General features: G+C 46.7%; 3 protein-coding genes and 1 long non-coding RNA gene across 6 annotated transcripts in view; 2 read left to right on the forward strand and 2 right to left on the reverse strand.

The window, feature by feature from the left end:
- Positions 1 to 4,609: 4,609 nt before the first annotated feature.
- Positions 4,610 to 6,066, forward strand: LOC120042115. 2 transcript variants are annotated; one of them, XR_005476039.1, is made up of 2 exons: positions 4,610 to 4,754; positions 4,895 to 6,066. It is a non-coding gene; the product is annotated as an uncharacterized LOC120042115 (long non-coding RNA). The 2 variants fall into 2 exon arrangements; XR_005476038.1 differs by having other exon boundaries at positions 4,633 to 4,740.
- A 13,426-nt stretch (positions 6,067 to 19,492) lies between these two features.
- Positions 19,493 to 31,981, reverse strand: LOC120042114 (neuronal acetylcholine receptor subunit alpha-7-like). Its single transcript, XM_038986973.1, has 11 exons — positions 31,930 to 31,981; positions 24,108 to 24,247; positions 23,943 to 23,987; positions 23,571 to 23,680; positions 23,331 to 23,410; positions 22,888 to 23,055; positions 22,560 to 22,754; positions 21,335 to 21,421; positions 20,522 to 20,631; positions 20,069 to 20,272; positions 19,493 to 19,993 (listed from the first exon to the last, which is right to left on the reverse strand). The coding sequence occupies exons 1-11, from the start codon at positions 31,979 to 31,981 to the stop codon at positions 19,493 to 19,495; spliced, it is 1,692 nt and encodes a 563-aa protein (XP_038842901.1).
- An 18,692-nt stretch (positions 31,982 to 50,673) lies between these two features.
- On the reverse strand, positions 50,674 to 61,291 carry LOC120042116 (neuronal acetylcholine receptor subunit alpha-7-like). The gene is made up of 11 exons (XM_038986975.1): positions 61,240 to 61,291; positions 56,737 to 56,876; positions 56,486 to 56,530; positions 56,100 to 56,209; positions 55,860 to 55,939; positions 54,930 to 55,097; positions 54,595 to 54,789; positions 53,718 to 53,804; positions 53,532 to 53,641; positions 51,355 to 51,564; positions 50,674 to 51,201 (listed from the first exon to the last, which is right to left on the reverse strand). The coding sequence occupies exons 1-11, from the start codon at positions 61,289 to 61,291 to the stop codon at positions 50,674 to 50,676; spliced, it is 1,725 nt and encodes a 574-aa protein (XP_038842903.1).
- An 8,470-nt stretch (positions 61,292 to 69,761) lies between these two features.
- Positions 69,762 to 71,355, forward strand: part of LOC120042113 (double-stranded RNA-specific adenosine deaminase-like) — a 34,834-nt gene continuing 33,240 nt past the window's right edge. For both annotated transcript variants that reach the window (XM_038986970.1, XM_038986972.1), the window contains exon 1: positions 69,762 to 69,845. The gene's annotated coding sequence lies outside the window, so the exon portion shown is untranslated. The remainder of the gene's footprint in view (positions 69,846 to 71,355) is intronic.

The following is a 71,355-nucleotide window of genomic DNA, read 5'->3' on the forward strand; positions in this document are numbered from 1 at the left end:
ATGTACTGTCTACTGGCTAACCAGCAGTCTTATGCTGCCATGTACTGTCTACTGGCTAACCAGCAGTCTTATGCTGCCATGTACTGTCTACTGGCTAACCAGCAGTCTTATGCTGCCATGTACTGTCTACTGGCTAACCAGCAGTCTTATGCTGCCATGTAGTCTCTACTGGCTAACCAGCAGTCTTATGCTGCCATGTACTGGCTAACCAGCAGTCTTATGCTGCCATGTACTGTTTACTGGCTAACCAGCAGTCTTATGCTGCCATGTACTGTCTACTGGCTATCCAGCAGTCTTATGCTGCCATGTACTGTCTACTGGCTAACCAGCAGTCTTATGCTGCCATGTACTGTCTACTGGCTCTCCAGCAGTCTTATGCTGCCATGTACTGTCTACTGGCTATCCAGCAGTCTTATGCTGCCATGTTCTGTCTACTGGCTAACCAGCAGTCTTATGCTGCCATGTACTGTCTACTGGCTAACCAGCAGTCTTATGCTGCCATGTATTCTCTACTGGCTAACCAGCAGTCTTATGCTGCCATGTAGTCTCTACTGGCTAACCAGCAGTCTTATGCTGCCATGTAGTCTCTACTGGCTAACCAGCAGTCTTATGCTGCCATGTATTCTCTACTGGCTAACCAGCAGTCTTATGCTGCCATGTAGTCTCTACTGGCTAACCAGCAGTCTTATGCTGCCATGTAGTCTCTACTGGCTAACCAGCAGTCTTATGCTGCCATGTAGTCTCTACTGGCTAACCAGCAGTCTTATGCTGCCATGTACTGTCTACTGGCTAACCAGCAGTCTTATGCTGCCATGTACTGTCTACTGGCTAACCAGCAGTCTTATGCTGCCATGTACTGTCTACTGGCTAACCAGCAGCCTTATGCTGCCATGTACTGTCTACTGGCTAACCAGCAGTCTTATGCTGCCATGTACTGTCTACTGGCTATCCAGCAGTCTTATGCTGCCATGTACTGTCTACTGGCTATCCAGCAGTCTTATGCTGCCATGTACTGTCTACTGGCTATCCAGCAGTCTTATGCTGCCATGTACTGTCTACTGGCTAACCAGCAGTCTTATGCTGCCATGTAGTCTCTACTGGCTAACCAGCAGTCTTATGCTGCCATGTAGTCTCTACTGGCTAACCAGCAGTCTTATGCTGCCATGTAGTCTCTACTGGCTAACCAGCAGTCTTATGCTGCCATGTACTGTCTACTGGCTAACCAGCAGTCTTATGCTGCCATGTACTGTCTACTGGCTAACCAGCAGTCTTATGCTGCCATGTACTGTCTACTGGCTAACCAGCAGTCTTATGCTGCCATGTACTGTCTACTGGCTAACCAGCAGTCTTATGCTGCCATGTACTGTCTACTGGCTAACCAGCAGTCTTATGCTGCCATGTACTGTCTACTGGCTAACCAGCAGTCTTATGCTGCCATGTACTGTCTACTGGCTATCCAGCAGTCTTATGCTGCCATGTACTGTCTACTGGCTAACCAGCAGTCTTATGCTGCCATGTAGTCTCTACTGGCTAACCAGCAGTCTTATGCTGCCATGTAGTCTCTACTGGCTAACCAGCAGTCTTATGCTGCCATGTAGTCTCTACTGGCTAACCAGCAGTCTTATGCTGCCATGTACTGTCTACTGGCTAACCAGCAGTCTTATGCTGCCATGTACTGGCTAACCAGCAGCCTTATGGTGCCATGTACTGTTTACTGGCTAACCAGCAGTCTTATGCTGCCATGTACTGTCTACTGGCTAACCAGCAGTCTTATGGTGCCATGTACTGTCTACTGGCTAACCAGCAGTCTTATGCTGCCATGTACTGGCTAACCAGCAGTCTTATGGTGCCATGTACTGTCTACTGGCTAACCAGCAGTCTTATGCTGCCATGTAGTGTCTACTGGCTAACCAGCAGTCTTATGCTGCCATGTACTGTCTACTGGCTAACCAGCAGTCTTATGCTGCCATGTAGTCTCGACTGGCTAACCAGCAGTCTTATGCTGCCATGTAGTCTCGACTGGCTAACCAGCAGTCTTATGCTGCCCTGTACTGTCTACTGGCTAACCAGCAGTCTTATGCTGCCATGTACTGTCTACTGGCTAACCAGCAGTCTTATGCTGCCATGTACTGGCTAACCAGCAGCCTTATGGTGCCATGTACTGTCTACTGGCTAACCAGCAGTCTTATGCTGCCATGTACTGTCTACTGGCTAACCAGCAGCCTTATGCTGCCATGTACTGTCTACTGGCTAACCAACAGTCTTATGCTGCCATGTACTGTCTACTGGCTAACCAGCAGTCTTATGCTGCCATGTACTGTCTACTGGCTAACCAGCAGCCTTATGCTGCCATGTACTGTCTACTGGCTAACCAGCAGTCTTATGCTGCCATGTACTGTCTACTGGCTAACCAGCAGTCTTATGCTGCCATGTACTGGCTAACCAGCAGCCTTATGGTGCCATGTACTGTCTACTGGCTAACCAGCAGTCTTATGCTGCCATGTACTGTCTACTGGCTAACCAGCAGCCTTATGCTGCCATGTACTGTCTACTGGCTAACCAGCAGTCTTATGCTGCCATGTACTGTCTACTGGCTAACCAGCAGTCTTATGCTGCCATGTACTGTCTACTGGCTAACCAGCAGCCTTATGCTGCCATGTACTGTCTACTGGCTAACCAGCAGTCTTATGCTGCCATGTACTGTCTACTGGCTATCCAGCAGTCTTATGCTGCTATGTACTGTCTACTGGCTAACCAGCAGTCTTATGCTGCCATGTAGTCTCTACTGGCTAACCAGCAGTCTTATGCTGCCATGTAGTCTCTACTGGCTAACCAGCAGTCTTATGCTGCCATGTACTGTCTACTGGCTAACCAGCAGTCTTATGCTGCCATGTACTGTCTACTGGCTAACCAGCAGTCTTATGCTGCCATGTACTGTCTACTGGCTAACCAGCAGTCTTATGCTGCCATGTACTGGCTAACCAGCAGTCTTATGGTGCCATGTACTGTCTACTGGCTAACCAGCAGTCTTATGCTGCCATGTACTGGCTAACCAGCAGTCTTATGGTGCCATGTACTGTCTACTGGCTAACCAGCAGTCTTATGCTGCCATGTAGTGTCTACTGGCTAACCAGCAGTCTTATGCTGCCATGTACTGTCTACTGGCTATCCAGCAGTCTTATGCTGCCATGTACTGTCTACTGGCTAACCAGCAGTCTTATGCTGCCATGTACTGTCTACTGGCTAACCAAAAGTCTTATGCTGCCATGTACTGTCTACTGGCTAACCAGCAGTCTTATGCTGCCATGTACTGTCTACTGGCTAACCAGCAGTCTTATGCTGCCATGTACTGTCTACTGGCTAACCAGCAGTCTTATGCTGCCATGTACTGTCTACTGGCTAACCAGCAGTCTTATGCTGCCATGTACTGTCTACTGGCTAACCAGCAGTCTTATGCTGCCATGTACTGTCTACTGGCTAAACAGCAGTCTTATGCTGCCATGTACTGTCTACTGGCTAACCAGCAGTCTTATGCTGCCATGTACTGGCTAACCAGCAGCCTTATGCTGCCATGTACTGTCTACTGGCAAACCAGCAGTCTTATGCTGCCATGTACTGTCTACTGGCTAACCAGCAGTCTTATGCTGCCATGTACTGTCTACTGGCTAACCAGCAGTCTTATGCTGCCATGTACTGTCTACTGGCTAACCAGCAGTCTTATGCTGCCATGTACTGTCTACTGGCTAACCAGCAGTCTTATGCTGCCATGTAGTCTCTACTGGCTAACCAGCAGTCTTATGCTGCCATGTAGTCTCTACTGGCTAACCAGCAGTCTTATGCTGCCCTGTACTGTCTACTGGCTAACCAGCAGTCTTATGCTGCCGTGTACTGTCTACTGGCTAACCAGCAGTCTTATGCTGCCATGTACTGTCTACTGGCTAACCAGCAGTCTTATGCTGCCATGTACTGGCTAACCAGCAGTCTTATGCTGCCATGTACTGTCTACTGGCTAACCAGCAGTCTTATGCTGCCATGTACTGTCTACTGGCTAACCAGCAGTCTTATGCTGCCATGTACTGGCTAACCAGCAGTCTTATGCTGCCATGTACTGTCTACTGGCTAACCAGCAGTCTTATGCTGCCATGTACTGTCTACTGGCTAACCAGCAGTCTTATGGTGCCATGTACTGTCTACTGGCTAACCAGCAGTCTTATGCTGCCATGTACTGTCTACTGGCTAACCAGCAGTCTTATGCTGCCATGTACTGTCTACTGGCTATCCAGCAGTCTTATGCTGCCATGTACTGTCTACTGGCTATCCAGCAGTCTTATGCTGCCATGTACTGTCTACTGGCTAACCAGCAGTCTTATGCTGCCATGTACTGTCTACTGGCTATCCAGCAGTCTTATGCTGCCATGTACTGTCTACTGGCTATCCAGCAGTCTTATGCTGCCATGTACTGTCTACTGGCTAACCAGCAGTCTTATGCTGCCATGTACTGTCTACTGGCTAACCAGCAGCCTTATGCTGCCATGTACTGTCTACTGGCTAACCAGCAGTCTTATGCTGCCATGTACTGTCTACTGGCTAACCAGCAGTCTTATGGTGCACATTTCACTGGCTAACATTCTGGGAATGTTGTCCAATGGTATTGTTTGATGAGAATGTTGTGGAATATTGTGTGTCTACAGGTGGAAGAGGAAGCTGTGGATAAGGACAATAAGAACTGCAGTAAAGATGGTATGTGTAGCAAGGTAAGGCTTTGCCTGCCTCTGTCACTGGTACAGCAGCAGCAGCCTGGGCGTGTGTGTGTGTATATGCGAGTGTCCATGTGTGTGTGCATTTTTGCCAGCCTGCGCATGTTGTCGTTTCCTGAGCCGTGTTTCTGTTTCAGAATATCTTCCAGCTGTTGAGACACAGAAGGGATGGAGGCACCTAGGAGGAGAGATCATCACCTCCTAAACATGCTCTCCTCCATCCATCCCTCTGGTCTGGCTCGGCCCGGAACTACCACCACTACCTGTCCTCACACAACCACTACTACACCAACTACAAACCAACAAACTACAACTTCTACATAACAATAACAGCAACTACAGATCAACAACCACTACACACCATCAAACTAGAAATGAACAACTTCTGGACTGACTGAAGGAGAAACAACGACACACACTACAACTGAAGCTGTTATTCACCATGAACCCTTGGATACAACCCAACCACACGATATAAACACACTCGACAAGCCAACAGGAAGCTACAGTAGAAACATATAGCAGGTTTGTACAGGTGAATAAGTAACTCTAAAGACTTAGATACATGCCTTCATACATCGCATCACCTCTTTGGTCAAAACTCCATGGAGACCTGTGACTATTGGCTAAGGAGGCATACATCTTGTGGTGGGATTGGATGAAGGAGATGGTTCTCTGGGACGATATTGGACAAGGGATTTGACACATGCAAGGCCATTGGGTGTTTTGTGGCCACTTTGGAATGCTCTGGACTGGAACAGAGTGCAGTGGAAGAAGAGAACAAAAGAGGGATACAGATGCTGGAACAGAACCTGTTCTAAAAGAGGAAACAGCTGGTGGTGCTGGAACAGAACCTGTTCTAAAAGAGGAAACGGCTGGTGGTGATGGAACCGAACCTGTTCTAAAAGAGGAAAAGGCTGGTGGTGCTGGAACAGAACCTGTTCTAAAAGAGGAAACGGCTGGTGGTGCTAGAACAGAACCTGTTCTAAAAGAGGAAACGGTTGGTGGTGCTGGAACAGAACCTGTTCTAAAAGGGGAAACAGCTGGTGGTGATGGAACAGAACCTGTTCTAAAAGAGGAAACGGCTGGTGGTGATGGAACAGAACCTGTTCTAAAAGAGGAAACGGCTGGTGGTGCTGGAACAGAACCTGTTCTAAAAGAGGAAACGGCTGGTGGTGATGGAACAGAACCTGTTCTAAAAGAGGAAACGGCTGGTGGTGCTGGAACAGAACCTGTTCTAAAAGAGGAAACGGCTGGTGGTGATGGAACAGAACCTGTTCTAAAAGAGGAAACGGCTGGTGGTGATGGACTGAGACGCATCTGAAAAGTTCAAAAACAGGAACTGTGTGTGTGTGTCGACTGATTATGGACTGAGCTGTGAGAGTCTAGGTTGGAACCCTGGAGGTAGAAACACAACCCTTCTCTCTGAACTGAACTCCCAGAATGAGTCTAGACAGACGGAGGGAAACGGCCCCATGATATAAGAGACTGGACTCATATGAACCACACAGACAGATTGACATAGTGGCTACAAACAGGAGATAATATCTATCTCCATTTCAAAGAGATCTACTGAAGAGACTATTACAGAGAGAGAGAGAGAGAGAGAGACACCATACATTTCCTTTATTTGTGACTATTGGGCCGAGCAGAACCAAGGGTAGCATGTGTGTTTCAGCTGCTGGTTCTGTTTTGGTTTACAGATGCTGAAATTGCCCTGAAGCCATTTTTGAATACAAAAACCTTCTCATAAAAAAACACATACAGAATGCTCATCATGTAGGAATTGGATCCCAGGAAGTATTCTGCCATCTTGACACATACCTGAACAATGAACATGTTTACTTCACCTGTGTGTTTTGTGTACCTCCTAAAGATATATATATATATATACACTGCTCAAAAAAATAAAGGGAACACTTAAACAACACAATGTAACTCCAAGTCAATCACACTTCTGTGAAATCAAACTGTCCACTTAGGAAGCAACACTGATTGACAATAAATTTCACATGCTGTTGTGCAAATGGAATAGACAAAAAGTGGAAATTATAGGCAATTAGCAAGACACCCCCAATAAAGGAGTGATTCTGCAGGTGGTGACCACAGACCACATCTCAGTTCCTATGCTTCCTGGCTGATGTTTTGGTCACTTTTGAATGCTGGCGGTGCTTTCACTCTAGTGGTAGCATGAGACAGAGTCTACAACCCACACAAGTGGCTCAGGTAGTGCAGCTCATCCAGGATGGCACATCAATGCGAGCTGTGGCAAGAAGGTTTGCTGTGTCTGTCAGCGTAGTGTCCAGAGCATGGAGGCGCTACCAGGAGACAGGCCAGGACATCAGGAGACGTGGAGGAGGCCGTAGGAGGGCAACAACCCAGCAGCAGGACCGCTACCTCCGCCTTTGTGCAAGGGGGAGCACTGCCAGAGCCCTGCAAAATGACCTCCAGCAGGCCACAAATGTGCATGTGTCTGCTCAAACGGTCAGAAACAGACTCCATGAGGGTGGTATGAGGGCCCGACGTCCACAGGTGGAGGTTGTGCTTACAGCCCAACACCGTGCAGGATGTTTGGCATTTGCCAGAGAACACCAAGATTGGCAAATTCGCCACTGGCGCCCTGTGCTCTTCACAGATTAAAGCAGGTTCACACTGAGCACATGAGCACATGTGACAGAGTCTGGAGACGCCGTGGAGAACGTTCTGCTGCCTGCAACATCCTCCAGCATGACCGGTTTGGCGGTGGGTCAGTCATGGTGTGGGGTGGCATTTCTTTGTGGAGCCGCACAGCCCTCCATGTGCTCGCCAGAGGTAGCCTGACTGCCATTAGGTACCGAGATGAGATCCTCAGAGCCCTTGTGAGACCATATGCTGACACATGCACATTTGTGGCCTGCTGGAGGTCATTTTGCAGGGCTCTGGCAGTGCTCCCCCTTGCACAAAGGCGGAGGTAGCGGTCCTGCTGCTGGGTTGTTGCCCTCCTACGGCCTCCTCCACGTCTCCTGATGTCCTGGCCTGTCTCCTGGTAGCGCCTCCATGCTCTGGACACTACGCTGACAGACACAGCAAACCTTCTTGCCACAGCTCGCATTGATGTGCCATCCTGGATGAGCTGCACTACCTGAGCCACTTGTGTGGGTTGTAGACTCTGTCTCATGCTACCACTAGAGTGAAAGCACCGCCAGCATTCAAAAGTGACCAAAACATCAGCCAGGAAGCATAGGAACTGAGATGTGGTCTGTGGTCACCACCTGCAGAATCACTCCTTTATTGGGGGTGTCTTGCTAATTGCCTATAATTTCCACCTTTTGTCTATTCCATTTGCACAACAGCATGTGAAATTTATTGTCAATCAGTGTTGCTTCCTAAGTGGACAGTTTGATTTCACAGAAGTGTGATTGACTTGGAGTTACATTGTGTTGTTTAAGTGTTCCCTTAATTTTTTTGAGCAGTGTATAATTTCAGACATTGGACAGAATAGCACAAAAAGAACCCTGTAAGATGTTGACCACGTTAAGCTCAATATGTATTCATTCTATGCTAGCCTAAGCTTTCTGTTCTGCTGATGCCTAACCGTGGGTTGTCATGAAGACGGTATTTATACTGGGTTGTAAATAACACTGAACTCAGAAGTGCATCTCGTTTTACATGTTTTGTGTCTTTCTGTTCTTGGTGTGATGCTTGAGAAAACACACCGGGATTTTTCAGTCTGTAGGATATGTCTATGGTGTTGGTTTAGGTGAGTCTTTGGTTCAATTGATATATTGGTCCTTGTGTATCTGAAGAAGCTGCAGTGCTTAGAACGACCTGCAGGGGTCTCCCTCCAACTGAGAACCACTAGATCAGTTCCTATAGAACAGGACTGGCCAGTATTCTAACAGAGGGCCGGTGTGGGTGCAGGCTTTTGCTCCAGCCAAGCAGAAACACCTGATTCAATATCCTCTGGTGGATGTTTTCATTGGATGTTGATGCAACACCACACACATCTTTAAATGCAGTGTTAACCTACAGCAGGGTTTCCCAGTGGTGCAGTAGGAGCTACACATCCTTAACCCCACAGAGGTTTAAACAGTGGTGCAGTAGGAGCTACACATCCTTAACCCCACAGAGGTTTAAACAGTGGTGCAGTAGGAGCTACACATCCTGAACCCCACAGAGGTTTAAACAGTGGTGCAGTAGGAGCTACACATCCTTAACCCTACAGAGGTTTAAACAGTGGTGTAGTAGGAGCTACACATCCTTAACCCCACAGAGGTTTAAACAGTGGTGTAGTAGGAGCTACACATCCTGAACCCCACAGAGGTTTAAACAGTGGTGTAGTAGGAGCTACACATCCTTAACCCCACAGAGGTTTAAACAGTGGTGTAGTAGGAGCTACACATCCTTAACCCCACAGAGGTTTAAACAGTGGTGCAGTAGGAGCTACACATCCTTAACCCCACAGAGGTTTAAACAGTGGTGCAGTAGGAGCTACACATCCTGAACCCCACAGAGGTTTAAACAGTGGTGTAGTAGGAGCTACACATCCTGAACCCCACAGAGGTTTAAACAGTGGTGCAGTAGGAGCTACACATCCTTAACCCCACAGAGGTTTAAACAGTGGTGCAGTAGGAGCTACACATCCTGAACCCCACAGAGGTTTAAACAGTGGTGTAGTAGGAGCTACACATCCTTAACCCCACAGAGGTTTAAACAGTGGTGCAGTAGGAACTACACATCCTGAACCCCACAGAGGTTTAAACAGTGGTGTAGTAGGAGCTACACATCCTGAACCCCACAGAGGTTTAAACAGTGGTGCAGTAGGAGCTACACATCCTTAACCCCACAGAGGTTTAAACAGTGGTGCAGTAGGAGCTACACATCCTTAACCCCACAGAGGTTTAAACAGTGGTGTAGTAGGAGCTACACATCCTGAACCCCACAGAGGTTTAAACAGTGGTGCAGTAGGAGCTACACATCCTTAACCCCACAGAGGTTTAAACAGTGGTGCAGTAGGAGCTACACATCCTGAACCCCACAGAGGTTTAAACAGTGGTGTAGTAGGAGCTACACATCCTTAACCCCACAGAGGTTTAAACAGTGGTGTAGTAGGAGCTACACATCCTTAACCCCACAGAGGTTTAAACAGTGGTGTAGTAGGAGCTACACATCCTTAACCCCACAGAGGTTTAAACAGTGGTGCAGTAGGAGCTACACATCCTTAACCCCACAGAGGTTTAAACAGTGGTGCAGTAGGAGCTACACATCCTTAACCCTACAGAGGTTTAAACAGTGGTGCAGTAGGAGCTACACATCCTTAACACTACAGAGGTTTAAACAGTGGTGCAGTAGGAGCTACACATCCTTAACCCCACAGAGGTTTAAACAGTGGTGCAGTAGGAGCTACACATCCTTAACCCTACAGAGGTTTAAACAGTGGTGCAGTAGGAGCTACACATCCTTAACCCTACAGAGGTTTAAACAGTGGTGCAGTAGGAGCTACACATCCTTAACCCTACAGAGGTTTAAACAGTGGTGCAGTAGGAGCTACACATCCTTAACCCTACAGAGGTTTAAACAGTGGTGCAGTAGGAGCTACACATCCTTAACCCCACAGAGGTTTAAACAGTGGTGTAGTAGGAGCTACACATCCTTAACCCCACAGAGGTTTAAACAGTGGTGCAGTAGGAGCTACACATCCTTAACCCCACAGAGGTTTAAACAGTGGTGTAGTAGGAGCTACACATCCTTAACCCCACAGAGGTTTAAACAGTGGTGCAGTAGGAGCTACACATCCTTAACCCCACAGAGGTTTAAACAGTGGTGTAGTAGGAGCTACACATCCTTAACCCCACAGAGGTTTAAACAGTGGTGCAGTAGGAGCTACACATCCTTAACCCCACAGAGGTTTAAACAGTGGTGTAGTAGGAGCTACACATCCTTAACCCCACAGAGGTTTAAACAGTGGTGCAGTAGGAGCTACACATCCTTAACCCCACAGAGGTTTAAACAGTGGTGCAGTAGGAGCTACACATCCTTAACCCCACAGAGGTTTAAACAGTGGTGCAGTAGGAGCTACACATCCTGAACCCCACAGAGGTTTAAACAGTGGTGTAGTAGGAGCTACACATCCTGAACCCCACAGAGGTTTAAACAGTGGTGCAGTAGGAGCTACACATCCTTAACCCCACAGAGGTTTAAACAGTGGTGCAGTAGGAGCTACACATCCTGAACCCCACAGAGGTTTAAACAGTGGTGTAGTAGGAGCTACACATCCTTAACCCCACAGAGGTTTAAACAGTGGTGCAGTAGGAACTACACATCCTGAACCCCACAGAGGTTTAAACAGTGGTGTAGTAGGAGCTACACATCCTGAACCCCACAGAGGTTTAAACAGTGGTGCAGTAGGAGCTACACATCCTTAACCCCACAGAGGTTTAAACAGTGGTGCAGTAGGAGCTACACATCCTTAACCCCACAGAGGTTTAAACAGTGGTGCAGTAGGAGCTACACATCCTTAACCCCACAGAGGTTTAAACAGTGGTGTAGTAGGAGCTACACGGAGGTATACATCCTAAACCCTACAGAGGTTTAAACAGTGGTGTAGTAGGAGCTACACATCCTTAACCCCACAGAGGTTTAAACAGTGGTGTAGTAGGAGCTACACATCCTTAACCCCACAGAGGTTTAAACAGTGGTGTAGTAGGAGCTACACATCCTTAACCCCACAGAGGTTTAAACAGTGGTGTAGTAGGAGCTACACATCCTTAACCCCACAGAGGTTTAAACAGTGGTGTAGTAGGAGCTACACATCCTTAACCCCACAGAGGTTTAAACAGTGGTGTAGTAGGAGCTACACATCCTTAACCCCACAGAGGTTTAAACAGTGGTGTAGTAGGAGCTACACATCCTTAACCCCACAGAGGTTTAAACAGTGGTGTAGTAGGAGCTACACATCCTTAACCCCACAGAGGTTTAAACAGTGGTGTAGTAGGAGCTACACGGAGGTATACATCCTTAACCCCACAGAGGTTTAAACAGTGGTGCAGTAGGAGCTACACATCCTTAACCCTACAGAGGTTTAAACAGTGGTGTAGTAGGAGCTACACGGAGGTATACATCCTAAACCCTACAGAGGTTTAAACAGTGGTGTAGTAGGAGCTACACATCCTTAACCCCACAGAGGTTTAAACAGTGGTGTAGTAGGAGCTACACATCCTTAACCCCACAGAGGTTTAAACAGTGGTGCAGTAGGAGCTACACATCCTTAACCCTACAGAGGTTTAAACAGTGGTGCAGTAGGAGCTACACGGAGGTATACATCCTAAACCCTACAGAGGTTTAAACAGTGGTGCAGTAGGAGCTACACATCCTTAACCCCACAGAGGTTTAAACAGTGGTGCAGTAGGAGCTACACATCCTTAACCCTACAGAGGTTTAAACAGTGGTGTAGTAGGAGCTACACGGAGGTACACATCCTAAACCCCACAGAGGTTTAAACAGTGGTGTAGTAGGAGCTACACGGAGGTATACATCCTAAACCCTACAGAGGTTTAAACAGTGGTGCAGTAGGAGCTACACATCCTTAACCCCACAGAGGTTTAAACAGTGGTGTAGTAGGAGCTACACGGAGGTATACATCCTAAACCCTACAGAGGTTTAAACAGTGGTGTAGTAGGAGCTACACGGAGGTATACATCCTAAACCCTACAGAGGTTTAAACAGTGGTGCAGTAGGAGCTACACATCCTTAACCCCACAGAGGTTTAAACAGTGGTGTAGTAGGAGCTACACGGAGGTACACATCCTAAACCCTACAGAGGTTTAAACAGTGGTGTAGTAGGAGCTACACGGAGGTATACATCCTAAACCCTACAGAGGTTTAAACAGTGGTGTAGTAGGAGCTACACATCCTTAACCCTACAGAGGTTTAAACAGTGGTGTAGTAGGAGCTACACGGAGGTATACATCCTTAACCCTACAGAGGTTTAAACAGTGGTGCAGTAGGAGCTACACGGAGGTATACATCCTTAACCCTACAGAGGTTTAAACAGTGGTGTAGTAGGAGCTACACGGAGGTATACATCCTGAACCCCACAGAGGTTTAAACAGTGGTGTAGTAGGAGCTACACGGAGGTATACATCCTAAACCCTACAGAGGTTTAAACAGTGGTGTAGTAGGAGCTACACGGAGGTTTAAATAAAGGTTAAATAAAATACATTTGCACGAAACCCACTTTTTGTTCAGTGGACATTGGGTATAGTCACTTCTTAATCCCCACTGATGCGTATCAAAGTAGTGTAGTGGTGGTATAAACTGTATCAATGATGTGGTACAATAGAGAAAGTAGCCTACACAATCGCAAAGCACGTGTAATATATTCACATGTGCGCTGCACACAGCCAAGTTTCAGCGGAATATCATGGCAGTAAGAGCCGCAGCTGGTTGTCCCATGGAGCAGCTCACAGCTGGTAGGGTTGGTAGGACTTGCCTAGTTAAATAAAGGTTTAATGAATCAAATCAAATAACAATGGGTAAGCAAACCAGGTATTGAAAGAGTTTGGTCCAAAGTCTTGGTTGAATCTTTGCAGTGCTCAATTCAGTCATGTGCTGTTTTGAATGAACATTTCCACATGCTTTCCCAAGGAAAACTTCCTAATTAAAGCTGCAATATGTAACTTTGGGCGACCCAACAAGTTCACATAGAAATGTGACTTAAAGATCTGTCATCATTGAAAGCAAGTCTAATAAGTGGTAGATCTATTCTATGTGCACTATTTCTATGCTTCCCATTCTTAAGTTTAGTTTTTGCATCTTTTATTTTGTTTTGTACACCAGTTTCAGACGGCTGAAAATACAATCTTTTTGGTTATGGAAAATATATTGCAGAGGTTTAGATGGTACAAAGACTCTCTATACAATTACTTATTGTTTTGTCACAAACTGAAGTTAGGCGAACTTAGAATTTTAGCAACCAGGAAATGGCGGAGCTATTTCTGTATAGTGCATCTTTAAATGTTGACTGCAAATTAGGCCCACGTGATATAATGATGATTTGTATCAATCTGGAGGGCATTTCTTTTGAAAACTCTGCAATCACATCTACTCTACTGTAGGCCTACATTGTAGAGTACAGACACTGCGAGCCACATGGTATTTTGCTTGGTGCTTAATTATTTTAAAGGGCAACTAGACCCTCCCAAAAATATTATTTTAGATTTTTCCCAGACCTCAAAAATGGTCTCCTTATGCGGTATAAGCATTGATGTGGGCTTAACATGCATTTGTTGTTTTTCTATGAAAGATTTTCTGGCAAAATGATGGTATACTCACTTCTCCAGGCCCCACTACACCAATGAGGTTTCCTTTATCTGTGAGTGATTTGATTTGGGACCTGAATCTCCAACAGGCTTAGGCTGTTTACGCGATGGATCATCATGCCTCACTCCCATAGGCTGCTTCACTTGTCAATCATGTCTCTGCTATCTCGCCCTCTAATCTGCGATATCTCTCTCAAACACTCTGTCTCTCGTCGTCAACTCTTTTATTTAAGTAAGATATTAAGCAAGCTCTACTTCTCTTATCCTACAGTATCTTCACCTGTCTGACAAATCAAGCAAATGAGAAAATAAAACAATCTGAAGGGAACCACACAGGGTTGAACTGATGAAAGCTGAAGTCATTTAGTAATTTAACTTATTGACTTATTGTAATGAATTGTAACATTATTTTAAATGAAATTATTTATTAATGCAAAACATTGATGTCTTCTCTCCTTTGGTGTCTCCAACTCTAATCTTAATTACCTAGTTTCTAGTGCACAAGAATGAAAAGTGTGTGGGGGGGGCACTTGACACCAGTCTGTGATTGTGTTTGTCCATCGATTTATTTCATTGATAAACACCCTGGTAGATATCGGGTGATGGAGAGATAATAATGTATTGTTCCACTGAAGCCAAATGCTGTCTAAGAGAAGTAGGTTTTCTGCTGCACCCAGAATGGACCATTTACACTATTACACCATTTTCTACGCATCTTAAACCAGAATGGACATATTACCACCCCCAGCTGCGCTCTCTCTCGCTCTCTCTCGCTCTCTTCCTCTGCTCTTCCTCTTTTCTGCCCTTCCTCTGCCTTTTCTCTTCCTCTGCCTTTCTTCTTCCTCTGCCTTTTTCTCTTCCTCTGCCTTTCTTCTTCCTCTGCCTTTCTTCTTCCTCTGCCTTTTCTCTTCCTCTGCCTTTCCTCTTCCTCTGCCTTTCCTCTTCCTCTGCCTTTCTTCTTCCTCTGCCTTTCCTCTGCCTTTCCTCTGCCTTTCTTCTTCCTCTGCCTTTCTTCTTCCTCTGCCTTTCCTCTTCCTCTGCCTTTCCTCTGCCTTTCTTCTTCCTCTGCCTTTCCTCTGCCTTTCCTCTGCCTTTCCTCTTCCTCTGCCTTTCCTCTTCCTCTGCCTTTCTTCTTCCTCTGCCTTTCTTCTTCCTCTGCCTTTCTTCTTCCTCTGCCTTTCCTCTTCCTCTGCCTTTCCTCTTCCTCTGCCTTTCCTCTTCCTCTGCCTTTCCTCTTCCTCTGCCTTTCCTCTTCCTCTGCCTTTCCTCTTCCTCTTCTCTGCCTTTTATCTTCCTCTTCTCTGCCTATCCTCCTCTTCTCTGCCTTTCCTCTTTCTCTTTTCCTCTAATGAGAGTGGTAAGACAATTATCCGCTGGACAGAAAGTGTCTCCTTATCGACCCACAGAGAGCCATCTACAACGACTAATCAAGCAGTATTGATTAGAGGGGGTGTTATCACATACCACTATCTGACTGATACAGAGAGACACTAAATATACACTCTGTTTTGAAACAGAGACTTGAAAAGTTGTCTCTCAACTCTAAACAGAAAAGATTCAGTTGATATGTCTTTGGGTCCTTTAGCCCAGGAGAAATCCAACCTGAACGTCCCTATAACATGGCTAGAACATATTTTCAATGCGACTATAAATCATAATTATTTATCTTCATTCATTCTTTTCCCTCTTTTCTCATTTTCCATCTGAGCAGACACACAATCTGACAGCCTTGCACAAAGAGGTGTGTGTGTGGATGCATCCCTGTGCAAATGTGTGAACTGCGACAGGACAGAGGACTTGCTGCAGTCACATCCTGGCACTGTGTTACTAGTGCTCCTGTGTGCATGTTCACATTTAAGAGCACATCTGCATGTACAGTGCCTTCAGAAAGTTTTCACATTCCTTGACTTTTTCCACATTTTGTTACATTACAGCCTTATTCTAAAATGTATTAAATAGAGATTGTTTTGTGACTGGCCTACACATAATGCCAAAGAGGCCTATTAATGTCAACGAGGAATTATGTTTTTCCAAATTTTTCCTAATTACTTAAAAATGAAAAGCTAAAATGTCTAGAGTCAATAAGTATCAACCCCCTTTGTTATGACAAGCCTAAATAAGTTCAGAAGTAAACATGTTCTTAACAATTCATGTAAGTTGCGTGGACTCACTCTGTGTCGGATAATAGTGTTTTAACACGGTTTTTGAATAACTACCTCATCTCTGTACCCCACATATACAATTATATTTAAGGTCCTTCGTTCGACCAATGAATTTCAAACACACATTCAACCACAAAGACCAAGGAGGTTTTCCAATGCCTCATAGAGAAGGGCACCTATTGGTAGATGGGTAAAAAAATAAAAATGTAGACATTTGTATTTATTAATCCCCATTAGCTGCCAAAGCAGCAGCTTCTCTTCCTGCGTTCCAGAACATTAAGGTAGTTGTATACAATAAAAAATATGACCTTAAATGACATATTTCATTACACTGTTCACAACATATTAAGTGTGTTCCCTCAGGCCACTACTCTACTATCACATATCTACAATACAAAATCCATGTGTACGAGTGTGTGTGCTTTCATGTGTCTGTGCCTGTGTGTGTATCTTCACAGCCCCCGCTGTTCCATTAGGTGTATTTTTATCTGTTTTTTAAATCTAATCCTACTGCTTGCATCAGTTACCTGATGTGGAATAGAGTTGTAGCCATGGCTCCATGTACTGTAGTACTGTGTGCCTCCCATTGTCTGTTCTGGACTTTGAATATCCCTTTGAGCGGGGTGAAGTTATTAATTACACTTTGGATGGTGTATCAATACACCCAGTCACTACAAAGATACAGGCGTCCTTCATAACTCAGTTGGTGGAGAGGAAGGAAACCATTCAGGGATTTCACCATGAGGACAATGGCGACTTTAAAACAGTTACAGAGTTTAATGGCTGTGATAGGAAAAAACTGAGGATGGATCAACAACATTGTAGTTACTCCACAATACTTATCTAATTGACAGAGGGACAAGAAGGAAGCCTGTACAGAATAACATTTTCCAAAACAAGCGTCCTGTTTGCAACAAGCTGCTAAAGTAATACTGCAAAAATGGATTGTGGCAAAACAATTAATTTTTTGTCCTGAATGTTTGGGGCAAATCCAATACAACACATTACTGGGGGCGGGTGGTTCAGGAGAAAAACAGAAATGGAATGGAGCTAAGCACAGGAAAAATCCTAGAGGAAAACCTGGTTCAGTCTGCTTTCCACCAGACACAGAGATGAATTCACCTTTCAGCAGGACAATAACCTAAAACATATGGCCAAATATACACTGGAGTTGCTTACCAATAAGAAGTGAATGTTTCTGAGTAGCCGAGATACAGTGTTGATTTAAATCGACTTGAAAATCTATGGCAAGACCTCAAACTGGTTGTCTAGCATTGATCAACAACCAATTTGACAGAACTTGAAGACTTTGGAAAAGAATAACCCAGTTGTGGAAAGCTCTTAGAGACTTACCCAGAGAGACTCCCAGCTGTAATCAAACATGTTTTCACTTTGTCATAATGTGTGTAGATGGGTGAGAAAATATATGTAGAATTCAGGCTGTAACACAACAGTGTGGAAGTCGTCAAGGTGTTTGAACACTTTCTGAAGGCTCTGTATGTGTTTAACCTGTTGTTCTCTGTCCACTCAATAAGCCCTGTCTCGCTCATAACGCTACATTGAAGCTGTTTAGTACTGCTGTCAGATATAGAATCACCCTCTCCCCCGCCCCCTCCTCCATTAACGACCAATCAGTTAAAACACTGTTTCTCTACCACTTGCGTTGTCAGCACTTTCCTCTACCCCCATTTCTCCCCTCTACATATCTCTCTCTCTGCATCTCTCTCTCGTCCTCTCCCTATCTCACAATGCATCACTCAATCTCTCTCTGCCTCTCTCTCTGTCTCTCTCCTTCTCTCTGCATCTCTCCCTCTCTGCATCTCTCCCTCTGCATCTCTCTCTCGTCCTCTCCCTATCTCACAATGCATCACTCAATCTCTCTGCCTATCTCTATCCCATATCTCCCTCTGCCTCTGCCTCTCTCTCTGTCTCTGCATCTCTCCCTTCCTCCACCTCTCCCTCTCTGCATCTCTCCCTTCCTCCACCTCTCCCTCTGCGTCCCTGTTACCTACTCTTCGATCGGAGGGAGACCGTCCAGAAAAGACATAGAAAATAAGATTATTTATTTTGAGATGCAAAACGTAGACTGACACCTATTGTAGTTCCTCCAGACAGTTAACAACCAGTTATGTTTTCTTTATTAAAAGTATTATTAGAAAGTGACAGTGAGCGAGAGAGAGGGAACAGAGAAAGTTTCTCTTGCCAGAATCTGGTGCCAAAATGAACATGTTTTTTGTGAATAATTCACGTCTGTGTGTGGTCAGCCCAGTTTGAGCTTGGACCACTCTGTCCAATTCCCACCATCATATCACATTCATTAACACATGGCCAAAGGACAATAACATCATCATCAGTGAAGGATTGGACATAACTCCCTCCATTAGCCAAACTGGGCATGAAGACCCAGAAGACAGAAGAAATGCACAGTAAGCACTTTGAATTTGGGCAGGCCACATATCTATATGTGATTTATACTGACGTTTTAATCGTTAAGGTGACACTCTTATCCATAGCCACAAAGTTCAGATGAACAGCAGTATTTAAAACAGTTCCACCATGTAGAATCACAAGTTCACTTTTTGTAACATGATGTGACAAGCAACTCAAGTGACTGTCCAGTTCCACATGGTAAGTCTGTACAGCCATGGTCCATTAAGATAGCAATGGTCCTCTCCCCCCTCCTCTGCCCCCTCTCCCCTCTTCTCCCTCCTCTTCCCCCTCTCTCCTCTCTTCTCCTCCCTCCTCTTCCCCCTCCCTCCTCTTCCCCCTCTCTCCTCTTCCCCCTCCCTCCTCATCCCCCTCTCTCCTCTTCCCCCTCTCTCCTCTTCCCCCTTCCCCCTCTCTCCACTTCCCCCTCTCTCCCCTCTCTCCTCTTCTCCTCTCTCCTCTTCCCCCTCTCTCCTCTTCCCCCTCTCTCCTCTCTCCCCTCTCTCCTCTTCCCCCTCTCTCCTCTCTCCTCTTCCCCCTCTCCCCTCTTCCCCCTCTCTCCTCTTCCCCCTCTCTTCTCCTCCCTCCTCTTCCCCCTCCCTCCTCTTCCCCCTCTCTCCTCTTCCCCCTCTCTCCTATTCCCCCTCTCTCCACTTCCCCCTCTCTCCTCTTCCCCCTCTCTCCTCTTCCCCCTCTCTCCTCTTCCCCCTCTCTCCTCTCTTCTCCTCCCTCCTATTCCCCCTCTCTCCTATTCCCCCTCTCTCCACTTCCCCCTCTCTCCACTTCCCCCTCTCTCCTCTTCCCCCTCTCTCCTCTTCTCCTCTCTCCTCTTCCCCCTCTCTCCTTCTCAGAAGAAGTCCTTGGAGGCGGCCTCCACAAAGTTGGGTGCGGCCATGAGGATGGTGATGGTACAGATGATGTTGAACACACTGAACCCCACCAGACACAGCCGGTCGATGACCGCCGCTGCAAACTGCCACTTCTCCGCCACGCTCACCCTGCGGTCCTGCTCACGGAAACGATTGGCCAGGAACTGCACCTCCTCCAGCAGGGCCTGAAGCTGGGCCTCCACTACCCCAGCCTGGAACACCCCGGCCTGGGCATGGCATGTACCTGCTCCGACTGCTCCAGCCCCATCCTCCACACAGCTGGAGCCTGAGGGGTCAGGGTCCAGAGATGTGGGGGGTTGTGGAGGGGGGCTGCCGAACATTGTGGAGGAGGGTGGGTGGTGGTGGAGGATTGGGTTGTCAGAACCCCTTCCTCCTCCTCCTCTCCAGGTGACAGCAGGGTCTGGTTCAGGAGGACTCTGGAAGCCAATGTAGGGCCGGTGTCCATTGGGCTGAGGGTGGGGGGTGGAGGGGAGATTGGGGTTAGGGTGGATATTAGGCTGGAGGTTTGGGTTGGATGGTGGGTGTGGTAGGGGCTGGCTGAGCTGGCTTAGACTGGCCTGCAGAGAGGTGAGGCTCTGGGGGAGGGTGGAGGGGGCTGGGGTGGTGGTGGTAGGGGGAGAGAAGCAGGTCTTGGTCTGGGGGTTGGAGGGGCTGTGGTGGGGTGTGAGCTCACCCCACTCTCCTGGACGCTTCATCCTCAGAAACCAGGGAACCCACTGGAGTAGAACCAACTCAACCTGAGAAACACACACAGAGAGAGAGTAGGCAAGAGGACCCAGAGACCCATTGTGGCAGAAGAAACAGAGATAGGGAGAGGACACACACATAGATAAGAGGAACCTGGTAATGTCATGCAGCAGAACAAACTGCACCTGATAGAAAAGGACAGGACGCACACAAGGTCCAGACATTCACATATATGAGAGGAACACACACAGACAGTCACAGACACACTTCAGAATCAGTAGACAGACAGAGAGCCTCACCCATTGAGGCATGTCTCCACAGTTGGGGTCGTGGTGATGGTACTGAAGTACAACTACAGTCGCCACCACTGACATCCCTACGGTAACCATGGTGCTCACAAAATACTGACCTAGGATGGAGACACAGTATTATACACACTGTAATGGAATAGGTTCCTTAGATTAGGTCTTAGGAGCATGATTAGACCCTACCACTACCACTTCCACACTCCATCCCCAGGGGGCAGCACCAACAGGGTCAGGGCTGCACTCTGCCAGGAAGCCTTCATAAGTCCACAGGTGCGAGCAATCAGGAGTGGCTTCAGGACAAGTCTCTGAATGTCCTTGAGTGGCCCAGCCAGAGCCCGGACTTGAACCCGATCGAACATCTCTGAAGATACCTGAAAATAGCTGTGCAGCAACGCTCCCCATCCAACCTGACAGAGCTTGAGAGGATCTGCAGAGAAGAATGGGAGAAACTCCCCAAATACAGCTGTGCCAAGCTTGTAACGTCATACCCAAGACTCAATTCTGTAATCGCTGCCAAAGGTGCTCCAACAAAGTACTGAGGAAAGGATCTGAATACTTATGTAAATTTGATATTTATAAATTAGCAAACATTTCTAAAAACCTGTTTTTGCTTTGTCATTATGGGATATTGTATGTAAATTGATGAGGGGGAAAAAACTATTTCATACATTTTATAATAAGGCTGTAACCTAACAAAATGTGGAAAAGTTCAAGGGGTCTAAATACTTTCCGAAGTCACTGTATATATTAGCAGGCTAGTTAAATGCGTACGCATACCACGCATACACACACACAGTTACTGACCTATCAGTGGTATGGAGTCTGAGGTAGCTGGCATAATCTCAGCCACCAGCAACATGAAGACAGTCAGAGAGAGAAGAATTGTTATGCCTGGAGAGAGAGATGGGGAAAAGGATATTATTACACTGGGAAATACAGCAATATTTGTGTGTAATACAATTCTCCATCTCTCTGCCTACTCACCCCACACATCCTTCTCTCTCCCCATCTCTGTCCCTCTGCTCCACTCTGCTCCCCACCCCTCTTCTCTCCCTCTATCACTGTCCCTTACCTCCCCACCCTCTTCTCTCCCTCTATCACTGTCCCTCACCTCCCCACCCCTCTTCCCTCCCTCTATCACTGTCCCTTACCTCCCCGCCCCCTTCTCTCCCTCTATCACTGTCCCTTACCTCCCCACCCCTCTTCTCTCCCTCTATCACTGTCCCTTACCTCCCCACCCCTCTTCTCTCCCTCTATCACTGTCCCTCACCTCCCCGCCCCCTTCTCTCTCTCTATCACTGTCCCTTACCTCCCCACCCCTCTTCTCTCCCTCTATCACTGTCCCTTACCTCCCCCCCCCCCTCTCTCCCTCTATCACTGTCCCTTACCTCCCCACCCCTCTTCTCTCCCTCTATCACTGTCCCTTACCTCCCCACCCCTCTTCTCTCCCTCTATCACTGTCCCTCACCTCCCCGCCCTCTTCTCTCCCTCTATCACTGTCCCTTACCTCCCCACCCCTCTTCTCTCCCTCTATCACTGTCCCTCACCTCCCCGCCCCCTTCTCTCCCTCTATCACTGTCCCTTACCTCCCCGCCCCCTTCTCTCCCTCTATCACTGTCCCTCACCTCCCCACCCCTCTTCTCTCCCTCTATCACGGTCCCTTACCTCCCCGCCCCCTTCTCTCCCTCTATCACTGTCCCTCACCTCCCCACCCCCCTTCTCTCCCTCCATCTCTGTCGCTCCCCTCTGCTCTCTGTCTTTATGATCGTAAACATTTAATAGAGTTTTTCTTGGAACACTGCAGAATTACTGACAGAAACAGTAAAAGAGAGAGGTCAGGTATGGAGAAAAGAGAGGAAAGGAGAGAGAAAGAGAGGGAGAGAGCGCCTCAGCCCTCCCCTTTTCACCGCCACATCTCTCCTGTCTCCATCCCCGCTCCCTTTTACCCTCCCTTTTACCCTCCCTCCCCCTGTCCTCCATCTCCCCCTCTCCCATTTTCCCCCTCTTATCCTCCTCCCCCTCTCCTCACCCAGACCGATCTTCTCCCCCGATCGGGCTGGCAGTATGAACAACAGCAGTGTCAAGGAGGAGATGAGAACACAGGGGACGAGGAGGTTGAGAGCGTAGAACAGAGTTCTCCGCCGTAGGGTCACAACAAAGGTCACATCAGAGTAGGGCTCTGTACAGCACTCATAAAATATCTCATGACGATCACCTGGTACACCTACAAGAGGGGGGAGGAAAGAGGGAGTGAGAGATTAGAAAATGAGAGAGAGATACAAGAGGGATGGAAAAGAAGAGAGGGGGGGTAAAGGAGGAGGGACAACCTGGGTCGGGGGCAGACAGAGCTCTCTCACCCAGCAGGTCCCACTCTCCATTGGACATGTATCCTGACAGGTCAGCCTCCTGCATCTGGAGGTCCAGCAGCCAGCCGTCAAACGTCCACGAGCCAAACTTCAGCTCACACCGTTGGATGTCAAATGGAAACCAACGCACGTCAACATTACACGCACTGCTGAAAATACCTGGGACAGAGAGGGGGAAGGTGAGAGAGTAGGAGAGAGGGAGTGAGAGAAGGGAGAAGATGAAACAGACACTGAGAGAGAAGTGCATTACCGGTATGTCTATGTGAAACTATGAGTGAATATCCCTAAAATGAGAGAGGGGAAGGTGAGAGAGTAGGAGAGAGGGAGTGAGAGAAGGGAGAAGATGAAACAGACATTGAGAGAGAAGTGCATGAGAGAGAGAGGGGAAGGTCAGGGAAGAATAAAAAGAGAGAAAGGTTGATCTGTAGTCTTACCTGGAGGTAGGTACTCACAGAATCCACTGGAGTTGACCAGCACATAGCTCTTAAAGGTGGCATCAAACTTATCATGGGCACTGAGAAGGACAAAAAAGAAAGATCAGCAAGATCAGTGTGTGTGTGTGTGTGTGTGTGTGTGTGTGTGTGTGTGTGTGTGTGTGTGTGTGTGTGTGTGTGTGTGTGTGTGTGTGTGTGTGTGTGTGTGTGTGTGTGTGTGTGTGTGTGTGTCCTACACACCTGTTGTACAGTAGTATATCAGGTATCCAGACCTGGTCAGTAGTGAAGCGAAGGGTTTTCACTCCTGGGTACTCTGACTGGTTCCACTGAAGGTAGTGGTCAAACCATTGCTATACAAATCCAGTCAATAAATGATTAAGGTTACAGAGGCTGTGTTTACACAGGCAGACCAATTCTGATATTTTTCCACTAATTGGTATATTTTTCCACAATCACATCAGATCTTTTCACATCAGATCTTTTTCAGAGCAAAATACCAATAAGTGAAAGAAATATCACAATTGTGCAGCCTGTCTAAACGCAGCCAGGGAGCCACACGCACACACACACACACACTAGCGGGCATGGACACACATGCAGGGTCATCCTCACCATCTGAAGCCAGGCATTAGTGGTGAGGATCTGGTTTTTCTCATCCTGGAATAAGATGAAGACAGTTAAATTAGTGTGTGTGTGTGTGTGTGTGTGTGCGTGCGTGCGTGCGTGCGTGCGTGTGTGTTTATATGAATGTGTGTGTAAGAGAACATGGTAGCGTACCACATTCATGACTTGTAAGAGAGTGTAGGAGAATCGGACAGTGAGTGGTAGAGAGTCGTTGGCAACAGGTCTCTCCATACGGTTATATTCCCTCAGTAGCTCCCTCAATAGATTACGCTGGTGGGGACCCTGCTCAGACACTGAGAGAGGGGGAGGGAGAGAGAGGGGGAGGGGGATAAGGAGTAGAAAGGAGGGAAAGGGATGAGGATGAGGGAGGAGAGTGGGAGAGAGAGAGGGCAATGACGAGAGGGAAAAAATAGGAAGACAGAGGAGACAAAATGGACAGTTACAAAGAGACAGCTACATTCCTGCAGACAGAATGGACAGTTACAAAGAGACAGCTACATTCCTGCAGACAGAATGGACAGTTACAAAGAGACAGCTACATTCCTGCAGACAGAATGGACAGTTACAAAGAGACAGCTACATTCCTGCAGACAGAATGGACAGTTACAAAGAGACAGCTACATTCCTGCAGACAGAATGGACAGTTACAAAGAGACAGCTACATTCCTGCAGACAGAAGGAAAATGAGAGAAATATATAGAAAACATTCAAGAAGACAGAAAGAAAATGAGAGAGAAATATATAGAAAAGGAGGAAAGTGAAAGATGTGAATGCACTGATAGATGAAGAATATCTAAAACGGGGAAGAGATGAGCTGTAGGAGAAGAAAATATTAATCCAGAAGCGAGTGAGAATAATAAAAACATGATGAGAAGAAATACACCAAAAAAAGAAGAGATCATCTGAATGGAACGGTTTCAAATCGTTTTAAACGAAGCTGCTTTGAAAACGAGTACAGAGATTTATAGATGACTGGAGGAGGCAGGGGGCGGGGGCGGGGACGTGAAAGAGGAGAATCAAGAGGAGAGAGTGAAGAGAGGGAGAAAGAGAGGGAGAAATAGGAGAATTAAGTGGAGAGAGAGTGAAGAGAGGGAGAAAGAGAGGGAGAAATAGGAGAATTAAGTGGAGAGAGAGTGAAGAGAGGGAGAAAGAGAGGGAGAAATAGGAGAATTAAGTGGAGAGAGAGTGAAGAGAGGGAGAAAGAGAGAGAGAAATAGGAGAATTAAGTGGAGAGAGAGTGAAGACAGGGAGAAAGTATCCAGACAGGCCCGTTAATTGTTAAGTGACTCAATCAGTAACTGACAAGAGTCTTTTCTGTGGCCGTTAAAACGTCTGCTTGAGTCCTTCAAATAGCAACACATTAAACACTAACACACTCCACACAGACAGACAGACAGACAGACAGACAGACAGACAGACAGACAGACAGACAGACAGACAGACAGACAGACAGACAGACAGACAGACAGACAGACAGACAGACAGACAGACAGACAGACAGACAGACAGACAGACAGGAGGACAGACAGACAGACAGACAGACAGACAGACAGACAGACAGACAGACAGGAGGACAGACAGACAGACAGACAGACAGACAGACAGACAGACAGACAGACAGACAGACAGACAGACAGACAGACAGACAGACAGGAGGACAGACAGACAGACAGACAGACAGACAGACAGACAGACAGACAGACAGACAGACAGACAGACAGACAGACAGACAGACAGACAGACAGACAGACAGACAGACAGACAGACAGACAGACAGACAGACAGACAGGAAGACCAGGAACCTCACTTCTAGCAGCTCCATCGTGGACTGACTTCACTCATTCCTGTTTCACAACTGTATCAGACTTAATGTATCTGTGCAGTTGATGAAATTCGGTAGCAATGTCTAACAAGAGATTGTAGGCCCACATACAGTACAGTATACAGTGCATTTGGAAAGTATTCAGACCCCTTGACTTTTTCCACATTTTGTTATGTTACAGCCTTATTCTAAAATTGATTAAATAATTTTTTCCCCCTCATCAAGCTATACACAACTCCCAATAATGACAAAGCAAAAACAGGCAAAAAAAAAAGTTGGAAATTTCACGTTTACATAAGTTTTCAGACCCTTTACTCAGCACTTTGTTGGAGCACCTTTGGCAGCGATTACAGCCTCTATTCTTCTTGGGTATGACGCTTCAAGCTTGGCACACCTGTATTTGGGGAGTTTCTGCAGATCCTCTCAAACTCTGTCAGGTTGGATGGGGAGCATCGCAGCACAGCTATTTTCTGGTCTCTCCAGAGATGTTCGATCAGGTTCAAGTCCGGGCTCTGGCTGGGCCACTCAAGGACATTCAGAGACTTGTCCTGAAGCCACTCCTGCATTGTCTTGGCTCTGTGCTTATGGTGGTGAGGATTTGCTCTGTTCATCTTTCCCTCCATTCTGACTAGTCTCTCAGTCCCTGCCGCTGAAAAACATCCCCACAGCATGATGCTGCCAGCAACATGCTTCACCGTAGGGATGGTGTCAGGTTTCATCCAGACATGATGCTTGGCATTCAGGCCAAACAATTCAATCTTGGTTTCATCAGACCAGAGAATATTGTTTCTCATGGTCTGAGAGTTCTTTAGGTGCCTTTTGGCAAACTCCAAGTGGGCTGTCATGTACCTTTTACTGAGGAGTGGCTTCAGTCTGGCCACTCTACCATAAAGGCCTGATTGGTGGAGTGCTGCAGAGATGGTTGTCCTTCTGGAAGGTTCTCCCATCTCCACATAGGGACTTTGGAGCTTTGTCAGAGTGACCATCAGATTCTTGGTCACCTCCCTGACCAAGGCTCTTCTCCCCCGATTGCTCATTTTGGCCGGGTGGCCAACTCTAGGAAGAGTCTTGGTGATTCCAAACTTCTTCCATTTAAGAATGATGGAGGCCACTGTGGTCTTGGGGACCTTCAATGCTGCAGAAATGTTTTGGTACCCTTCCCCAGATCTGTGCCTCAACACAATCCTGTCTCAGAGCTCTATGGACAATAACTTTGACCTCATGGCTTGGTTTTTGCTCTGACATGCACTGTCAACTGTGTGACCTTATATAGACAGGTGTGTGCCTTAACAAATCAGGTCCAATCAATTGCATTTACTACAGGTGGACTCCAATCAAGTTGTAGAAACATCTCAAGTATGATCAATGGAAACAGGATGCACCTGAGCTCACCTGAGTCTCATAGCAAAGGGTCTGAATACTTATGGAAATGTTTTATACATTTGCGAAAACTGTTTTTGCTTTGTCATTATGGGATATTGTTTTTTGCAGATTGTTGAGTATTTTTATGTCACGTTCCTGACCTGTTTTCTGTTAGTTTTGTATGTGTTAGTTGGTCAGGACGTGAGTTTGGGTGGGCAGTCTATGTTTTCTGTTTCTATGTTGGTTTAAAGGGTGACCTGATATGGCTCTCAATTAGAGGCAGGTGGTTTTCATTTCCTCTGATTGAGAGTCATATTAAGGTAGGTGTTTTCACACTGTTTGTTTGTGGGTGGTTGTCTCCTGTGTCTGTGTAAGTGTATGTTACGCCACACGGGACTGTTTTCGGTTTTGTTTGTTCGTTCGTTTTATGTAGTCAGTTTTCCTGTTATTGCGTTCTTCACGTTATATGTAAGTTCGTGTCCAGGTCTGTTGACTGCGTTTGTTATTTTGTAAATTCTCAAGTGTTTTGTGTTCGTCGTGTTTTCTGTTTTGTTTAATAAATAATATGTCGAACTACAACGCTGCAGTTTGGTCGAATCACTACTCCTCCTTTTCGGATGAAGAGGAGGAGGAACGCCGTTACAGAACCACCCACCAATCCAGAACCAAGCAGCATAAGTTCGAGCAGTGGAACACGAAACAGGAATGGACATGGGAGGACGTATTAAACGGCAAGGGTTGCTACACATGGGAGGAGATCCTGGCTGGAAGGGATCGCCTCCCATGGGAACAGCTGGAGGCACTGAGGAGAGCAGAGGCAACCGGACAAGGGAACCGGAGATATGAAGGTACGTGGCTAGCGAGGAAGCCCGAGAAGAAACCCCAAAAATTTCTTGGGGGGGGGCTAAGAGGTAGTGGGCCAAGGGCAGGTAGGAGACCTGCGCCCACTTCTCAGGCTAACCGTGGAGAGCGGGAGTACGGGCAGACACCGTGTTACGCAGTAGAGCGCACGGTGTCTCCTGTACGTGTGCATAGCCCGGTGCGGGTTATTCCACCTCCCCGCACTGGTAGGGCTAGATTGAGCGTTGAGCCGGATGTCATGAAGCCGGCTCTACATATCTGGCCACCAGTACGTCTCCTTGGGCCGGCTTACATGGCACCAGCCTTATGCATGGTGTCCCCGGTTCGCCTACATAGCCCGGTGCGGGTTATTCCACCTCCCCGCACTGGTCGGGCGACGGGGAGCATTCAACCAGGTAAGGTTGGGCAGGCTCAATGCTCAAGGGAGCCAGTACGCCTGCACGGTCCGGTATTTCCGGCGCCACCTCCCCGCCCCAGCCCAGTACCACCAGTGCCTACTCCACGCACCAGGCTTCCAGTGCGTTTCCAGAGCCCTGTTCCTCCTCCACGCACTCTCCCTATGGTGCGTGTCTCCAGCCCAGTGCCTCCAGTTCCGGCACCACGCACTAAGCCTCCTGTGCGTCTCCAGAGCCCTGTACGCACTGTTCCTTCTCCCCGTACTCGTCCTGATGTGCGTGCACTCAGCCCGGTGCCACCAGTGCCGGTACCACGCACCAGGCCTATAGTGCGCTTCGAGAGGTCAGTGTGCCCTGTCCCTGCTCCCCGCACTAGGCTTGAAGTGCGTGTCTCCAGTCCGGTGCCTCCAGTTCCGGCACCACGCACCAGGCCTACAGTGCGTCTCAGCCGGCCAGAGTCTGCCGTCTGCCCAACGGCGCCTGAACTGTCCGTCTGCCAAGCGCCGCATGAACTGCCCGTCTGTATTGAGCCTTCAAAGCCGCCCGTCTGCCATGAGCCTGCAAAGCCGCCCGTCTGCCATGAGCCTACAGAGCCTTCCGCCAGACAGGAGCCACTAGAGCCTTCCGCCAGACAGGAGCCGCTAGAGCCTTCCGCCAGACAGGAGCAGCCAAAGCCTTCCGCCAGACAGGATCAGCCAGAGCCATCCGTCTCCGCAGCGCCATCTGAGCCATCCGTCTCCGCAGCGCCATCTGAGCCATCCGTCTCCTCAGCGCCATCTGAGCCATCCGTCTCCCCAGCGCCGTCTGAGCCATCCGTCTCCCCAGCGCCGTCTGAGCCATCCGTCTCCCCAGCGCCGTCTGAGCCATCCGTCTGTCCCGAGCCATTAGAGCCGCCCGTCTGTCCCGAGCCGTCAGAGCCGTTAGTCAGTCAGGAGCCGCTAGAGCCATTCGTCAGTCAGGATCTGCCAGAGCCGCCAACCAGACAGGATCTGCCAGAGCCGCCAACCAGACAGGATCTGCCAGAGCCGCCAACCAGACAGGATCTGCCAGAGCCGCCAACCAGACAGGATCTGCCAGAGCCGCCAACCAGACAGGATCTGCCAGAGCCGCCAGCGAGCCATGAGCGTCCAGAGCCGTCAGCCAGCCATGAGCGTCCAGAGCCGTCAGCCAGCCATGAGCGTCCAGAGCCGTCAGCTAGCCATGAGCGTCCAGAGCCGTCAGCTAGCCATGAGCGTCCAGAGCCGTCAGCCAGTCATGAGCTGCCCCTCAGCCCAGAGCTGTCATTGATCCAGAACTGTCCCTCAGTCCAGAGCTGTCTCTCTGTCCGGAGCTGCCCTTCAGTCCGGAGTTGCCCCTCTATCCTGAGCTACCTCTCTATCCTGACCTACCTCTCGGTCTTGAGCTATCTCTCTATCCCGGTGCTGCCCCTTGTCCTGGTGCTGCCCCTTATCTTAAGGTTAACATTTAAATTAAGTGGGTGTAAGATGAGGGTGGTCATTCTAAGGGGGAGACGTAAGCTGGGATTGACTATGGTGGGGTGGGGACCTCGCCCAGAGCCTGAGCCACCACCGTGGTCAGATGCCCACCCAGACCCTCCCCTAGACTTTGTGCTGGTGCGCCCGGAGTTCGCACCTTGAGGGGGGGGTTATGTCACGTTCCTGACCTGTTTTCTGTTAGTTTTGTATGTGTTAGTTGGTCAGGACGTGAGTTTGGGTGGGCAGTCTATGTTTTCTGTTTCTATGTTGGTTTAAAGGGTGACCTGATATGGCTCTCAATTAGAGGCAGGTGGTTTTCATTTCCTCTGATTGAGAGTCATATTAAGGTAGGTGTTTTCACACTGTTTGTTTGTGGGTGGTTGTCTCCTGTGTCTGTGTAAGTGTATGTTACGCCACACGGGACTGTTTTCGGTTTTGTTTGTTCGTTCGTTTTATGTAGTCAGTTTTCCTGTTATTGCGTTCTTCACGTTATATGTAAGTTCGTGTCCAGGTCTGTTGACTGCGTTTGTTATTTTGTAAATTCTCAAGTGTTTCGTGTTCGTCGTGTTTTCTGTTTTGTTTAATAAATAATATGTCGAACTACAACGCTGCAGTTTGGTCGAATCACTACTCCTCCTTTTCGGATGAAGAGGAGGAGGAACGCCGTTACATTTTATTTATTTAATCCATTTTCGAATAAGCCTGTAACGTAACAAAATGTGGAAATAGCCAAGGGGTCTGAATACTTTCTGAAGGCACTGTATGTTCTCAAAAGTATTGACTATTAGCTTTTGATGTGCTCCCCATTATGAGCTTTACATGGGGCATGGAGATGCCCATATCAATATACAGTTAGTCATCTAAGACACTGCTGCTGGTGCAGAGAGGAACAGATCAACCAACAACGGATTAAAACAGACAGGAGGGTTGGATTCTACAACTGTGATGAACAGCATCCTAACCTGTAAGCTCTGTGATCATTCCTCTCCCTTGTCTCTCTTTATTCCTGCTCCTCTTCTCTCCTCCCTCTCTGTTCCTCTCCCTTGTCTCTCTTTATTCCTGCTCCTCTTCTCTCCTCCCTCTCTGTTCCTCTCCCTTGTCTCTCTTTATTCCTGCTCCTCTTCTCTCCTCCCTCTCTGTTCCTCTCCCTTGTCTCTCTTTATTCCTGCTCCTCTTCTCTCCTCCCTCTCTGTTCCTCTCCCTTGTCTCTCTTTATTCCTGCTCCTCTTCTCTCCTCCCTCTCTGTTCCTCTCCCTCTCATCTCTTCTCTCTCTGTTCCTCTCCCTCTCCTCTCTTCTCTCTCTGTTCCTCTCCCTCTCCTCTCTTCTCTCTCTGTTCCTCTCCCTCTCCCTCTCCTCTCTTCTCTCTCTGTTCCTCTCCCTCTCATCTCTTCTCTCTCTGTTCCTCTCCCTCTCCTCTCTTCTCTCTCTGTTCCTCTCCCTCTCCTCTCTTCTCTCTCTGTTCCTCTCCCTCTCCTCTCTCCTCTCTTCTCTCTCTGTTCCTCTCCCTCTCCTCTCTTCTCTCTCTGTTCCTCTCCCTCTCCTCTCTTCTCTCCTCCCTCTCTGTCTGTTCCTCTCCCTCTCCTCTCTTCTCTCCTCCCTCTCTGTTCCTCTCCCTCTCCTCTCTTCTCTCTCTGCTATACAGCTGGAACTGTGCGGTTGAGTTATCTCATATATCAATGGCCGTGCACCCAGACATACAAACTCTGTGTCCCTGTCTATAGAAAGTTGTGTAAATTCACTGTCACTGCAGTGACACTATGCATACAGTGATCTCTCTCTCTCTCTCTCTCTCTCTCTCTCTCTCTCTCTCTCTCTCTCACACACACACACACACACACGCACGCACGCACGCACGCACGCACGCACGCACGCACGCACGCACGCACGCACGCACGCACGCACGCACGCACGCACACACACACACACACACACACTGTACGTTCACGGACAGACACATACCTGCAGACACAGACACACAAACACACACAACAAATACACACACACACATACACACAAACACAAACACACACAGAGAGAGAGGGAATGAAAGTCACTCACCGTGGAGCAGAGCTGAGAGTCCAAACAGACAGATAGCCACAGACTGCCTCATGTTGCACCACTGAATATAGAGAGCAGAGAAAAAGAAAGGGAACAACCGAGACGGAGAGAGGCAAGGTAGCGTGGAATACAGAGGGAGGGAGGACAAGTCAGGAGCAAGTCGGGCAGCAACAGACGGAGGGAGGGGATGAGGAGGAGGAGGAGGAGGAGGAGGAGGGGGAGAGGGGAGAGAGAGAGAGAAACAAGGAGAGTGGAGCAGGGAGGGAGGTTTGGGTGGTAGAGAGGAAGAGAAGCTGGCAGAAACAGAGGGAGAGGGGAAGAGAGGGGAAGAGGCAGCAGAGTGGTAGCCAGGCAGTGGCAGAAACAGAGGGAGAGGGGAAGAGAGGGGAAGAGGCAGCAGAGTGGTAGCCAGGCAGTGGCAGAAACAGAGGGAGAGGGGAAGAGGCAGCAGAGTGGTAGCCAGGCAGTGGCAGAAACAGAGGGAGAGGGGAAGAGGCAGCAGAGTGGTAGCCAGGCAGTTGCAGAAACAGAGGGAGAGGGGAAGAGAGGGGAAGAGGCAGCAGAGTGGTAGCCAGGCAGTGGCAGAAACAGAGGGAGAGGGGAAGAGAGGGGAAGAGGCAGCAGAGTGGTAGCCAGGCAGTGGCAGAAACAGAGGGAGAGGGGAAGAGAGGGGAAGAGGCAGCAGAGTGGTAGCCAGGCAGTGGCAGAAACAGAGGGAGAGGGGAAGAGAGGGGAAGAGGCAGCAGAGTGGTAGCCAGGCAGTGGCAGAAACAGAGGGAGAGGGGAAGAGAGGGGAAGAGGCAGCAGAGTGGTAGCCAGGCAGTGGCAGAAACAGAGGGAGAGGGTAAGAGGCAGCAGAGTGGTAGCCAGGCAGTGGCAGAAACAGAGGGAGAGGGGAAGAGAGTGAGGAAAGGAATGAGCAGTTGTGTTGAAAACGGAGAGGTTGAGACTGAGGCAGAATCACCCCAATACCTAATTCATTCCCAATACACTACTCATCTCTCTCCACCCCCAGCCACCCCCTAACCTCGCTCTCTGCTCAGAAAGACTTTCTCACTGCCTTTCCCCTCTTCTCACTTTCTCTGTCTCTATCCCCCTCTCTCTCCCTCCCCCTCCCCTATTTCTCCTCTTCAGTCTCCAGTGAGAGGGAGTAATGAAGTGTGGAGGCTAGCATGAGTGGGGAGAGGTGATTCAAATGTAATACATAGAACATAGTTAGTGAAGGACGTTAGAGAAAGAGAGAGGGATAGAAACTGATGCAGCAGTAATGAACACTGCTCTGGTGAAGGTTGGCAGAGCCACACATTACAATTTCTAATTACAGTAAGGAAGTGACACTTTGAACGTAAGCTGTATACTGAACCATAGCTTCTACTTTAGAATCTCATTATACCAACTACCAATATCCAACACACCTGCTAGAGACTCAGTTTGTTAATATATAACTCAACCAGTATCACAAAACACATGCATATATACAGTAGTTATATCATGAACAAGCACCAAACAACAACTGGATTGTCCATTACCAAACCTCCAGTAGGCATGTTTCTAGCGGTAGAGTTTGGGTTTGTTTGAAAATGCCCATTTGTTTCTATACTTGACTGAAAGACTTCTGATAATATGATGCACTGACTGTAGCCTACTGGACATTACAGTGATGTATTTCAGTTTGATCCGCTGTGACTTTGAGCAGGACAGAGGACCTGAGTTTATGTTTCATGTTTTTTACATTTACATTTAGTCATTTAGCAGATGCTCTTATCCACAGCGACTTACGATGTGTTTTTTGTATGACGTCTATGTGGACTTTTGTCTGTGTTCTGTTTCTATATTGTCTATTGCTGGCAGCACATTCTCACTAAATCAAATTCCAGTTATGAGTAAATGTACTTGGCGAATAAAGGTGATTCTGATACTAAATGGCGTGGTGCTGACACCTACTGGGGGATGTAATAAGTGCAATTTGCAGGAAAGTTTGAACATGGATCCAGTCTGACCCATTGATTGGTGGATAGTATAGCAGCCTATAGCTCTATGGGTTGGTGAGCGTCCAGGCACTGCAGTAGGCTGTGATGTGATGTGCTGATCTGCTCCCACAGCCTCCGTTTATGTTTGTTTTGAATAGTTAGTTAAATAGTCCACTAGTGTTCATTCCAAGATGAAGGTATTATATACACCACGGAGACAATGCATCAACTTGAGTCAGCTGTAATTAATAAATTACATGCAATCATCAAACGTAGGTAATAGAATGTTTCACAAGTGCACAATATCCCTTTCTCAGAATTACATAGCTTATACAATTGTTCCATAAACCAGTATTGTCACATTTCTCTATGTCAATGGCTTATTATTCTTATTTATTATTACTCTTTAAAACTTGACAGTAATTACAAGACCAAAACTTTCTAACCTTTTAAAAGGCATCACATATTCTTCTATGAATTATCACCATGAATTATCCCCATTTCTGTTTCTCCTGGGCTGTGAGAAAATGGTGTGCAACGTTCAATTAAACTAAAATGGTGCAGTTCTGAATGACCAATTGAAAACGTGAAGGGGTTGGGTTGTGTACCGCTGCCCTTTAAAACTGTCATTCATTGGTTCAAGTCACACCCACCAAACGGAGCAAATGTATTTCAAAGTCTGTTCAAGAACGTTGAAGAACGTTTTGGGGAAACGTGTGGTTCAGTACAAACCGTCACGCAACGTAGCAATCGCTTAATCAAATAGAAAGCACCAATGGCAACTGTGTCTGGCGTTAGAATGACGGAATCTGATGACAGTGGCCGTGTTCCCCTGCTCAGACGTTGCTGACGTATGCCAGATCTTATAACACCTGGATAGGTATGCCAGATCTTATAACACATGGATAGGTATTTTACGTATCAGCTAACCACATCATATGTTATAGCAATCTGGTGCCTGACGGCACAGTCCATGACATGGTACGCAACCATTGTTATTTTGGGAGGGCCGCAGTCTGCAGTAAAACGGAAAGAGTCACTCCATATGCGCCAGGTAAACTGTTGCAAACTAGTGATGTCATCTTGTGCTCCCCATTGTTGTATCGACACACATGCTAGCAAACAGGTCCTCGGACTGATACAGGGCTTATACAGTTATGTAGCACTATATTGGGTCACTCCAATATCGTATCCTTCCGCTCGGCAGGCTTGCATAGTCTGTGTATGTTTCGCTCCGGCAGGCTTGCAGTTCTCCCCGGAGAGTGCGCCACGTGTAGCACCACGCTGGTCTCTCACAGGGAGCAGCCATCTTGCCTAGACTCGTGTGTGTTCCACGGTGAACGAGCTATGCAGTAGCTAGCTTAACAAGAGCAGACCACGGCAGGACTAAGCACACTCCTTACGTCCTGCCAACACCCCCACGTATAGTAGAATAAACTATTACGTGCTGTTAGTTACAGCCGGCCCACAAGTATAAGCAAAGATTGAGCTAACGTGTGTGTGAGTTCGTGTGCTCTGCCCCTCCCCCATGATCAGGCAGTTCACACCCTGTTCACATCTCTTCTCCTTCAGATAGTGTCTGAGACTAAGGCTGTAGTATCTGACTATTACAGTATTGTGCAATGTATACTACAGACACATAGTAATATCACACTGTTGGCTTCACTTTCACAGAGAAACTGCATAACTATTATGGTGTTTCATTGTGAGAGATGCGGGGTACCCCTGCCTACGTGATATGCACACTCTGTCTGCATGACCTGTCTTGGGTTAGATCACACACGGACAGTGGTTAGAGAACCCAATAGTTTCTCCACCTTTGGAGAACGTATTCGCTTAGCACGCCGGGAGGGAATGATGGCCACAGTACAGTCCTCCCCATCTGATGACGTATTCCCCCCTCTGGGGTGATGCATTGCCGCTTTGGGTCCCCCGCTCCAAACTCATTACGGCTGAGGAGTTGATCCGCCTCGAACGTCAGGCGGAAAACCTGCTGGAGGAAGTGAACGCTTTACGGGGGGATGATGATGGCGATGTCGCTCCACGCTGGAGACGAGTTGGAGTTGGGTGACAGTGCTTTAGTGTTCCGAGCACATCAGGTATCGACCCAGTCCACAGCGCCATCTGTAGCTGGGAGTACCGCTACAGAGGCACTCCTGGTGGTGATAGAAGCAACACGGGAGCTTTTAACTAGAGTAGCTACCGCTCTTGATATCAAGCTGGAAGAAGCACCATCTGAGCAGCTCTCCATTGAGACAACCAGACCAGGCCGTTGGCTCTCCTCGGGGCTAGACCACTATCCGGTGATGGATGACATGGTGGCTGGTCCTCCCTGACAAGGAGATCGTTGGCAAGGTGTCTCGCCTCAAACCAGGACCTGAAAGAGTAAGCAATGAACGGCTGCAAAGCACTTTCAGGACCCTCTCCATCATGGTGCGCCTCGTAAACGTGGGTACGATGCTGCAATCCTACCTCGCCCTGCTGATCCCTCGCCTCCCAGGGGGCTGGTGACAAGCTTCTTAAGGAGGCTACAGAGGTGTCAAGGCTGCTCACTATGCTCCAGATGGACATGGCACGTGCCAACGGTAAGGCTTTGGCTTCAGTGGTGACTTCACGCCACCATCTTTGGCTGGCACAGTCTAAACTGCCACCGCCAGTTCAGAAGACACTCTTGGAGCTCCACTTCACACCAGGTTCCACCTTTGGGCCATGGGTCAACAACATCATACAGCAGACTACAAAACTGTGCAAAAACAGAGAGACTTTGCAGAAGTTCTTGGCAACTGGGCGCGAAGGAGCTGGAATACAGGGAGGGATGTCTCGAGGGCACTCCAGTAACGTCTTCGCACCCCTCCTCCCCCACCAAGACAGCAGGGACAGGGAAATGGGAACAGGCGTTTTATATCCCAACAGCAGAATGACAGGCGTTGTGACCACCATTGCAAGCAGCAGCACACGGCTAAGAAGGATGGGCCCCGGCAGTCCTCTAGAGGTGCTGGTGGTCGGCCTCGGCCATCTGTCCCAGGCCCAAAGGGAAAAATGGGAGAGGCAGTTGAGGTCTCCCTGGGTACTGAGCACAGTCCTGGAGTGATACAAACTCCAGTTCCGATGCCGACCGTCGTCCTACAGGGGCATCTGGGTCACCTCGTTGGCAGATGGGGTGAGGAAGGAGGTGCTCTGGTTGGAGATAGGAAGATAGAGCTGCTAGAACGGTTAAGTGGGTTCCACTCCACGTATTTCATAGATCCGAAAAAGGACGGCAGCTTTCGGCCGGTCATGGACCTGCGCTGCCTCAACAAATGTTTAAAGGAGCTGAAGATGCTCTCGCCATATTTCTTTATTGTGAAACAAACAAGAAATTGAGCATGCATAACTATTCACCCCCCCCCCAAAGTCAATACTTTGTAGAGCCACCTTTTGCAGCAATTACAGCCGCAAGTCTCTTGGGGTATGTCTCTATAAGCTTGGCACATCTAGCCACTGGGATTTTTGCCCATTCTTCAAGGCAAATCTGCTCCAGCTCCTTCAAGTTGGATGGGTTCTGCTGGTGTACAGCAATCTTTAAGTCATACCACATATTCTCAATTGGATTGAGGTCTGGGCTTTGACTAGGCCATTCCAAGACATTTAAATGTTTCCCCTTAAAACACTTGAGTGTTGCTTTAGCAGTATGCTTAGGGTCATTGTCCTGCTGGATGGTAAACTTCCGTCCCAGTCTCAAATCTCTGGAAGATTGAAACAGGTTTCCCTCAAGAATTTCCCTGTATTTAGTGCCATCCGTCATTCCTTCAATTCTGACCAGTTTCCCCATCCCTTCCGATGAAAAACATGGGGATGGTGTTCTCGGGGTGATGAGAGATGTTGGGTTTGCGCCAGACATAGCGTTTTCTTTGATGGCCAAAAAGCTAAATTTTAGTCTCATTTGACCAGAGTACCTTCTTCCATATGTTTAGGGAGTCTCCCACATGCTTTGGGGAGTCTCCCACGTCTGCTTATTATTTTCTTTAAGCAATTGCTTTTTTCTGGCCACTCTTCCGTAAAGTCCAGCTCTATGGAGTGTATGGCTTAAAGTGGTCCTATGTACAGATACTCCAATCTCCGCTGTGGAGATTTGCAGCTCCTTCAGGGTTATCTTTGGTCTCTTTGTTGCCTCTGATTAATGCCCTCCTTGCCTGGTCTGTGAGATTTGGTGGGTGGCCCTCTCTTGGCAGGTTTGTTGTGGTGCCATATTCTTTACATTTTTTAATAATGGATTTAATCGTGCTCCGTGGGATGTTCAAAGTTTCTGATATTTTTTTATAACCCAACCCTGATGTGTACTTCTCCACAACTTTGGCTTCTTGGTCTTCATGGTGCCGCTTGCTTGGTGGTGCCCCTTGCTTAGTGGTGTTGCAGACTCTGGGGCCTTTCAGAACAGGTCTATATATACTGAGATCATGTGACAGGTCATGTGACACGTAGATTGCACACAGGTGGAATTTATTTAACTAATTATGTGACTTCTGAAGGTAATTAGTTGCACCAGATCTTATTTAGGGGCTTCATAGCAAAGGGGGTGAATACATATGCACGCACCCCTTTTCAGTTTTTTATTTTTTTATATTTTTTGAAACAAGTAATTTTTTTCATGTCACTTCACCAATTTGGACTATTTTGTTTATGTCCATTACATTAAATCCAAATAAAAATCTATTTAAATGACAGGTTGTAATGCAACAAAATAGGAAAACGCCAAGGGGGATGAACACTTTTTCAAGGTACTGTAACTGCCTTGGAAGTGAGGGATCTAACATTAAGTAGCCCTATTTTGAGATGAGATATCACAATCTCTTTAAATATTGACAGGAATGGAGGAGGTCTTTTTTCCAGTGAGATTGCTAAGGCGAACACTGCCATGTTTAGTTTTGCCCAACCTAGGTCGAGGCACAGACACGGTCTCAATGGGGATAGCTGAACTGACTACACTGACTGTGCTAGTGGCAGACTCCACTAAGCTGGCAGGCTGGCTAACAGCCTGCTGCCTGGCCTGAACCCTATCTCATTGTGGAGCTAGAGGAGTTAGAGCCCTGTCTATGTTGGTAGATAAGATGAGAGCACCCCTCCAGCTAGGATGGAGTCCGTCACTCCTCAGCAAGCCAGGCTTGGTCCTGTTTGTGGGTGAGTCCCGGAAAGAGGGCCAATTATCTACAAATTCTATCTTTTGGGAAGGGCAGAAAACAGTTTTCAACCAGCGAATGAGTTGTTAGACTCTGCTGTAGAGGGAATACGGGGTGGCAGGTAGCCTAGTGGTTAGAGCATTGGGCCAGTAACCAAAAGGCTGCTAGATCAACTCCCCAAGCTGACAAGGTAAAGATCTGTCATTCTGCCCCTGAACAAGGCAGTTAACGCACTGTTCCTAGGCCGTCATTGTAAATAAGAATTTGTTCTTAACTGACTTGCCTGGTTAAATAAAAATATATGTCTGTCTATTTCGCCAAATATCTCACAATGTGTATATTTTGATTTTTTTCAAGTCGGACCCCATCTATCACCAGAAATAGTCAGAAGTTTTCATTTTTTCACTACTTTCTCATTACTACTTTCTCAGACATAAGCATGGTTGATAGCATCGAGGGGCTGATGTTTACTTTCTACACAAGTTGTTTTTTTCCAGTTTCGTCCGACGAACAGATTGTACTGGTAAAATAAAAAGGGATACATTTTTTTGTGCTATTTAGGCGAAATGGAATTCTAAGCATCACTCCAGTTAAAACAGGCTCTGCGAACGTTCGATTCCATTAATTTGCTATGGGCTCGTGCTAGTGTTCCTGCTTAGCCAATGTTCTTTTACTGTTTTTCAGCCTTGGGTGAATTTTGACTCATTCTATTGTCCAGCCTACTAACGATTGTGTCTGAAGCTGGGCTTGCAGCACGGCAATCCTCACCCTAAGGCGATCGTTGTCCTGTATTTTATGAGTACAGCGACTGCAATTAGAAGGCATAATGTTAATGTTACTACTTAGCTTCGGCTGGTGGAGGTCCAGTAGAACCATGTCCAGATAAAGCGTCCGGGGTGAATGAAAAAAGTTGAATGAAAAAAGTCAAGCGAGGGAAAAATGAAAATAAAGAACAGTAATTAAAAAGTAAAAACTGTAAAGTTGGCAGATAGCAAAGTAACGTTAGCAACAAACCGCACAGCAGCAATGGCCCAATGGAGGGGGACTGGAATCTACACCCTCAGGTGGTGTTACAGCTGTGGGAAAGGAGCGCAGGTGCACCTGTTTGCATCTCAGGAGAACACTCATTGTCTCAGCTGGTTCCCGATATCGAACCGTCCAGGCCCTCTGGGTTTGGATGCCCTTGCTCACGATTGGTCGGCAACGACACTTTATGCATTCCCACCATTTCCCGTGATCACAGCTACACTAGACAGGGTCAGTTTGAAGGGCCACTGGCTGCTCCTGATAGCCACATACTGGCCTAGACGACCATGGTTCAGCCTCCTGTTGTCCCTCCTCTCTGGGACCCAATGGCAACTGCCGCTGAGACCCGACCTGCTCTCTCAGGCTCGGGGGACGCTCTGGCATCCGGACCCACGCCACCTCCAGCATTGGGCTTGGCCCCTGAAAGGCGTAAATGGGCAAGTCTAGGCATTCAGGACAATGTGGTGAGCACAGTGCAGAACACCAGAGCTTCCTCCACCAATGCGTCATATAACATGCGGTGGGGCATATTCTGTTCTTGGTGTGAGGGTCATAATGTTGCCCCTGAGTCATGTGATGTACAAACGGTTTTACACTTTTTACAATCACTGCTTGATGCGGGCTGTACTGCATCTACTTTGAGAGTGTATTTGGCCACAATTCCGGCATGCCATGATGATGGCCTGGAGGAACCCACGGGTGGCCATCCATTGCTCTCCAAGTTTATGAAGGGAGTTAGACGTCTGCGTCCAGCAAAGGCCCGTTCGGTGCCAAACTGGGACCTTGACGTGGTGCTGTCAGCATCTTCGAGCCCCTGGGGTCTTTGAAGCATCTATCCATGAAGGTGGCATTCCTGTTGGCTATTAAATTAAATCAAATCAAACTTTATTTGTCACATGCGCCGAATACAACAAGTGTAAACCTTACCGTAAAATGCTTACTTACAAGCCCTTAACCAACAGTGCAGTTCAAGAAAGAGTTAAGAAAATATTTACTAAATAAACTAAGTTAAAAATAATAAAAAGTAACACAATAAAATAACAATAACGAGGCTATATACAGGGGTTACTGGTACCGAGTCAGTGTGCGGGGGCACAGGTTAGATGAGGTAATTTGTACATGTAGGTAGGGGTGAAGTGACTATGCATAGATAATAAACAGCAAGTAGCAGCAGTGTACTAAACAAATGGAGGCGGGGGTCAATGTAAATAGTCTGGTGGCCATTTGATTAATTGTTCAGCAGTCTTATGGCTTGGGGGTAGAAGCTGTTAAGGAGCCTTTTGGTCCTAGACTTGGCACTCTGGTACCGCTTGCCGTGCGGCAGCAGAGAAAACCATCCATGACTTGGGTGACTGGAGTCTCTGACAAGTTGATGGGCTTTCCTCTGACACCGCCTATTATATAGGTCCTGGATGGCAGGAAGCTTGGCCCCAGTGATGTACTGGACCGTACGCACTACCCTTTGTAGCGCCTTATGGTCAGATGCCGAGCAGTTACCATACCAGGCAGTGATGCAACCGGTCAGGATGCTCTCGATGGTGCAGCTGTAGAACCTTTTGAGGATCTGGGGACCCATGCCAAATCTTTTCAGTCTCCTGAGGGGGAAAAGGTTTTGTCGTGCCCTCTTCACGACTGTCTTGGTGTGTTTGGACCATGACAGTTTGTTGGTGATGTGGACACCAAGGAACTTGAAACTCTCAACCCGCTCCACTACAGCCCTGTCGATGTTAATGGGGGCCTGTTCGGCCCGCCTTTCCTGTAGTCCAAGATAATCTCCTTTGTCTTGCTCACATTGAGGGAGAGGTTGTTGTCCTGGCACCACACTGACAATTCTCTGGCCTCCTTCCTATAGGCTGTCTCATCATTGTCGGTGATCTGTCCTACCACTGTTGTGTCGTCAGCAAACTTAATGATGGTGTTGGAGTCGTGTTTGGCCATGCAATGGGTGAACAGGGAGTACAGGAGGGGACTAAGTATACACCCCTGAGGGGCCTTACCACCTGGGGGTGGCCCGTCAGGAAGTCCAGGATCCAGTTGCAGAGAGAGGTGTTTAACCAAGGGTCCTTAGCTTAGTGATGAGCTTCGTGGGCACTATGGTGTTGAACTCTGAGCTGTAGTCAATGAACAGCATTCTCACATACGTGTTCCTTTTGTCCAGATGGGAAAGGGCAGTGTGTAGTGCGATTGAGATTGCGTCATCTGTGGATCTGTTGGGGCGGTATGCAAATTGGAGTGGGTCTAGGGCACATATGTCAGAGTCAAGGCCCGCGGGCCACATCCGGCCCGCGAGAAGGTTTTTTACGGCCCCTGGGATGATCTTGATTTATTATTAGAACCGGCCCGCAGACCGCAGCAAGCCGGCAGCCCGCAGATCTTTTACACGCACCAATACTACATTTCCCACAATGCAACGGTGACGCACCGAGCAGTAGGCTGCTTCATTTCAATATTTATTGGCACAGCAGTCGTCAGCATCACAGTAAAATTAACTTTCAGATACCCATCAAAAATGGCAAAACGGAAGGTGGACACTGAGAACCGGGGGTTTCAAACAAGGTGGGAGTCGGAGTATATGTTCACGGAGGTAGCTGGAAAACCTGTGTGTCTTCTGTGTGGAGAAAGTGTGGCGGTACTGAAAGAGTATAATCTGAGACGACATTATGAAACGAAACACGCGGACAAAAACAAGAATATGGACATGGAACAAAGGCTACAAAAGGCAGAGGAATTAAAACGAGGCCTCAAATCTCGACAGGCTCTGTTCAAAAAAGCCAAATCACAAGGCCAGGCTGCTGTCAAGGCCAGTTTTATTTTGGCAGAAGAGATCGCTAAATCAGCCCGGCCATTTACGGAGGGGGATTTCATCAAAAACTGCATGATTAAAGTTTGTGACGAAGTTTGCCCAGAAAAAAGGCAACTCTTTTTAAATGTGAGTATGAGCAGAAACACCATTGCCGAGAGAGTAGACCAGTTGTCCATCAATCTAAAAGAGCAGCTTGTGAAAAAGGGAAAAGATTTCATTGCATATTCCTTGGCTGTGGATGAGAGCACCGACATTTCTGACATTGCCCAGTTGTCAATTTTCATCCGCGGAGTGGACTCCAGCCTAAGCGTGACAGAGGAGTTTTTGGCTTTACGTCCTATGCATGGCACAACTACGGGGCATGATTTGTATGAAGAGGTGTCAAGATGTGTAAATGAGATGGAGCTGCCTTGGGAAAAACTCGTGGGTTTGACAACCGACGGAGCACCTGCGATGTGTGGACACAGGAGCGGACTGGTGGCGAAGATACGGGAAAAGATGCAAGAGGAAAACGCGACAGGTGAGCTGACAGCTTATCATTGTATCATACACCAGGAAGCGTTGTGCGGTAAAGCCTTGAAAATGGAGCATGTAATGAGCATCATCACGCGCACAGTTAACTTTATCAGAGCCAAAGGTTTGAATCACCGCCAGTTCAAGGCATTTCTGACGGAGTTAGAAACGGAGCATGGTGATTTGCCTTATCACACAGAGGTGCGATGGCTAAGCCAGGGAAAGGTGCTTCAAAGATGTTTCGAGCTTCGTGAGGAGATTTGTCTGTTCTTGGACAGCAAAGGGAAAGACACAACACAACTCCGAGACGAAATGTTTCTGTGTGAAATGGCTTTTCTGTGTGACATTACGAGTCATCTGAATGCAATGAACTTGCAGCTGCAGGGTCGGGATCATGTCATCTCTGATATGTACAGTACAGTGAAGGCATTTAAAACCAAACTGACTCTGTGGGAGACGCAGATGCGGAAAGAAAATTTGAGCCACTTTCCCAGCTGCCAGACCATGAAAGAGAAGCTCTCTACCAGTGCGTTCCCGAGCGCACAGTTGGCTGATAAAATAGGTATGCTTGCCGCTGACTTTCGACGCCGATTTGCTGACTTTGAAGCACAAAAAAGCAGGTTGGAACTGCTCGGTAACCCATTTGCTGTTGACGTGGAAAGCTCACCACCAAACCTCCAAATGGAGTTGATTGACCTCCAATGCAATGATGCACTGAGGGCAAAATATGCGGCAGTGGGTGCTGCGGAGTTCGCCCGTTTCCTCCCCGACACAATGCCCCAGCTGCGCATCCAGGCTGCTCAAACGTTGTCTATGTTTGGCAGCACATACCTGTGTGAACAACTGTTTTCTTTGATGAACCTGAACAAAACATCACACAGAAGTCGACTTACTGCTGAACACCTCCACTCAATTCTGAGGATTTCCTCAGCTCAGAGCCTTACCCCGAACATTGATGAACTTGTGGAAAAGATGGGACACCACCAAGTATCACCCTCAACCTCAAACAAGTGAACATTACTGTGCAATCACATATTTAGAGTTTTTACTCAGTTCAAGTTTAAAAGTTAAAGTTTAATATTTGTTTTCACTGCATGTTACTTCTCCTTAAACAAAGTGTTGTTTTTGATTAATAGATTTTTGCACTTTATTTTATTGTATTTCAATCCAATTATATTTTAAAAATATTTCAGTTGAGTGGATGATAGAAAATTGCTATTATTGTTTTTTTCTTTGAAGTAAATTTAGCCCACTTTTGCTAAAATAGAAAATATAGGCTACTGATGGTGCCTTGAATACCGGTTTCTTTCATTTAATGTTCATGTTATGGGGATTTTTATATAAAGGAAATTTGTCTTTTGTGTCTGTTGAAAATTAAAGATTACTGACAGAGCCATAAGAAAATATTGCTTTATTTATCTGATCATATTGGAATATATTTGTTAGGTTTTCAGTAGGTTCAATTAGGTTCACTAGACTATATGCGTCATTTAAAAATTTTTCAATGAACATTCGAACAGTCCGGCCCTCGGCTTGTAGCTACATTTTTTATTTGGCCCTCCGTCCATTTGACTTTGACACCCCTGGTCTAGGGTATCCGGGAGGATGCTGTTGATGTGAGCCATGACCAGCCTTTCAAAGCACTTCATGGCTACTGACGTGAGTGCTACGGGGCGGTAATAATTTAGGCAGGTTACCTTCGCTTCCTTGGGCACAGGGACTATGGTGGTCTGCTTGAAACATGTAGATATTACAGATTCGGTCAGTGAGAGGTTGAAAATGTCAGTTAAGGCACTTGCCAGTTGGTCCATGCATGCTTTGAGTACATGTCCTGGTAATCTGTCTGACCCCACTCGCTTTGTGAATGTTGACCTGTTTAAAGGTGTTGCTCACATCGGCTACCGAGAGCGTTATCACATTACCTCTACTAAGAGAGTTAGTGAACTTCATGCTCTTTCAATGAGCGCTGAATGTTTCCGAATGGGTGCAGACAAGGGGAGTGTTATCCTCCGTCCTAACCCCTCTTTCTAGCCGAAGGTCCTCTTCTAGCCGAAGGTCCTGTCTGTGGAGCGGCCCTTACATTTGTCTGCATACGCACCTCCCATGGCTGTGAGTGAGCTGGGATTTTCCCCAAGTGTGCTGTGCCCGGTGAGGCACTAGACACTTACGTTACACCGACTAAGACAATACGACAGTCGGATCAGCTGTTTGTGTGTTGTGGTCAGAGAGTTCTGGGGAAGAGCCTATCAAAACAGAGACTCTCACATTGGATTGTAGACACCATTACTACAGCATATCAGTTGGCCGGCCGGCCTTTGCCGTCCGCTGTGGTGAAGCATTCTACTAGAGGTGAAGTGGCTTCCTTTCCTCTTTACCATAGCCACTGCCCTAGCCTGAAGCGGGGTTGTTTCGTACGCATACAGTCCACATTCAAGGTTTCCAAACGGCCAAAACATTCAATGAGATCCAGGGATATGGTGCAACAAAAAGGTTTATTCTTCTTATATCTAACAAAAAAAGTATTCTCCAATCAACTTAAAGCAGAGATTACTTGACATGGAAAATACATAATATGACCTGTTTGTATGTCTGTATGGTCAAAAAACTATACCGCTCCCACGTCTAGCTAGGACTCCACCCCCGTAGGCCCAACTTCCTGCCATTATCCTAACACACTTAGCACAGTACAATGAATGGGCAAGGGGGGGGGGGGGGGGGCGTCAAAAACTAAGTTACACTAACAACAAATGAATACATCTCAATCAGGTAAATATAAATCATAAAGGTACGTACCTAATATTTCATCATATACATTCATATTTAATATATTACACAAACGTACATGGAGCTCTCTATGTTCTGTCTTTTATACAAATATGTCCAAATCGTCTCTAACAAGAGGGATAGCTACATCGTGGGCCCTGCTCCGAGGAGTTCCCCTTGATGAAATTTGCCCCTTGGCCAGTTGGGCGTGTGGAGGAAATGAATATTCATTACATACTATGCTGTTTTTTACTTAAAGATTGTCCATTGTTATATGCTAGTGTTTTTTACTGATACAAACTTGTCTTGTGTGACTGAGCGTACAGATGAGCCGTTTGGGTGTGACCGCAATGTGTGACCTGTGTTTACGACCAGCAGGAATGTAGCTATGTTGGAATTGCAGGGAGGAACAAAGAATGGTAAACTCTGTTCCCAGGCCCTGTTTATGCAATCTGCTAACTGTCACAGATAAGAGGATGTACTTTCTGTAAAAGGAGAAAGCCAACTCTGTTGGGCTTTTTAACTGTGCACTGTGAGTGGATTGCTGAACTGCTCAATTTTTGCAAATCTTATAATAAAGTTGTTTGAAAGTATCTGCAGTCTCTCTTCCTATAGAATCTCTACCACAGGCTGTCAGGCAGAGCAGCACAGGGGAACCCAAGAGCAGACTCAGACCAGGAAACAGGGATGAACCAGGAAACAGGGATGAATGAACCAAGATATTGAAGTGCAGATCCAGGGAAGCTCGGATGAGTTGTAGGAAACCAGAAGTGGAGGCTGAGGTTGGAGTGAGCTGGGTTGGGACAGAGGAAACAGGTCTGGATGGGAATCCAAGGGAGTGGTGGTGTGGTGAGTCCAGAACAAGGTAGCAGGGTGGTGAGATGTGGAACAGGAGACAGGAGCCAGAGTCAGGGCGGCAAAACTGCAGTGAGAGGATAAACAGCGTCAGGCAGGGAAACAGATACAGCAGGGTAACAGGATCTTGAATAATAATGATGGCTAGAAGCATAAACTTACTGAGCAGAGATTACGATCTGGTAGAGTGGAAGTGGCAGGACTGAGTATTTGTAGAGGTCTTGATAATGGAACGAGTTGCAGCTGGTAGGGATCTGCTCTGACTCCAGCACACCTGTCTCCAACCACACAATCACACAAACAGAAAGGGAGGGGGAAAGAGAGAGAAATGGTGTTCTGGGGAATGGCTGCAGGTCAAGCAGACACCGGATGACCACTAGGGGGTGTGGCAGGAGCAGATGTGACACAGGCGTTGTCTAGCACTTTTGCTAGGTACTATCGAGTCAATGTTGCTGCCGTCAACCAGGTCAGGACGGCCTTGTTGGGTGTTGACCCCACTTCCCTGGAGGGGGATGAAGGGAAACCGCAACAATGGCTGCCCTGAGCTCAGTCCTACGGGATTTGGTCTTGTATGGCCTGGCCTAGTTCACCGATTTATCTGGTATTGTGATACCATATTGGAGTGATCCAATATACTGCTACATAATGAAGGTTATGTATGTAACCACGGTTATGTGAGCTATTGGGTCACTCCAATTCTCTTGTTGGTGATCTACGGCGGCCCGAAAAGAACACAAGGTGGGAGTAGTGCGTGGAAGCTATTTAAGGGGGTCAGCCGCAGCACTACCTGGTACACGGGACTAATCCGAAATTCTTACTCAGAATGTATCCTGCTGAGCGGAAGGACACCATATTGGAGTGATCGGATCGCTCACATAACCGTGGTTACATATGTAACCTTAGTTATTTTCGATGATTTTGATTTGATCACTGTCTGAATGATGTAGAATGCACAGTTAAAAAACACAAGATACTACATTCAATTAAAAAGGTACTAGCTAACAAGGAATTACAGTTTAAAAGTCACATTTGGTTATGAAAAAGTCTGATAGCGGTAGTTATGGTCAAATGTTTCAGTTCATTTGTCCTTGCATTGATGCTGGACAGTTCATTCTGCTCGCGGAGGACTCTGCCAGTGCTGTCTCTCCCTGTAGGACATCCTACAGTAGAGGGTTGTCAGTTTGAGGCATGTCAGTGACCAATCTCACTGCTGCTTGCTCTCTGTCTATGGTGTTGGTATGTGTTCAGGAATGGAAATTAAGCTAGTCCATGGCTAGTACTTTTCAGAACAGTATAGTAGAAAATGTGCCAAACTAGCACTTTAATCTTTGCCTTTTCTAATATCCCATAGCAAAGATTTTGGAACTGGGCTAGTAAAAATTGCTGTCCACCTGCTCGGCTGACCAGTGCCCAGATCCTTAAATTCCATCCCTGTATGTATTGATATATGTATGGTGTTAGTTTAGATGTGTGTCTGGTTCAGTTGCTACACTGGTCCATGTGTCTGAAGAAGCTGCAGTGCTTACAACGACCTGCAGAGGTCTCTCTTTCACTGAGAACCACTAGATCAGTTCCTATAGAACAGGGCTGGCCAGTATTCTAACAGAGGGCCGGTATGGGTGCAGGCTTTTGCTCCAGCCAAGCAGTAACACACCTGATTCAATATCCTCTGGTGGATGTTTTCATTGGATGTTGAGGCAACACCACACCAGTTTTAAAATACAATGGGGTTTTCCTGGGGCGGCAGTTAGCCTAGTGGTTGTTGGATCGAATCCCCGAGCTGACAAGGTAAAAATCTGTCGTTCTGCCCCTGAGCAAGGCAGTTAACCCACTGTTCCCTGGGCGCCGAAGACGTGGATGTTGATTATGGCCCCTTTCCTTTATCTGTGACATGGAATTGTGATTAACTGATTGAATTGGGAACCGAATCTCCAACATGCTTACTTTTGATGTCTGTTTACTCAATGGATCATCCTGCCTCATAGGCTGCTTCACTTGTCAATCATGTCCCTACTATCTCTCCCTCTAATCTGCGATATCTCTCTCACACACTCTTTCTCTGTTTCTCTCGCATCTTAAATCAGAATGGACATATCACAACCCTCAGCTGCTCTCTCTCTCTCTCTCTCTCTCTCTCTCTCTCTCTCTCTCTCTCTCTCTCTCAATCCCTTTAATGAGAGTGGTAAGACAATTATCCATTGGACAGTCAGATGGTGACTCCTTATTGACCAAAGATTCAGTGTGTGTGTGTGTGTGTGTGTGTGTGTCAAAGGAGGCTTGTGTGAGGAGCTATAGGATGACAGGCTCATTGTAATGGCTGGAAAGGAATCAATGGAACAGTATCAATCACATAAAACATATGGACACCACGTTTGACTCCATTCCATTATTCCATTCCAGACATTACAATGAACCCGTCCCCAACTAGTTCCTCCCACCAGCCTCCACTGGTGTGTGTGTGTGCGCGCATGCGTTTGTATGTGCACATTTGAGAGCACATCCGTGTGTATGTATCTCTCCCATTACTCTACAGTGAAGCTGTTTAGTCCTGCCGTCAGAGAGAACTAGCCACCAATCACCCTCCTTCAGTAATGACAAATCAGATTAAACCCTGTGTCTCTACCAGCACTTTTATCTAACCCCCCTTCCTTATCTCTCTCTGCATGTCTCCCCTCCTCCCCCTCTCTCTTTTTTCCATCTCACCATACATCACTGACTCTCTGTGAATATCTCTCTTTCTGCATTTTCTCTCTGCCTCTCTCTCTCTCTCTCTGCCTCTCTCTCTCTCCCTCTGCGTCCCTGTTAACTGCTCTTTGATCGGAGGGAGACCGTCCAGAAAAGACATAGAAAAGTAGAAAATAAGATCATTTATTTTGAGATGCAAAACATAGACTGACACCTATTGTAGTTCCTCCAGACAGTCTGTCAACAACCAGTTATGTTTTATTTATTAGTGTTCGTGTGTGTGTATGGTTCTTTTGTTTGAAGCAGTGCTGAGCTGAGCTGAAGCCACAGAACCTGGTGCCAGCCCAATATGACTTCTGACCCCTCTCTGTCCAGTTCCCATCATCACACATATCACATTCATTAACACATGGCCAAAGGACAATACCATCATCATCAGTGAAGGATTTGACACATAACTCCCTCCATTAGCCAAACTGGGCATGAAGACCCGGAAGACAGAAGAAATGCACAGTAATTGCACAGAATTTAAATTCAATATCATAATACAAATTCTAAATTATGGAATTCAAATACAATTTATGTTCCCACTGAAATTGCTCCATAGTCTCCCACTCCCTTTCTGTGGGGTCCTTTGGGTGCTGAGAGTGCTCCCCCGGGACGTTTTTTAATATTTTTTAGGACTGTTAGAGGGTCACTTCTGGTGACTTTTTAAAAGGACATTCTACAAAATGTCTCTTTAAAGGAATTATAACCTGTAGCCAAACTGATGCAGCATAGCAGCTTTAAATAAGCTTAAGCATGGGTTTGCCAATCTCCATTTACCCCAAATGAAAATCCCCAAAGACTCTGAATGCCTCAAATGCACTAAATATACGTTGTAACTTGTCAATATGATCTTAAAAGCGCATCTTGGCAGAAATATGGATATATGTTTTTTCAATTTTTGATTTAGAAGCAGCGGGGCTCCTTCTTAGAAGAAGTCCTTGGAGGCGGCCTCTGCAAAGTTGGGTGCGGCCATGAGGATTGCGATGGTACAAATTATGTTGAACACACTGAACCCCACCAGACACAGCCGGTCGATGACCACTGCTGCAAACTGCCACTTCTCCGCCACGCTCACCCTGCGGTCCTGCTCACGGAGACCCTCGGCCAGGAACCGCACCTCCGCCAGCAGGGCCTGGAGCTGGGCCTCTGCTTCCCCAGCCTGGAACACCCTGGCCTGGGCATGGCAAGTACCCACTCCACTTGCCCCAGCCCCATCCTCTACACAGCTGGAACCTGAGGATGAGGGGTCAGGGTCTGGAGATGTGGGGGGTTGTGGCGGGGGGCTACCCAACGTTGTGGAGGAGGGTGGGTGGTGGTGGAGGATGCGGGTGTCAGAACCCCTTCTTTCTTCTCCTCCTCCTCCTCCTCTTCCTCCTCTCCAGGTGACAGCAGGGTCAGGTTCAGGAGGACTCTGGAAGCCCATGTATGGCAGGTGTCCATTGGGCTGAGCGTGGGGGATGGAGGGGAGATTGGGGTGTAGGTTGGGGTGTAGGTTAAGAAGGGGCTGGGGATATCGATTTGGGTTAAGGTGAATATTAGGCTGGGGGTTTGGATTATAGTTGGGATAGGACTGGAGGGTAGGGTTGGAAGGTGGGTGTGGTAGGGGCTGGCTGAGCTGGCTTAGACTGGCCTGCAGAGAGGTGAGGCTCTGGGGGAAGGTTAAGGGGGCTGGGGTGGTGGTGGTGGTGGTGGGGGCAGAGGAGCAGGTCTTGGTCTGGGGGTTGGAGGGGCTGTGGTGGGGTGTGAGCTCACCCCACTCTTCTGGACACTTCATCCTCAGAAACCAGGGAACCCACTGGAGTAGAACCAACTCAACCTGAGACACACACACACACACACAGTAAGTAAGTAAGAGGAGCCAGGGACCTTCTGTGGCAGAACAAACTGAGAGAGGGACAGGACACACACACACAGAATACAATGTATTTGGAAAGTATTTAGACCCCTTTCCTTTTTCCACATTTTGTTACATTACAGCCTTATTCTAAAATGGATTAAATAAACATTTTCCCTCATCAATCTACACAAAATATCCCATAATGACAAAGCGAAAACAGGGTATTTAGAAATGTTTGAAATGTTTGAAATGTTTGAACTTATTTACATAAGTATTCAGACCCTTTGTTATGAGACAAAAAATTGAGCTCAGGTGCATCCCTGTTTCCATTGATCATTCTTGAAATGTTTCTACAACTTGTTTGGAATCCACCTGTGGTAAATTCAATTGATTTGACATGATTTGGAAAGGCACACACCTGTCTATATAAGGTCCAGGGTAAAAACCAAGCCATGAGATCGTAGGAATTGTCCGTAGAGCTCTGAGACAGGATTGTGTCAAACACAGATCTGGGGAAGGGTACCAAAACATTTCTGCAGCATTGATTGTCCCCAAGAACACAGTGGCCTCCATCATTCTTAAAGCGAAGACGTTTGGAACCACCAAGACTATTCCTAGACTTGCGCCCTGCCAAACTGAGCAATCGGGGGAGAAGGGCCTTGGTCAGGGAGGTGACCAAGAGCCCGATGGTCACTCTGACAGAGCTCCAGAGTTCCTCTATGGAGATGGGAGAATACTCCAGAAGGACAACCATCTCTACAGCACCAATCAGGCCTTTACAGTAGAGTGGCCAGACGAAGCCACTCAGTAAAAGGCACACGACAGTCCGCTTGGAGTTTGCCAAAAAGCACCCAAAGGACTCTCAGACCATGAGAAACAATATCCTCTGGTCTGATGAAACCAAGATTGAACTCTTTGGCCTGAATGCCAAGCCTCACGTCTGGAGGAAACCTGGTACCATCCCTACATTGAAGCATGGCGGTGGCAGCATCATGATGTGGGGGTGTTTTTCAGAGGCAGGGACTGGGAGACTAGTCAGGATCGAGGGAAAGATGAACAGAGCAAAGTACAGAGATATCCTTGATGAAAACCTGATCCAGAGTGCTCAGGACCTCAGACTGGGGCAAAGGTTCGCCTTCCAACAGGACAATGACCCTAAGCACACAGCCAAGGCAACACAGGAGTGGCTTCAGGACAAGTCTCTGAATGTCCTTGAGTGGCCCAGCCAGAGCCCGGACTTGAACCCGATCGAACATCTCTGGAGAGACCTGAAGATAGTTGTGCAGCGACACTCCCCATCCAACCTGATAGAGCTTGAGAGGATCTGCAGAGAAGAATGGGAGAAACTCCCCAAATACAGGTGTGCCAAGCTTGTAGCATCATACCCAAGAAGACCCAAGGCTGTAATTGCTGATAAAGGTGCTTCAACATTGTACTGAGTAAAGAGTCTGAATACTTATGTAAATGTGATATTTAATTTTTGATATATATATATACATTTGCAAACATTTCTAAAAACCTGTTTTTGCTTTGTCATTATGGGGTATTGTGTGTAGATTGATGGGGGAAAAAATGATTTAATCAATTTTAGAATAAGGCTGTAACGTAACAAAATGTGGAAAAAGTAAAGGGGTCTGAATACTTTCCGAATGCACTGTAAAGTAAGTGGATAAGAGGAACCTGGTAATGTCATGCAGCAGAACAAACTGCACCTGATAGAAAAGGACAAACTGCACCTGATAGAAAAAGACAAACTGCACCTGATAGAAAAAGACAAACTGCACCTGATAGAAAAAGACAAACTGCACCTGATAGAAAAAGACAAACTGCACCTGATAGAAAAGGACAGGACGCACACAAGGTCCAGACATTCACATATATGAGAGGAACACACACAGACAGTCACAGACACACTTCAGAATCAGTAGACAGACAGAGAGCCTCACCCATTGAGGCATGTCTCCACTGTTGGGGTCGTGGTGATGGTACTGAAGTACAACTACAGTCGCCACCACTGACATCCCTACGGTAACCATGGTGCTCACAAAATACTGACCTAGAATGGAGACACAGTATTATAGTACACTTATACAGAGACACACACCCACACATACACACACACATTCACTGACCTATCAGTGGAATGCAGTCTGAGGTAGCTGGCATAATCTCAGCCACCAGCAACATGAAGAAGGTCTGAGAGAGAAGAATTGTTATGCCTGGAGAGAGAGATGGGGGAAAGGATATTATTACACTGGGAAAAACAGCAATACTTGTGGGGAGTACAATTCTCCATCTCTTTGCCAACTCACCCCACCCATTCATCTCTCCCCCATCTCTGTCCCTCCCCTTCCCCCTTCTCTCCCTCCATCTCTCTCCCGCTTTCTGATTCTAAAAATCACTTGAGGTTTTCTTGGACCGCTTCAGAATTACTGACAGAGAAACAATAAAAGAGAGGGCAGGTACGGAGACAGACAGAGAGAGAGAAAGAGAGAGAGAAAGAGAGAGAGAGTCATACAGCAGGACCATTATCTCATCTCTCCATCTCTAACACCTGATTTATTTTTCATCACTCTGAACTATCATTTCTTTCTCTTCTATCTTTCCCTTACACCTCATCATCTTCCCTTACACCTCATCATCTTCCCTTACACCTCATCATCTTCCCTTACACCTCATCATCTTCCCTTACACCTCATCATCTTACACCTCATCATCTTCCCTTACACCTCATCATCTTCCCTTACACCTCATCATCTTCCCTTACACCTCATCATCTTCCCTTACACCTCATCATCTTCCCTTCACCTCATCTTCCCTCTTTTCATCATATTTTACACTTTCCAGCGCCTCAGACCTCCCCTTTTCACCTTCAACATCTCTCCTGTCTCCATCCCTTCTCCCTTTTATACTCCTCTTCTCCCTCCCCCTGTCCTACGCCTCTCCCTCTTCCTTCTCCCTCCTCCTCTCCCCCTCTCCCTCCCCCTTTCCTTCTCCCCCTCTCCTCACCCAGACCGATCTTCTCCCCCGATTGGGCTGGCAGTAGGAACACCAGCAGTGTCAAGGAGGAGATGAGAACACAGGGGACGAGGAGGTTGAGAGCGTAGAACAGAGTTCTTCGTCGAAGGGTCACAACAAAGGTCACATCAGAGTAGGGCTCTGTACAGCACTCATAAAATATCTCATGACGATCACCTGGTACACCTACAAGAGGGGGGAGGAAAGAGGGAGTGAGAGATTAGAAAGTAATATGAAGGAGAGAGAGATACAAGAGGGATGGAAAAGAAAAGGGAGGGTCAAGGAGGAGGGACAACCAGGGTCAGGGGCAGACAGAGCTCTCTCACCCAGCAGTTCCCACTCTCCATTGGACATGTATCCTGACAGGTCAGCCTCCTGCATCTGGAGGTCCAGCAGCCAGCCGTCAAACGTCCACGAGCCAAACTTCAGCTCACAGTGCTGGACGTCAAAGGGAAACCAACGCACGTCCACTTCACACGCACTGCTGAAAATACCTGGGACAGGAAGAGAGGGGGTTTGTGAGAGATGTGGGGGAGAGGGAGTGAGAGAAGGGAAAGGGGGAGAAAATAAAAGAGAGATTGAGAGAGAAGTGCATTACCAGTAGGGGAGAGTGGGGTAAGTTGAGCCATTTGTTACATTCAGCATCAAAGGAAACATAGTATTCTTTCTAATAAAGATATCTACATATTTTTCAGGATGTTGTGTATCGCTGGAAATAATCAGAATTCATGTAAACACTACAGTTTTGAAAACACAGCTTGTCCAAAAAAAGGCTCAACTTAGCGCATGGCCATTGGCCCGACTTACCCAAAAGGTAAACATTTGGATTATATTAGCTCACACAGCTACAAGGGTGCCCTTTCATGCTCGGTTTAGGACCTCATATTGAAGGTTATAGAGACCCCAACGGATGTATAGAACAATCTTTAAATGTCCTACTTTGGTTTAGATATAAGCATCATGAAACCTCTAACACAATACATTTGTTTGACTTGGTGAAAATACTTTTTTTGGACCTAACTTGCTTACCACTTTTTCCATGTAGTTTCTTCCTTCACAGACTCCTTGAAATGACATCTTCCTAAATATTTGATCAAATTATAAATGTTGTGTATGATTTATTAGAAACCAGTGTGGCTCAACTTACTCCTTGTCTCAACTTACCCCACTCTCCCCTATATCTATGTTAAACTATGATGAGAGAGGGGAAGGTCAGGGAAGAATAAAAAGAGAGAAAGGTTGATCTGTAGTCTTACCTGGAGGTAGGTACTCACAGAATCCACTGGAGTTGACCAGCACATAGCTCTTAAAGGTGGCATCAAACTTATCATGGGCACTGAGAAGGACAAAAAAGAAAGATCAGGAAGATCAGTGTGTGTGTGTGTGTGTGTGTGTGTGTGTGTGTGTGTGTGTGTGTGTGTGTGTGTGTGTGTGTGTGTGTGTGTGTGTGTGTGTGTGTGTGTGTGTGTGTGTGTGTGTGTGTCCGTCCTACACACCTGTTGTACAGTAGTATATCAGGTATCCAGACCTGGTCAGTAGTGAAGCGAAGGGTTTTCACTCCTGGGTACTCTGACTGGTTCCACTGAAGGTAGTGGTCAAACCATTGCTATACAAATCCAGTCAATAAATGATTAAGGTTACAGAGGCTGTGTTTACACAGGCAGACCAATTCTGATATTTTTCCACTAATTGGTATATTTTTCCACAATCACATCAGATCTTTTCACATCAGATCTTTTTCAGAGCAAAATACCAATAAGTGAAAGAAATATCACAATTGTGCAGCCTGTCTAAACGCAGCCAGGGAGCCACACACACACACACACACACGCACACACACACACACTAGCGGGCATGGACACACATGCAGGGTCATCCTCACCATCTGAAGCCAGGCATTAGTGGTGAGGATCTGGTTTTTCTCATCCTGGAATAAGATGAAGACAGTTAAATTAGTGTGTGTGTGTGTGTGTGTGTGTGTGTGTGTGTGTGTGTGTGTGTGTGTGTGTGTGTGTGTGTGTGTGTGTGTGTGTGTGTGTGTGTGTGTGTGTGTGTGTGTGTGTGTGTGTGTGTGTGTGTGTGTGTGTGTGTGTGTTTATATGAATGTGTGTGTAAGAGAACATGGTAGCGTACCACATTCATGACTTGTAAGAGAGTGTAGGAGAATCGGACAGTGAGTGGTAGAGAGTCGTTGGCTACAGGTCTCTCCATACGGTTATAGTCCCTCAGTAGCTCCCTCAATAGATTACGCTGGTGGGGACCCTGCTCAGACACTGAGAGAGGGGGAGGGAGAGAGAGGGGGAGGGGATAAGGAGTAGAAAGGAGGGAAAGGGATGAGGATGAGGGAGGAGAGTGGGAGAGAGAGAGGGCAATGACGAGAGGGAAAAAATAGGAAGACAGAGGAGACAAAATGGACAGTTACAAAGAAACAGCTACATTCCTGCAGACAGAATGGACAGTTACAAAGAGACAGCTACATTCCTGCAGACAGAATGGACAGTTACAAAGAGACAGCTACATTCCTGCAGACAGAATGGACAGTTACAAAGAGACAGCTACATTCCTGCAGACAGAAGGAAAAATGCAGGGGTGAAACTTTGGTGGGGGGGACTTTGGAATGAGATGTTCAACAAGCAGGTGTCCACATACTCTTGGTCATGTAGTGTATATATACTGTATATAAGTCGGAAGTTTACATACACTTAGGTTGGAGTCATTAAAACTTGTTTTTCAACCACTCCACAAATTTCTTGTTAACAAACTATAGTTTTGGCAAGTCGGTTATTACATCTACTTTGTGCATGACGCAAGTAATTTTTCCAACAATTGTTTACAGACAGATTATTTCACTTATAATTCACTGTATCACAATTCCAGTTAGTCAGAAGTTTACATACACTAAGTTCACTGTGCCTTTAAACAGCTTGGAAAATTCCATAAAATTATGTCATGGCTTTAGAAGCTTCTGATTGGCTAATTTACATAATTTGAGTCAATTGGAGGTGTACCTGTAGATGTATTTCAAGGCCTACCTTCAAACTCAGTGCCTCTTTCCTTGACATCATGGGAAAATCAAAAGAAATCAGCCAAGACCTCAGAATTTTTTTCTTTAGACCTCCGCAAGTCTGATTTATCCTTGGGAGCAATTTCCAAACGCCTGAAGGTACCACGTTCATCTGTACAAACAATAGTACGGAAGTATTAACACCATGGGACCACGCAGCCGCCATACCGCTCAGGAAGAAGACGCATTCTGTCTCCTAGAGATGAACGCACTTTGGTGCGAAAAGTGCAAATCAATCCCAGAACAACAGCAAAGGACCTTGTGAAGATGCTGGAGGAAAACAGGTACAAAAGTATCTATATCTACAGTAAAACAAGTCCTATATCAACATAACCTGAAAGGCCGCTCAGCAAGGAAGAAGCCACAGCTCCAAAACCGCCATAAAAAAGCCAGACTACGGTTTGCAACTACACATGGGGACAAAGATCGTACTTTTTGGAGAAATGTCCTCTGGTCTGATGAAACAAAAATATATATTTTTGGCCATAATGACCATCGTTATGTTTGGAGGAAAAAGGTGGAGGCTTGCAAGCCGAAGAACACCATCTAAACTGTGAAGCACGGAGCTGGCCGCATCATGTTGTGGGGGTGCTTTACTGCAGGAGGGACTGGTGCACTTCACAAAATAGATGGCATCATGAGGAAGGGAAAATTATGTGGATATATTGAAGCAACAGCTCAAGACCTCAGTCAGGAAGTTAAAGCTTGGTCGCAAATGGGTCTTCCAAATGGACAATGACCCCAAGCATACTTCCAATGTTGTGACAAAATGGCCTCACGACAACAAAGTCAAGGTTTTGGGGTGGCCATCACAAAGCCCTGACCTCATCCTATAGAAAATTTGGGGGGCAGAACTGAAAAGGCGTGTACGAGCAAGGAGGCCTACAAACCTGACTCAGTTACACCAGCTCTGTCAGGGGGAATGGGACAAAATTCACCCAACTTATTGCGGGAAGCTTGTGGAAGGCTACCCGAAACGTTTGACCCAAGTTAAACAATTTAAAGGCAATGCTACCAAATACTAATTGAGTGTATGCAAACTTCTGACCCACTGGGAATGTGATGAAAGAAATAAAAGCTGAAATAACTCAATCTCTCTACTATCATTCTGACATTTCACATTCTCAAAATAAAGTGGTGATCCTAACTGACCTAATACAGGAATTTTTTACTAGGATTAAATGTCAGGAGTTGTGAAAAACTGAGTTTAAATGTATTTGGCTAACGTGTATGTACACTTCCGACTTCAACTGTACATAAGTCAAGAGTAAAGAGTAGCCAGTTTCTGCTCTGCTTGCTTTTACAACTCGGAGAAAGAGCGCAACACATATGGACTGACAGCATCTGCCTCTGTTCAACTTTCCCGTGCTGGTCCATCCAGCCTTTCAGAAGCTTGGCCTTCACACAGCCTGTCCGCCTGCTCTGTAGTGTCCGTGTGGTCCTAAATCCAGCTGTCTTGAACCTCCAAACAGCCTACCCAACTGCTCTAAGGTGTCCGCATAGTCCTAAAGCACACAGATGCTGTTTTTCGTATTACAGTGCAATGATAAAACTGGGGGGGACAAAAATGCATTTTCAGAATGTGGGGGTGTCATTACCCCTCCGTCCCCAGTGAAAGTTGCACCCCTGGAAAAATGAGAGAGAGAAATATATAGAGAAAGGAGTAGAACGAAAGTGATATGAATGCACTGATAGATGAAGAATATCTAAAACGGGGAAGAGATGAGCTGTAGGAGAAGAAAATATGAATCCAGAAGCGAGTGAGAATAATAAAAACATGATGAGAAGAAATACACCAAAAAAAGAAGAGATCATCTGAATGGAACGGTTTCAAATCGTTTTAAACAAAGCTGCTTTGAAAACGAGTACAGAGATTTATAGATGACTGGAGGAGGCAGGGGGCGGGGGCGGGGACGTGAAAGAGGAGAATCAAGAGGAGAGAGTGAAGAGAGGGAGAAAGATGAGGCGAGAGAAGGAGAATGAGGAGAATCAAGAAGAGAGAGACTGAAGAGAGGGAGAAAGAGGATAATCAAGAGGAGAGAGACTGAAGAGAGGGAGAAAGAGGATAATCAAGAAGAGAGAGACTGAAGAGAGGGAGAAAGAGGATAATCAAGAGGAGAGAGACTGAAGAGAGGGAGATAGTATCCAGACAGGCCCATTAATTGTTCAAGGTAGAGTCAGCAATATGACGTAGCTGAACAAAGTAAACAGGATCGTGGGTCAATTTCCGCAACAACTAAGAATGTTGGAGAGTGAGGCTAAACCCCTCTTTTGGTCCAGTGGCTACCACATTGTAATAGCGTGAAGCGAACCTGTGCACAAAAGCAGATACTGTGTGTGACTGTGTGAGAGCAAAGTCTTGCATCTTGCTCATCGTAATATCTGCGGTGCTGCTTGTGCAACGTCATTCCGCTGACTCTACCTTTAAAGGGATTGACTAGTCTTTCTGTGGCCGTTAAAACGTCTGATCTATTCCACACTGGAAATAGTGACGCATTAAACACTAAAACCCTCCACTCAGACAAACAGACAGACACAGACAGACAGACAGACAGACAGACAGACAGACAGACAGACAGACAGACAGACAGACAGACAGACAGACAGACAGACAGACAGGAGGACAGACAGACAGACAGACAGACAGGAGGACAGGAACCTCACTTCTAGCAGCTCCATCGTGGACTGACTTCACTCATTCCTGTTTCACAACTGTATCAGACTTAATGTATCTGTGCAGTTGATGAAATTCGGTAGCAATGTCTAACTAAAAATCTAATCAAATTAAATGTTATTGGTCACATACACATATTTAGCAAATGTTATTGCAGGTGTAACGTGTAGTGCAGTAGTATCTAACAATTCACAACAATACACACAAATCTAAAAGTAAAAGAAAGGAATTAAAAAAGATATAAAACTAGTGAATGTAATGTAGACCCACATACAGTAGAGTACAGTCTTTATAACAGCATGTTGCGTTTGTATGTAATATGCTATTATGTACCACAATGCTTGTAAACAACCTTTGTGGAGATTCATTTGTTGTGTTGTATTGCAATGTATTGCATTACTCTGGTGAATATCACCCCACAGAAAGAGCATTCCAGGTGGTACCATATCAATATACAGTCACAAGATGTTAGCCATCTAAGACACTGCTGCTGGTGCAGAGAGGAACAGATCAACCAACAACGGATTAAAACAGACAGGAGGGTTGGATTCTACAACTGTGATGAACAGCATCCTAACCTGTAAGCTCTGTGATCATTCCTCTCCCTTGTCTCTCTTTATTCCTGCTCCTCTTCTCTCCTCCCTCTCTGTTCCTCTCCCTTGTCTCTCTTTATTCCTGCTCCTCTTCTCTCCTCCCTCTCTGTTCCTTTCCCTCTCCTCTCCTCCCTCTCTGTTCCTTTCCCTCTCCTCTCTTCTCTCTCTGCTATGCAGCTGGAACTGTGCAGTTGAGTTCTCAAATATCAATGGACTTGCACATATTGTACGTACACGTAGAAACACATACACAACACTCACACACACATACACAGAGAGAGAGAGAGAACATGAAAGTCACTCACCGTGGAGCAGAGCTGAGAGTCCAAACAGACAGATAGCCACAGACTGCCTCATGTTGCACCACTGAACATAGAGAGCAGAGAAAGAGATGGGGAACAACAGAGACGGAGAGAGAGAGGCAGGGTAGAGTGGAATAGAGAGGGAGGGAGGCAAGACAAGTCAGGAGCAAGACAGGCAGCAACAGACGGGGGGAAGAGAGAGAGAGACAAGGAAGAGAAGGAGGGTAGGGAGGCAGAGGCAAGAAGAAAAACAAGCTGAGTGCATAGGAAGACAGAGAGGGAGAGAAGCTGGCAGCAACACAGGAAGAGAGGTACAGGGAGGGAGAGAGGGAGTGAGAAAGAGGAGAAGAGGCCGTAGTTACTCTTAGTAAAAAGGGTTCCAAAAGGGTTCTTCGGCTGTCCCCATAGGAGAAGCCTTTTGTTTCCAGGTAGAACTACACTATATATACAAAAGTATGTGGACACCCCTTCAAATTAGTGGATTCAGCTATTTCAGCCACACCCATTGCTGACAGGTGTGGGAAATGGAGCCCATAGCCATGCACTCTCCATAGACAAACATTGACAGTAGAATAGCCTTATTGACAAGCTGAGTGACTTTCAACGTGGCACCGTCATAGGATGCCACCTTTCCAACAAGTCAGTTCGTCACCTGCACACATTTCTGCCCCGGTCAACTGTAAGTGCTGTTATTGTGAAGCGGTAACATCTAGGAGCAACAACGGCTCAGACGTGAAGTTATAGGCCACACAAGCTCACAGAACAGGACCGGCGAGTGCTGAAGCGCACAGCGCGGAAAAATTGTCTGTCCTCGGTTGCAAAACACACACTACCGAGTTCCAAACTGCCTCTGGACGCAACGTCGTTGCAAGAACTGTTCGTCGGTAGCTTCATGAAATTAGTTTCCATGGCCGTGCAGCCGCACACAAACCTAAGATCAGCATGCGCAATGCCAAGCATTGGCTGGAGTGGTGTAAAGCTCGCCGTCATTAGACTCTGGAGCAGTGGAAACATGTTATCTGGAGTGATGAATCACGCTTCACCATCTCACGGATGCCAGAAGAACGCTACCTGCCCGAATGCATAGGGCCAACTGTAAAGTTTGGTGGAGGAGGAATAATGCTCTGGAGCTGTTTTCCATGGTTCGGGTTAGGCCACATAGTTCCAGTGAAGGGATATCTTAACGCTGCAGCATACAATGATATTCTAGACGATTCTGTGCTTCCAACTTTGTGGCAACAGTTTGGGCCCTTTCCTGTTTCTGTCACGAACTATCACAAGGATGACGCTGGAGAGACGAAGCAGGTACGGGGAGTAACATTTAATAAATCACGGACATGGAACGAGACATAAACAGCTTAGCAAACAGAAAAACAATCAATGCAGAAGCAGGGAACAGAGCTGGGGAACTGACACATATAGGGGAGGAAATGAACAGGTAATAAGAGAGTCCAGGTGAGTCCAATAACGCTGATGCGCGTGACAAGGAAAGGCAGGTGTACGTGATGGATGGCAGGAGTGAGTGATGCAAGGCATTCTGGCGCCCTCAAGCGCCAGGGGGAGGGAAGAGCAGGAGCAGACGTGACAGTACCCCCCCACTAGGGGCGCCACCCGGCGTCCCACCTGGGCAAACCGGCCGAGACATGGGCGCTGGGCAAGCCGGTTGAGGCGTGGAAGCCCGACGAACCGGCTGGAGCGTGAGAGCCTGGCGAGCCGGCTGAGGCATGGGAGCCTGACGATCCGGCTGAGTCCAGACGCCTGTCGATCCCGCTGAGGAAACCCGATGATCCGGTGGATTGTGACGTGGGATGGGAAGCCACCGAGCCAACCGAGGCAATGAAACCTCTCGAGCCAGCCAGGGCATGAAAGCTCGACGGGCTGGCTTAGGCACCCCCGGTTCCATCGGCGGCAGAATCCACCCCCGACGTCACCGACAAAACAAACAACAAACAAACAAAAAACTCCTGGACAGGCTGAGCAGACAAGAACTGACGATCCAGCTGAGGCCCGACGTGGGATGGGCGCCATCCGAGCCAACCGGGGCAAGGAAACCTCTCGAGCCTGCTAGGGCGTGGAAGCCCGACGAGCAGGCTAGGCACCCCCGGTTCCATCGGTGGTGACCCAGAGCCGATGCCACTATACCAACCAGAACGCCAGTACTCCCCGATGCTTCGTGTGATGGCTTCTGCATTCTGTCACGAACTATCACAAGGATGACGCTGGAGAGACGAAGCAGGTACGGGGAGTAACATTTAATAAATCACGGACATGGAACGAGACATAAACAGCTTAGCAAACAGAAAAACAATCAATGCAGAAGCAGGGAACAGAGCTGGGGAACTGACACATATAGGGGAGGAAATGAACAGGTAATAAGAGAGTCCAGGTGAGTCCAATAACGCTGATGCGCGTGACAAGGAAAGGCAGGTGTACGTGATGGATGGCAGGAGTGAGTGATGCAAGGCATTCTGGCGCCCTCAAGCGCCAGGGGGAGGGAAGAGCAGGAGCAGACGTGACAGTACCCCCCCACTAGGGGCGCCACCCGGCGTCCCACCTGGGCAAACCGGCCGAGACATGGGCGCTGGGCAAGCCGGTTGAGGCGTGGAAGCCCGACGAACCGGCTGGAGCGTGAGAGCCTGGCGAGCCGGCTGAGGCATGGGAGCCTGACGATCCGGCTGAGTCCAGACGCCTGTCGATCCCGCTGAGGAAACCCGATGATCCGGTGGATTGTGACGTGGGATGGGAAGCCACCGAGCCAACCGAGGCAATGAAACCTCTCGAGCCAGCCAGGGCATGAAAGCTCGACGGGCTGGCTTAGGCACCCCCGGTTCCATCGGCGGCAGAATCCACCCCCGACGTCACCGACAAAACAAACAACAAACAAACAAAAAACTCCTGGACAGGCTGAGCAGACAAGAACTGACGATCCAGCTGAGGCCCGACGTGGGATGGGCGCCATCCGAGCCAACCGGGGCAAGGAAACCTCTCGAGCCTGCTAGGGCGTGGAAGCCCGACGAGCAGGCTAGGCACCCCCGGTTCCATCGGTGGTGACCCAGAGCCGATGCCACTATACCAACCAGAACGCCAGTACTCCCCGATGCTATCACAAGGATGACGCTGGAGAGACGAAGCAGGTACGGGGAGTAACATTTAATAAATCACGGACATGGAACGAGACATAAACAGCTTAGCAAACAGAAAAACAATCAATGCAGAAGCAGGGAACAGAGCTGGGGAACTGACACATATAGGGGAGGAAATGAACAGGTAATAAGAGAGTCCAGGTGAGTCCAATAACGCTGATGCGCGTGACAAGGAAAGGCAGGTGTACGTGATGGATGGCAGGAGTGAGTGATGCAAGGCATTCTGGCGCCCTCAAGCGCCAGGGGGAGGGAAGAGCAGGAGCAGACGTGACAGTTTCAGCATGATAATGTCCCCGTGCACAAAGTGAGGTCCAGAGAGAAATGGTTTGTAAAGATCGGTGTGAAAAAAATTGTCTGGACTGAACCAAAAGGGGTTCTTCAAAGGGTTCTCCTATGTGGACAGCCGAAGAACCGTTTTAAGTTTTAGATAGCACCTTTATTTTCTAAGAGTGTAGAGAGAGGTAGTGAGCCAGGTGTTAGCAGCAACGGTGAATGAGAGGGCAGAGAGGAAAGGGGAAGAGAGGAAGGAAAGCAATAAGCCGTTTTGATACAAATGGAGAGACTATGTTCTGGATGGAAAGACTGTGTGAAAGAGGGAGAATTGCCCTGATACATTTGGTAATTTCCTTGCTAAATTACCCATGAGCACCAACAAGTGAAGTTCATAGGAACATGTCAAATTGGGTGTCAAATGAAAACTATTAGTCTATATTTTTTAGGAATTAAGGCATATATACATTTTTCAACTATTTTCCATCCTAAAAATGTGGAATAAACAAAGGCTTTGATTTCTTGTCTAAAAGATGGAAAAGAAGTCTTAGAAAACTTCTACCAGAAAAAGTCTTAAGACCCCTGCCAACTAATATCAACATTTATATTTTATTTAGGATCATTTCTACCTTCTGTAAGTTTAAGAAACAATGCCCTTGTGCCTTGATATTCCATTACCAAAAACCCACGTATTTTTCAGATATTGTATTATTTCTCTCCCTCGGGAGGATAATAAAAGTTCACAGAAGTAACAAGTAAAGGTAGACCTATCGATGAATTATAGTGTTTTTACTGATATCAAGTTTGTTTATGAATTATTAAGTGACTAAAACTCGAAATTCTGTTACCAAATCGGAAAAATCTGTAAAGAAAAGTTGAGTATTGTTCATTGTAGTACAGTAAAGAAAAGTAGAGTATAGTTCAGTAAAGTACATTCCTGTACTGTACTGTACAGTAGAGTATAATAGAGTGGAGTAGAGTACAGTACACAGTACAGCACACTAGAGTTGACTACACTATAATGTACTGTACTGAGCTATACTCTACTTTACTGCACTGTACTGTACTGAACTATACTCTACTTGACTATACTCTCCTGCAGTGGTTCCCAACCAGGGGTACTAGGAAGTTCATAAAATAGTTTGCAAGTGCAATTACTCAACAATATCTTAAGAATGAATGATTTTCTTACGATCTCCTCAAATATCTTCTTATGAATCTTCTTAAGATGTTTGTTGCTAGGCAACCGATTTATCTAGTTATCTAGCAAGCAATGGCAATCATGTAAGCATATTTCCTACTGAGATTACTGTTCTAAACATGGTATTGGGTTTAAAATAATCTATACTGAAACTTTCATATGAAGTTTTAGTGAATTAAACATGTTCAATTTCTTTCATGGGCTTATTCTTTCACTACCCAGAGTTTAAGACAAGGGTTTAGCTATCTTGGAATTAAGAACAAATCCAATAACTTTATTTTCAAGAATCTAATTTCTTCTTAAATGTTTGCTTAAGGAGAAACATAAGAAATTGCACAAGAACATGAACCTTTTGGAGGAATAGGAAACGAATGGCAGTGAAGGGCCCTGAGCTCTACTGTGCTTTTGATGTCCAAACATGTGAAACATAGACATCTATGATTGGTTCAGATGTAGTCCGGTCCAGACAACCAAATATGGTCTTGTTTGGTGGCAGAGCTTATTAAAATAATATCTAGTGTGTAAAATAATAACCAAATATGCAAAGGAAGATATTATATATTTCTATCTTTGTGTACCTATTTAGGATACATCACCATGAAGAGAATGGCATTCATATCCATAATTATTACTCTTGTTATTATACTGTATATTGTGATGTCACTTTACCCTGCCTTTATTTACATACAGTAAATGTATCTACATGTAATACCTCGTACCCCTGCACAGTGATCTGGTACTGGTACTCCCTGTATATAGCTCCACAGTGATCTGGTACTGGTACTCCCTGTATATAGCTCCACAGTGATCTGGTACTGGTACTCCCTGTATATAGCTCCACAGTGATCTGGTACTGGTACTCCCTGTATATAGCTCCACAGTGATCTGGTACTGGTACTCCCTGTATATAACTCCACAGTGATCTGGTACTGGTACTCCCTGTATATAGCGACACATTGATCTGGTACTGGTACTCCCTGTATATAACTCCACAGTGATCTGGTACTGGTACTCCCTGTATATAGCTCCACAGTGATCTGGTACTGGTACTCCCTGTATATAACTCCACAGTGATCTGGTACTGGTACTCCCTGTATATAGCTCCACATTGATCTGGTACTGGTACTCCCTGTATATAACTCCACAGTGATCTGGTACTGGTCCCTGTATATAACTCCACAGTGATCTGGTACTGGTACTCCCTGTATATAACTCCACAGTGATCTGGTACTGGTACTCCCTGTATATAACTTCATTCTTGCGTATTTTATTCCCCTTGGGTTTTAATAAATGTTTATTTTTTACTCTGCATTGTTGGGAAGGGCTCATAAGCAAGCATTTCAAGGCAAGGTCTATCTATACCTGTTGTATTCGGTGCATGTGACAAATACAATTTGATTTGGTTTATTAATTTCTGTGTAGTTCAGATCACGGACCCAATATGAAATTCTGTTACTGCAATTCTGTTACTGTGTGTACATCCACTTCACTTACTGTTGTTTAATAACCTAAATAGATGTTTTCAAACTCAAGGTGCCATGTCATAGCTGACACCCCATTTTATCTGCAGACGTCTTTCAATCTTAATTCGGAGCAAATAATTAAGAGTTTGTGGAAAACGTGGTCACATAAAAAAATGGATTTACCTAAATTCTGTTACCAAACTTTGCATCTGCACAGTTCTTCCAACAAATGTGTTTTTGTAAAATGTTCAGTGTAAATTGTTAAAAGTGGTCCTTATGCATATAGTTGGTTCAACTTTTAAAACATTTTATTTGTTTGGCATACATTTTAAGTGAAAGAATCGTAGCCCGTTACCATGGAATTGCCCATTCCCAATACACTACCCATCTCACTCTCTTTACACCCACCTTTCTCCCTGTCTTTTGACTCGTCTCACTTTCTCTGTCTCTATCCCTCTCTCCTTCCCCCTCCCCTATTTCACATCGTCTTCAGTTTCCATTGAGAAGGGGAGCAATGAAGTGTGGAGGCTAGCATGAGCGGGGAGAGGGGGATTAAAAAGTAACATATAGAAAATAGTTAGTGAAGGATGGTGGGAAAAGAGAGAGGGCCAAAAAACTAAGGCAGCAGTATTGAACACTGCTCTGATGAAGGTTGGCACAACACTACCTCTCTCTCACACATTATAACTTATAATTACTGTTGTCTAAGGCGCTGTGCCACTAGAGATCCTGGTTCGAGTCCAGGCTCTGTCGCAGTCGGCCGCGACTGGGAGACCCATGGGGCGGCGCACAATTGGCCCAGTGTCGTCCGGGTTAGGGGAGGGTTTGTCCTGCAGGGATGTTCTTGTCCCATCGCGCTCTAGCGACTCCTGTGGCGGGTCAGGCGCAATGCACGCTGACACAGTTGCCAGGTGTATGGTGTTTCCTCCCACACATTTGTGCGGCTGGCCCCCGGGTTAAGCGGGCATTGAGTCAAGAAGCAGAGCGGCTGCTGGGTTGTGTTTCGGAGGACGCATGACTCTCCACCTTCGTCTCTCCCGAGTCCGTAACTACCAATTGGATACCACGAAAAAGGGGTAAAAACAAATAAATAAAAAAGAACTTCTAATTACAGTAAGGAAGTGACACTTTGAACGTAAGCTGTATACTGAACCATAGCTTCTACTTTAGAATCTCATTATACCAACTACCAATATCCAACACACCTGCTAGAGACTCAGTTTGTTAATATATAACTCAACCAGTATCACAAAACACATGCATATATACAGTAGTTATATCATGAACAAGCACCAAACAACAACTGGATTGTCCATTACCAAACCTCCAGTAGGCATGTTTCTAGCGGTAGAGTTTGGGTTTGTTTGAAAATGCCCATTTGTTTCTATACTTGACTGAAAGACTTATGATAATATGATGCACTGACTGTAGCCTACTGGACATTACAGTGATGTATTTCAGTTTGATCCGCTGTGACTTTGAGCAGGACAGAGGACCTGAGTTTATGTTTCATGTTTTTTACATTTACATTTAGTCATTTAGCAGATGCTCTTATCCACAGCGACTTACGATGTGTTTTTTGTATGACGTCTATGTGGACTTTTGTCTGTGTTCTGTTTCTATATTGTCTATTGCTGGCAGCACATTCTCACTAAATCAAATTCCAGTTATGAGTAAATGTACTTGGCGAATAAAGGTGATTCTGATACTAAATGGCGTGGTGCTGACACCTACTGGGGGATGTAATAAGTGCAATTTGCAGGAAAGTTTGAACATGGATCCAGTCTGACCCATTGATTGGTGGATAGTATAGCAGCCTATAGCTCTATGGGTTGGTGAGCGTCCAGGCACTGCAGTAGGCTGTGATGTGATGTGCTGATCTGCTCCCACAGCCTCCGTGTATCATGCTGTAAATAGTTCACTAACGTGTTCATTACAAGATACAGGCCTCATGTTTGTATTTTGTTGGATTCCCCCTGCAATATATGGGGCCTTTTTTCTCTACCGCCTTCTCTCACCTCTATCCAGCCAGCCATGCTTTGGGTCTTGAGTCTGGTTCCTCTCAAGGTTTCTTATAGAAAGTAAATCCTTATCAGATGTACTAGCTCTTTGCAGGGTTCATGCCCACTAGGCCGTGTTTGTGGCAAATGGATTTGTGGAAGGTTCTGTAGCATACATATATTACATTTGATAGATTTTTTTATTTGAGACCTGATTAATCCAGTCCCAATCCTAAACAAGGGAATGCAATAGCAGTGGCTTGGAGGTACTGCTATTCTACCATGTCCTATTCACCTGCCTAAATGAATCCAATCGATCTGCCGCAGCAAAGGTATCCACCTTGTCTGATGTTCTTTTTGGGGGGGACCGCACTCTGCAGTAAAACGGGCGGCGTCACTCCAAATGCGCCAGGTAAACTGTCGCAAACTAGTGATGTCATCATGCGCCCCCCTAACCCCGTTGTTTCTTTGTCGACACTGTCGCTATCAAGCAGGAACTCGGACTGATACAAAGCTTCAATCGCAAACCCAGGTAAATTAATTACATTTTGAACTCTATTTTTACCTTTCGTGTTAGTTCAATTGAGATCTATATTTGGTTTCGCGCTAACTGCATCGCTTACAAATGCGACTATGGTTGTTTGCACGCTTGTGCCGCAGTGATGCTCAATCAATGCTAACGTTAGCTAGCCACCTATGTAGCTAACTAGTCAATCCGCGCTATGCATAATTGTCATTATTTTCACTGCATTTGACGTCGCGTTGCATAGTTGTTTACACTTGGGAGTTGATTGGGAAAGTGTTTCTGGAACAAATCGACAGTTGTGCATGTTATTTGCGATACACAACCGCGGTTCTACGTTACCTAGCTAGTGAACCCGCTTGGAGCCTCCATCTGCGCAATATCTTGTTCGGAACATGCGTGCGCAGTCCAAACGACAACCATCCATTCAATGATGGCAGTTGAGTTGATCTCTGCGGCGGGTTGCTGAGAGAAATTAAATATTTACCAGGGTATTCAATGTGTAGTGTCAGTTAACCAGGATAGCTTAGCTAATTTCAGGTTATATTCATGGAGGACTTCAGTCAGGGGATAAACGCCTGTGTGAGAGCGACAGTAAGAAGGGAATTGAGGATAAAGGGGGATTTACTGAAAAACGGCTGTAAAATGACCAATTGGATCCTATGTCCATCCAGCGACAGACATCGTTGGGGGTCGGAGGCGGGATGAAATTGCACACTGATAGTTGATCCTCCTACTGTCCTCCTAGCTAACTAGTTGTGCGGGGTTCACTTTGACTGGGGAGATTGAAAATTGTGTACATCAGAACTATCCCATAGAAAAAATAAACATGGGAAGGTTATTCAGGGGCGTCCTTAGTTCTACACTCAAGCTGATGGCAGCAGTGATTATTAGTTAAGTTTTATAAACATTTTCAACCGCGCCAGAGATAATTAACAGACATGCTCTCGCGTGGCTGTGTTTGATTGACCATTGAATGCATGCATGCGTATCCCTCCGTGATGGAATTGGGTTTGATGCTGCGTTCATAACTGGGAACTCTGAAATCTCATACCTCAGTGCGTTCAGAGACAACTGGGAACTCGGGGAAAAAACGAGCTCCGACTAGGAAAAAATAGTTTTGAACGGTCATCCAAGTCGGAAACACGGGCATCATTCTAGAGCTCCGACCTCAAGATTACTGACGTCATTATTTGACCTCGTTTTTTTACCCCTGAGTTTCCAGTTGTCTTGAAAGCACCAATGTCTGGGTACAGTGGCCACGAGCTATATCCGGCAGCTGCTGCTTGCTCAATTAAACTGTTCTGGTTGTGTTTTTGTCACAACAATAGTTTCACGCAACAGCAGCTGTGAGACATGACAACTAAGAGGCGATCTTGAATTATCATATTTTGTTACCTTTTTTTAGGGAGGGGGGTTGAATGTTTTGGAGTTAGCCTATGCATATATAGGCATCATTTCTGAAGGCTTTCTTGTCCAGATTGATATTTTCTAAAATGTAATTGTAATTGTCTGTCTA

This window comes from Salvelinus namaycush, unplaced genomic scaffold (assembly GCF_016432855.1).
Source record: "Salvelinus namaycush isolate Seneca unplaced genomic scaffold, SaNama_1.0 Scaffold614, whole genome shotgun sequence".
Taxonomy (NCBI): domain Eukaryota; kingdom Metazoa; phylum Chordata; class Actinopteri; order Salmoniformes; family Salmonidae; genus Salvelinus; species Salvelinus namaycush.

Bases quoted from the DNA above. Each gene is read 5' to 3' on its own strand.
- LOC120042114 (XM_038986973.1), bottom strand. From the start codon at position 31,981: ATGAGGCAGTCTGTGGCTATCTGTCTGTTTGGACTCTCAGCTCTGCTC. The intron at 22,755-22,887 runs GTGAGAGAGCTC...CCCCTCTTGTAG, and splicing joins TGGAGAGTGGGACCTGCTGG to GTGTACCAGGTGATCGTCAT. The intron at 20,273-20,521 runs GTGAGGCTCTCT...TGTGTTTCTCAG, and splicing joins GTGGAGACATGCCTCAATGG to GTTGAGTTGGTTCTACTCCA.
- LOC120042116 (XM_038986975.1), bottom strand. From the start codon at position 61,291: ATGAGGCAGTCTGTGGCTATCTGTCTGTTTGGACTCTCAGCTCTGCTC. The intron at 55,940-56,099 runs GTGTGTAGGACG...TGTCCTTCTCAG, and splicing joins GATATACTACTGTACAACAG to TGCCCATGATAAGTTTGATG. The intron at 53,642-53,717 runs GTCAGTGAATGT...TCTCCATTCTAG, and splicing joins AGACTGCATTCCACTGATAG to GTCAGTATTTTGTGAGCACC.